This window comes from Glycine soja, chromosome 11 (assembly GCF_004193775.1).
Source record: "Glycine soja cultivar W05 chromosome 11, ASM419377v2, whole genome shotgun sequence".
In the NCBI taxonomy this organism is placed as follows: domain Eukaryota; kingdom Viridiplantae; phylum Streptophyta; class Magnoliopsida; order Fabales; family Fabaceae; genus Glycine; species Glycine soja.
This window is the reverse complement of record NC_041012.1, coordinates 11,448,238-11,518,783: the sequence shown is the minus strand read 5'-3', so window position 1 is coordinate 11,518,783 and position 70,546 is coordinate 11,448,238. Positions and strand designations below refer to the sequence as shown.

The window sequence follows — 70,546 nt, the reverse complement described above, 5'->3', positions numbered from 1 at the left end:
ATTACTCTTTTGTTTTGTTTCCTTCCCCACTCTCACTCACTCACTCACCTTCCTTTGTTACCCTTCACACTTGCACGCTCAGCACACTATCCTCTTAACAAAACCAGTGTTCACACTTCACAGACACAAGAATCCTACACAACAAGGGAAACCAAACCAGGCACATCATTAACCCACGACACAAACAACCTCACTACTCTTCCACCTCTTCTAAGTTAAGGTTAGCACTTAGCACTCATGCTTCCATGCTCATTTCCCTTTTATTACTTATTTTCCATCTACATTCTACTTTTTCTCATCACACAGCTCCATGATACACGTCACATTATTATTAATTACTGCTTCATTTGTTATCTCTCGCATAATTTCTTGCTGCCCAGGTTAGTATAATATAGCACATGCCAAACAAAGATCTCCCACTTCATTAAAGTTCTTTACTTTATTAACTCCCTGCTTCAGTTTCATCTTTTCTTCCATCTTCACATTTGTTTTCTCTTTTTCGTCATAAAACTGCTTTGCTTCTTAATTTTCCAAAATAAAAGACGTTACTTTGTCCAACCCGAAATGTGATGAAAAGCGCTTTTTTTTTTTTTTTTGCCTGTTAAAAGTTATGCCAAAACAAACTGACACCAACATTAGAGCTAGCTGCAAGAGCAAGGCCCCGTAGCTTTTTCGTTTGTGAAATATTTTATTAATCAATCCTTTTTTAAAAGCAAAAGGAATGTGTTAAGAAAAAGGGGGTGATTCCTTAACGTACTTCTTTTGTCCGTTTCTTTCTCTGAATCTTCCGCTTTTTATTTCATGCTTTAATAAATTAATCTCTCTCTCTCTCTCTCTCTCAAAAGATGGGTTCTTTTTTCAGTGTTTCTTCTTTCCTTCCATTATCTTCTTTTGTTGCCAAGTTTAACGTTTTTTGCATGCTTTCTCGTTTCCTGTAACATCTGATTCCTCCTCCTCTTGTTCCCATTGAGATGAGATTCCTTGCATGAGGTTTTTTTTTTCCTTATCAGTTTTGGCGTTTTTCTGTTCCTCAATGCACATGTATAGAACATGTTTTGTTACAAAATTATCTTGTTTGTTTCCTCGTTGAAGCAATAATCATGTGGGAAAAATGTCAATGGGTTAGAGCCTAGTGCAGTGATCATTTTTGGCTTTTGCATTTCGGCAGACAGAATCAGGAGGTTTGAGTGTTTTTAGTTCAATGGATTTGTGTTCATATCACACCAACTTCACATCCTAAACTCTCGTTGAATGAACCGTGCCTTCTTTCACGGCAAAATTGGGGGCTTAGAAAATTTCATTTGTGTTTTACGATAATGCCCTTTGTAAATGTATGTATGAGAAAAGAGTTGTCAAAACCGGTCCCATGCTGGGTGTGAGTTATAGTGGGTTGGGACAAATGTTTGGTAGATAACATTATTTCTTAAGTATGTGGTCAAGGATTCAATCCTTAGCCCGTGTGTATAGAAAGACATCTATTGGAAGAGGTCAACTCCTTAAATGGATTTCGGTACTTTGAGATACCCATATAAAAAAGTGGGTTGGAAATAAAAGAAATTCAATTTGGGTATCTAAAATGAAGCTTGTTCAGGCTTTTGGTGGATTTTTGAGGTTATGTCTAGATTGAGTCTTGATCAGATTCGAATAAAAAAGTTTATTTTTAATTTTTTCTTAATCCGTGGGAATCGAAGACAGTGTTAGGGGGTTTACACAACTCACACGTCCTACTCAACCGAATTAGATCACCTTTGACAATCTACTCACAATTTAAAGCTCAAATCCTGCATTTCTTTAGGCAGATTTGGGCCAAGCCGGGGCAAATCATTTTGCCACCTCTAGATTGAAATGGAATTGATTCATTAGCACATAGGGGCAAATTGGTATTTTCCTCGTTTGAAATGGGTTGAAGTGGGCACCTGTGTAATTTTCATCATTTTTCTGTTGTTGTAGTTGTAGGCCCCTCTTGATCATTACAGGGTGCTGTTAGCCTGAAAGAGCTTATCATAGCATCAGTTGGTAATGAGAACATTTTCCCTCATGTGTGGACCTGTGGTTTGACATTTTGTATTAATGCAAATTTGCTTGACTTTTTATTTTTCCATCCTTTGATAGTGGTTCCCATTTCCCTTACCTGCGCACATCTTTCTAGTGATATCTTATGACACATTTTGTTTTTATTGATACTTTTAGGATGGAGTGAACTGTAGTGAAATCTATGAAGGGTTTTCCTTATTAACTATCTTTAGAAAGTAGTGCTATTTTTAGGTACTTGGTCACTTGTTAGGTTAAGGTGTTTTTTTATTTATTATTATTTTAGCATTGAAGTGAAAATCACAGTGAGCAAATCTTGTGCATTTATAGCATAGGAGGTGAAGATAAGAAGAGCAGCCCATCCTGCATGAACACATTTATTTTTTTTCCATAACTTCAACCTTCACATTGGATTCTCTTGTCTCAGTGTGTGATATTTGTCTGAACTGTAACAGTCCTTGTGGGTCAGAGAGCATTCAAGCAGCGAGGCCCAACTAATTGACCTGTTTCTCTTTATTGGATAGAAGGCAATTAAGCCATGCAGACACCAAAGACAAGGTAATCTTGAATTAATTGGTCCATTGCTCTTTTCCTGTTTTATTAATTTTGCTTCTTACTTTGGTAATTCAAAAGGATTTATGGTTTTAAAGCGCAATTAGGAAGCTAGATCAGCTTAGTGGTATTGTTTACCTTGATATATGTTGTATTTCTCTATTTTCTCCTTTTATCAAATTTTAATGTCATTTAGTATTTCTAAAATAGAAGGAGAAAATGTTAATAAATAATAAGCTCTATACTAATTTTTCATGTTGTTAACAGCAATAAGTGCACCAAATGTTTGTCAAGGGGTTCTCCTTTGTCGGGAGTAACTCTTCCTTTTGTTTTCTTTTGCCTTTTCTCGTTCAAAAAAAAAATACCACCGAGTTCGTGTCACTTTCATACAAAGCTATTAGCTACAGTAGAAAAAGCTTTAGGTGTTTCTCTGTGTCTCAACATGCAATATCTAAATGGAACTTGTCCTACAATATTAATTTCGGTGGGAACTTTTCTTTTATTTATAAATTTGTTAAATTTTATCTTCAAATATGATCAATTGCCCAAAACTAACCAAGATACCATTACTCTACAACCAAAAAGGCATATTATTGAGTTTACCAAAATAATGTGTTATTGATCTATCCCTTTGACAAGTTAGACCAATTTGGGTTATTACAAAAGAAAAAGAAAAATAGTTTGATGGTGTCTAACCATATTTGTCTCAAACCTAAAGGCCTAATCGTGCCTCTACACGTTTCCGTTTTGGTTCCTTTAATATGGCTTGTCCCTTTAACTGCGGAATGAGAGATTGGGACCTGAGGCAGTTATTACCAATTCTAATGAGTGAAGAAAAACATTGGTTTTTTCTATGAATCAACAGCCATATTACTCCCCCGATATTTTGAGCAGCAGTGTAGTATCAAATCCCAAAGATAGAAAGTATTTTCTCTTTACTTTATAAATAAGAAAGAAAAGACTTTTTCCAAGATTCTATATAAATGGATATATTATAAAGTAATGATATATAAAATAGAGATAGTTACTTTTAAGAAAATTCTAATGAGGGTGTTAATGCTGATGCTTTATTCCCTTTTTTGAAGTTAGGAGAAAAGATAAAACTTAAAAAGAAATTCTTTGTATTTCTTCTCCATAATGAGTATCAAATTTAAAAGACATTATATCATTTGGTTGGGGCAATATGTAGCACCAACTATCCCCATTGAGCAATGGTGATAACATTTCTTGAAATAATAAGATTCTCTGCCAATTACTAGAAATTTGTAATTGAAAATTCACTGTTAATACCTTGTTAATTAATTGAAAATAGTAACTCATAACATGTGCTTCCAAGACACTTTTCATTTTCAAACTTAATTTATGAAGTTGATGGCACCTAAGTTATACTAGTAAGACTTTCTTGTAACTTGTAGGAGTTTCTTCTTTTGTGTTTGGAATACACTTTTCATTTTCAAACTGAATTTATGAAGTTGATGACACCCATGTTATGCTAGGAAGACTTTCTTGTAACTTGTAAGTGTCTTTTAATTTGTGTTTAGAAGGCACTTTCCATTTTCAAACTGAATTTATAAAGTTGATGACTCTATGTTATATTAGGAAGACTTTCTTGTAAATTATAGGAATCATTCTCATGTAGTTGTTGTACTCAATTACTCTGTTGTTTTTTTAGCTTGTAGTTGTGTATGTTTAAATTTGACATGAAGAATGGTTCGACTTATCTAGTCTCAAACTCTCAATGCTATATCATCTAAAAGAATTTCTGCTGCAATGTGAGTGTGAGGATAATGTTTAATATGGCTACAAGGTATTTATGGCTAGAATTGGGAGATATGGGTTTCCATTCCTCACAACGGAATTCACTTGTTTACATTTGTATATTCTGATTTCAGAAGTGGGTCCTCTGAAGTGCCTCAGAAGGTGTCTCCACGTGCCGTGCGCAAACTCAAGCCTACTACTCTGGACATCGACTCTGCATCTTCTTTAAGTCAGGCTACTAAATCATCAAAGGAAAGAAGCCCCAAAGTCACTGACCGCAGATCACCCAGAAGCCCAGTTGTTGAGGTAACAATTGTTTTACAAATACTATATTCATTGTATATATTTAATTGGATGTGTTGGAACCGTAGTATCTGCTGGATAATCTTCACAATGAGAACCACAATCTCTATTAGATAAGCTTTTTTTTCCTTTGATATTTTAGTAGCTTTGAAAGAAGCTATGCCAAAAGTGTTTCTAAGTGTAATGTGGGACTGTTTCCTAGTTTCCTTTCAAAAGTACTAGCTGATGGGTGCTACTAACTATTTATTTGAAGCTTACTTGAAGTTCATTTTAGGATGTAGATTCTCCTACAAAGTGCACTTTATTTATTTAGTATGTGGATAATAAATGGACCTTTTTTAAAGGATTCTGATTTAAGTGTTGAACTTCAAAAAAAAAAGTCACTGAAGAGAGCGAGTAGAATAAACTACCGGGCTGCAACATAGCAACTTATCATTGGTTTTATATTTGTGTTTGGCATTGTACATAATGACTTGTAAAAGCCTTGTGTTTATATGTTCCAGAGCCCGAGGAATATGGTATCTTGTATCATTTTTCAATTTTGTTCTACTTGGGATTTTGTAATCCTGGTTGGATTCACTGATATGATGTGTTTTTTTCAAATTTGTCAGCACATTTTCCTTGTCTTGAAATTTGTTGATAATTATAAACCATTACAATTTTATGTTGCTTTAGAGGAAGCGCCCCAGCAAAATATCTGAGTTGGAATCTCAAATTTCTCAACTCCAAAATGACTTGAAGAAGGTAAAGGACCAGCTTATTTTGTCTGAATCATGCAAGAAGCAAGCTCAGCAAGAAGCTGAGGAGTCCAAGGAGCAACTACTAGCCCTATCTGCAAAACTTGAAGAGTCACAAAAACAAGTTCTGGATCTTTGTTCTACTGGAGAAGCTCGCGTTCTTGAGCTCCAGAATATCGTAGAAGAACGTGATATGGCATGCCAATCTGAGCTTGAGTCTTCCAAAAAGCAGCTCTCAGTTGAGTCTGCTGCCCTGGCCTCTGCAACGAACGAAATTCAGATGCTCAAGGCGCAACTTGAATTGGTAGCTAATTGTGAGAGTGTGCAATCTCAACACGCAGAATCAGCAGACATTGAGCTTCTTAACCTGAAGCAGAACTTGTCCGAAACGCTTTCTCTTGTGGATGCCTTGAAAAACCAACTAAGGGATTGCAAAGAATCTGAAGCTCAGGCCCAAGCATTGGTCAATGAAACTATGATGCAACTTGAGGCTGCAAAAGGAACTGTTGAGTTCCTAAGGGCTGATGTTGCGAAAGCTGTTGATGGCTACAACTCCATTGCTAAAGAGTTAGACCAATCTGAAGCACGGGTGAACTCACTAGAGGCATTTGTTAGCAATCTTGAGACAGACCCCATCAATAATAAATGCATCCTTTCAGAAAATGTTGCAGATGATCATAAATTTGAGTACCAACCTGAAATATTGAAACAGGGTGAGGATCCTAGTCAGCTGGAAGCAGAAGTTGTTTCTTTGAAGTCCGAGGTTGAACGATTGAGATCTGCTATAGAGACTGCTGAGATTAAATACCAAGAAGAACAGAATCGGAGCACGGTGCAGATCAGGAATGCCTACGAGTTAGTAGACCAGATAAAATCTGAATCATGTCAGAGGGAATGTGAGCTAGAGGCTGAGTTGAAAAAGAAAAAAGCTGATATTGAAGAGTTGAAGGCTAACCTAATGGACAAGGAAACTGAGTTGCAAGGCATTGTGGAGGAGAATGACAACCTGAACCTAAAGCTTCAAGAGAGCATGTCATCCAAAAACGAGCACGAACTAAAAAGGGAAATTAAAAGACTAGAAGAATGTGTGGCGGAACTGAAGGCAGATATGATGGACAAGGAGACAATGCTGCAAAGCATATCTGAAGAGAACGAAACGCTGAAATCGGAAATGAACAACTGCAGCAAAGCAAGGGAGGAAGTTGCTGCTGAAGTAGAGCAAGTGAGGGCAGCGGAACGCGAGGCTCTCATGAAACTCGGGATTGTGATGGAGGAGGCAGATAAGAGCAACAAGAAGGCTGCAAGAGTGGCTGAGCAGCTGGAGGCAACACAAGCCGCGAACTCAGAAATGGAAGCAGAACTGAGAAGACTGAAGGTGCAGTCTGATCAGTGGAGGAAGGCTGCAGAGGCAGCTGCTGTTATGATTTCAACAGGGAACAACAATGGGAGGCTCACAGAGAGAACTGTGTCTTTGGATAACAACAACTACAAGGGCTCACCCTATGCTGAAGACATGGATGATGACTTCCAGAGGAAGAAAAATGGCAACATGCTGAAGAAGATCGGGGTCTTGTGGAAGAAGCCTCAAAAATAGCTGTGATGATGTCTGATTTAATGATGTGTTCTGAAATTGTAGTCCAATAAATAGTGTGTTCATGTCATGTTTATTACTATGTCTTTCTTGCAATTTTGTCTGACCCCTACATTACCCTCTGCACTGCACTGTAAATCCTGCCTCCATCTGAAACTGTGTGTGAACTGTACTTGAAACATTGGTGTTTAGTTATTGAATGAATTAAGCTCTTCACATAATTCCCCTCCCCTTGGGACTATGTTTTGATTTTACTACATAGGTTCCTATGTATAAGAAACAAGTGAGAATACTTCTTTTTTTCTCCTAAATAAAAGAAACATATGATCACTTTTAAATGTATTCATTATCAATTTTTTTAAATCTTTTTTTATTATAAAGACTACTAATGAGATAAGTCGTATTGATTGAAAAAATTATTCCTTAAAAGATGAGTAGTGTCATTAAATTTAATCATTACTTAAACCATTTGATTCAATAAGTATTTTTAGAATAAAATTTAAATTTATGATATTATTAATTGAAATTAACCTAATTAATTATTTTTATTGGACTTGATGAATTGAGTATTTGTTTCTTATGTATAAAAACAGAGATAGAATTATTTAGTTGGAAAATAAAGATTAATGTGGAATATTTGAATTCAATAATTACACTAGGTAAACTTTTCTATTTTCTTTAAAATTAGTAAATAGTTTTGTTTTTTTACTTATTAAAAAAAAGCCTTCCTAATAAGGACATTTTGTATATGTCTTACATAAAGGTTTTCTACTTTGTAAAAAAGAAAAAAAATTATTAACATTTTTCTAATTTTTCAATATCCTCGAGATTAATCTCTCCTTTATGCAGGATATAAGAAAAAAAAATCTCGTTATGCAGCAATCAAATGAAATTTATTTTCTAAGTATATGGGTGTTATGTTTTTAGCCTTCTTAATTTGAAATAACATCAAAGTTAGGAATGATATGAGTTTTCTAATTTTTCTGTGATTTAAAACATGTTTTTGGGTGTCTAAAATGCATATAATGGTGTGGGTTTTCATAATCGGCTTTGCGGGTATTAATCGGATCTTTATGACCCGGCTGGAGGTTGAAGATGCACATGCACGTGTTTTGTTTACTGATACGGAATTGTTAATAGATATTATAAATATGCACATGCAAGTGACTTGATCCAGTGATTGATGTGTTTTATATTACCTCATTGTTACGAGCTCGAATCTCACGGAACGCATAAATGGAAATGCCTTGAGCCAATCTCGAACCTTTACCCTGAAGCATGTAACCACTAAGCTATTATGTTTTATTCATTTATTATGTGTAGTTCATATATATTCATAACCAATGATAAATCATTTATGTACAAGTTATTTAAAAATTGTGTGGCTCTAAGTTATGTTGAACATGCAATATTATGTTAAATGCTGGTATGCATTGGATTTGATCCTTTAAAGTTTATTACATGTTGAATGAATATACATACAATACTATTTTGAATTGGTATGATTGTTATACATGTAACTTTTATGATTTAATATTGAGCACATTTGTATTATTAAGTATGTTATGAAAAGATTATTTTTAAGTGATTAATATAATTTTATTAAATTAGAGAGTAGTCACATCATCTTTAATTGAGTAAAACTATATGCTAAAATTTATAATCACATTAGAAATATTAATTGTGATTAATCATATGTAATGTGATGAAATCTATCCACAGGAATTTTGTTGTATTTGTATGATTAATTAGAATAAAATATTAGATTATATTTATTAATTTATCCACGGGAATTAAGGAAAAGAACATGATTTAATAGTTTTATCATAAAGTTGCATGATGAATATAATTGAGTAGGACTTTAGCCCACAAGCAAGTTTTGTGTCACTAGATTCATATATTGAGACATAATTTGCATGGCAAAACATGACATTTTAGTCTCAAATTTGCTTAATGAGCATGTGTGTTTGTTTGCAATTTTACAATCTATGAATATTTCTTGTGACCTTCCCATTGTGAAAGGTGATAAACTTGATTTGGGCCAATCCCCTAAAAATGATTTTAAGCGGGAACACATGAAAAATATTCTATATGCTTCAACAATTGGAAGCCTTATGTATGCTTAGATTTGCACTAGACTTGATATTGCGTTCGCTGTTGGAGTTTTGGAAAGATATCAAAGTAATTTAGGTATTGACCATTGGAAAATGACAAAGAAAGTGATGTGATATCTTCAAGGAACAAAAGACTTCATGCTCATGTATACACGAACTGATGATCTGAAAGTGATTGGCTACTCTGACTCAGACTTTGCTGGTTGCGTTGATTCACGAAGATCAACATCTGATTATATTTTTATGTTAGCCGGTGGAGCTATATCTTGGAGAAGTGTCAAACAAACCTTAATTACTACTTCCACTATGGAGGCTGAGTTCGTTTCTTGTTTTGAGGCTACCTCACAAGGTGTATGATTGAAGAGTTTCATGCCTGGCCTTAGAGTTGTGGATTCTATTTCCAGGCCATTAAAGTTGTATTGTGACAATTCTGTTGCGGTATTTATGGCTAAGAACAATAAGAGTGGAAGTCGAAGTAAACACATCGACATTAAATATTTAGCCGTAAGAGAACGCGTTAAAGAAAGAAAAGTTGTCATTGAACACATTAGCACAAACATGATGATCGCTGATCCCTTAACTAAAGGCATGCCACCAAAGAATTTTAAGGATCATGTAGTGCGAATGGGACTTGATTCCATAATGTGACATCCATTGTAAGTACATTTATTGTTTTGATGAAATTCTTATTAAGTGTGATGTTTCTCATTTGTTTTGTGCACTTATTTATTTTGAGAAGTATCATTTGTTTTGTGCACTTATTTATAAACATGTGGTTTATTCATTAAGTTAAGAGCATTGAGAAACTTGATATATTGTGATACATGGAAGATAATACTTGTTTTTAGAGGACTTATCGTCATGATTCATATATTTTGTTTCTTGTTATGATTAGTGATGGGTTAAATGGACCAAGTGAGAGAATGTTAGTTTTTTCACAATTTTGTAAGTATCCCTTGTCTTTAGGAACAAGCATATGTGGTATGTTATCTAAATATTTAGTTAGGATACTGAGTTGTTATCATGTTAATTTTTCTTTTCTGATGTGGTCCATATTCTATTTAGGTTCAACTCTAATATTTAAAAACTGTTGTAACCATGTAACCATTATCCCACAATTATCGCCCATATCCCGTTGCACACTTGAGTTTGTTGATGGCCAAAGCTCTATATAAAGTGTGTGCTGCTGCTCTGATGGGTCATCGAATTCGCTCCTCCTTTCATATACTAACACCATCGAATACGAGTGAGCAAAGGTTTGGAACCATAATCAGTTACGAAGTTGCCGTGGAGCAAAACCGCCACCCCCATGAACGTTCAGAACAACAGTAACAATGACTGGAGATTGGTCATGTCTCCTTTAGCTTTCGCTAATCGTTTAGACTTTTTTTTACTATGTTTTATATATTCATGTCATGTTTATTACTACGTCTTTCTTGCAATTTTGTCCGACCCCTAGATTACCCTCTGTACTGTGCTGTAAATCCTGCCTCCATCTGAAACTGTGTGTGAACTGTACTTGAAACATTGGTGTTTAGTTATTGAATGAATTAAGCTCTTCACATAATTCCCCTCCCCTTGGGACTATGTTTTGATTTTACTACATAGGTTCCTATGTATAAGAAACAAGTGTGAATACTTCTTTTTTTCCCCTAAATAGAAGAAACATATGATCACTTTTAAATGTATTCATTGTCAATTTTTTTTAATCTTTTTTATTATAAAGACTACTAATGAGATAAGTCATATTGATGGAAAAAATTATTCCTGAAAAGATGAGTAGTGCCATTAAATTTAATCATTACTAAACCATTTGATTCAATAAGTATTTTTAGAATAAAATTTAAATTTATGATATTATTAATTGAAATTAACTAAATTAATTATTTTTATTGAACTTGATGAATTGAGTATTTGTTTCTTATATATAAAAACGGAGATAGAATTATTTAGTTGGAAAATAAAGATTAATGTGGAGTATTTGAATTCAATAATTACACTAGGTAAACGTTTCTATTTTCTTTAAAATTAGTAAATAGTTTTGTTTTTTTACTTATTAAAAAAAAGCCTTCCTAATAAGGACATTTTGTATATGTCTTACATAAAGGATATCTGCTTTGTAAAAAAGAAAAAAAAAATTACTAACATTTTTCTAATTTTTCAGTATCCTCGAGATTAATCTCTCCTTTATGCAGGATATAAGAAGAAAAAAAAAATCTCCTTATGCAGCAGCCAAATGGTAAAGGGAGAAATAAATTTATAGTTCTTTTTAGGTGTTATTTGTACTGTACATGATGAAAGTTTTTTTCACTTTAATGATTAAGGTAAAATTTTAATTTAAGATATTTAAAAAGACCCTTTTTTTTACTTTTCTAATGAGACCGTTTTATCAATGTTTTTTTTTCCATACAAAAGCTTAAAGAATTTCAGTCCATTTCACTGACCAATGCATGTTAATCATATCTTTCAAATTTAACACATCAGTATAATACTGTATTACTGTATATCATTATTCGGTTAGGTAAATGAAATACGATATTTTTTTTAATTGGATAGCAAAAGAAAAACTAGGTGTCTTAGGTATAAAAAAAAATAGGGGCTGGAGTTTTTGTCTCATTTTTTTAAAAAATCTGTTTTTTTATAATAACTTTGGACTAAGTAATTAATTTCTTATGAAAAACCTATTAAGTTTTGAAAATGTTTTCAACAAGTATTTTTTTATAAAGGAATTTAATTCAATTGATTAAGTAATGAATTATTGTAAACTTTTTTATATTTAAATTTGATTCCTACACAAGTACACATAAAAAAAAGAATTTTAAAAACTAAAAAAAAAAAAGCATGTAGGGATTATTTTTCATATTCATTTTCTATTTTCATCTTGAATGTTTTTCTCCCCCTCCACCAACTATCTAAGCAACCTTATTTAGTTGCATTCTGAAAACGGAAATCAAATTTTGAAAATAGCAATCAAACACACCCTAGGACTTAGGTGCCTGAAAAGAGAAAATAAATTTAAAATAGAAAAATCATTTTAAGCAAGTCAGGGATACGAATTCATATGCATTTTGAAAATAGCAATCAAACACACCCTAGGACTTATGGGTATGGAGATATCATTGTTGCGAGGCTAGTGTAACCAATCGGAATACTCCATTGTCTAGAAAGATAGAAAGAAAAAATGACTTTTTTGTCTTAAGAAGGCTTCACACGTAGCCCATATGCATTTGGGCCGTTATTAAATTTAGTGAGTGTGGCGAGGTGACTGTGAGTAGTGAAGTAGATGGTTCTTACTTACCCACTCCGTCCGTCTCATTTCGCTGCGCTATTTTGTTTTTTTCACTTTGAATTGCTATTTATGTTTCAGCATAACATATAATCATTACATTTTGTAGTACAATTTCCTTCGTTCCATTCCTCAACACCCTTAAAAGTCCAAGCTATATGTCTTGGCTCTTTCCAATTTTCATAGAGGAATCATTATTAAAAGGGTGTTTAGACTTTGGAATAGTATTCAGCTCCCCGCCAGAATTAGAGGAAATTTAAAAATTAGTGTTTCTTTTAAAATATAATTATGCATTGATTTTATTTGATTTGTGTTCATTCTGTGTATTTTTCTTATTGTCTATATGTTGGCCCCATTGGAAGCTGGTGTTAGTTCTTTGTATTTTTTGTACTTGGCAATCTTCTTGTGGAACTTCTAAAGAAAATTATGTTTCACATGGGCATGCATAATATGCTATTGCCAAAAGGATAAGATCTCCCTGCAATCAAAATATACTATTTGTTATAAATTTGCGGGCCTAAAACAAATTTTGTGCATAATTTAGCTCAGTGTTCAATTGTAAGTTGCAAACTTTGGGTTATGGAACCGGCAACAATTGGACTCTTATGTTTCAGGAGCCATGTTCATGTCTGGATCATGTCCTTTAAAAATTTCATTTTATTCTAAAATGATGACCATTGTATAGAAACTGCAGGAGGTGCTCTTCATCTTTATACGTCTAATGTGATAACTGATGGCACGAGTTTCATGTCAAATAAAGCTTATTTTATTCAGTATTTCACAATTGAGAGAAAATATTAACACATAATCTTATATTATTAGAATGTGAGTTTAGACCTAACTTTAATTTCAAAAGCTAGTTCAAGTTTAAGGGTTAAGAATTGTCTCTTATTTATATACTTTAATTTTATTTTATTTTTATCCGGTGGATAACGTAACAATGGTGAATAATCCTTTGGATTAATCTTGGATATACTCTGATATTATCTTAGCTCAAGAGATAAGGGTTGTCCCTCACTTATATATCTTAACTTGATATTTTATTTTTAGCGACGTGGGATGAGCTATGAGTTTTTCTCAATACACAACAATGCAGTACATCCTTTCTTGTGGATTGCTTTTACCAGTTGAGTCACTGTTTACTATCCAGTCTTCTGTATTCAACTACAGGGTCCATTATGGTAGGGTGAACTAATAATAGTTAATAGCTATGTATCCTATGTCAGGAAAACACATGGCATGGGAGCTGCTCCCACCGAAGAAGGCAGAGGTGGGCTGACAAATCATACAAGAAATCACATCTTGGAAATGAATGGAAAAAGCCGTTCGCTGGATCATCTCATGCAAAAGGCATTGTTCTTGAAAAAATGTTAGCTTAATATATACTTTTCTTTGGATGGCATGTTTACCATTTGTACTTGGAAATTTTCCATATGCTTTAACGTAAGATTTGTCTAAATTGACATCTTTTCCAGCGGGATTGAGGCTAAACAGCCAAACTCTGCCATTAGAAAATGTGCTCGAGTACAATTAATAAAAAATGGAAAGATTGCAGCTTTTGTGCCAAATGATGGTTGCTTGAACTATACTGAAGAAAACATAAGTTTTGCTAAAAAAAAGGGAAGGGGAGGTGTTGGGGTGAATTTTGTTTCTCTTTTTCCTTTCCAATTAAAAATTGATGATTGTTATGACTCGTGCAGGATGAAGTGCTTATTGCTGGTTTTGGCCGAAAAGGGCATGCAGTTGGAGATATCCCGGAGTTCGATTTAAGGTTGTGAAGGTATCTGGGGTGTCTCTTCTCGCCCTCTTCAAAGAGAAGAAGGAGAAGCCTCGGTCTTGAATTATTGGTTTTTATGGTTTTCAATTGTAGTAGAATTTGGGAGAAGTAGAACATGGTTCTTTTCTCTTCATGGAACTGGAACCTTACACATTTCAAACTTATCTGTGAACTTGTTAAAAATCATGCTTATTTGTTGGTTTATTGATTCTTATGGAGAGAGTATTGGCTTCTATACTAGTTTTTCCACGAGATTGCTCTTTCTTCAATCAGCTGCGGCTGGAACTTGGCATTAAAGAATGTAAAATCTAGCAATTGCGTTTATAGTGCTGCACGTGAAGGCATTTTCTTTACCTGATTATTTCTACTGTGCAGAAAAAATATAAAACTTCACTAACAACCTTGACAGGTTACAGAACCAAAGGGTTAATCTAATAGTGAAAATTATAGGATTGTTGACTTCGGGTGTGAAACAAAATCTTATGATGTTCCTTTACTTTATTTTTTATTGAGAAAATTTAGGACGGGATGGTACTCCAATTTAAGGTAGAAGAAATGTCTGGACTCAAAGCGCACAAAGGTATTTACATTGACCTCACACCAAAGAGAGAAGTGGGGATTCAAACTCGTGACATGTCAAATATGAGATCTTGTCGTATTTCACTTGATCAACCCCTTGAGTTGTTTCTTTACTTCATTTGAAGTTTTGTGGATATTTCTTAGTTTGTATATGAAGATGTATTTGCAATCAGTTGTATAGATTTTATTCTCCATGACCTAATTAGTGTCTCACTCTCATCCATTCGTTTCATTGCTGTTTAGTGGGCGCTTTGCCTTCCTGCAAATTAAAATGAATAAGTAGACAAAGTTCTTCAAAGATATTAGATATTCCCATTATGATTAATCTTTTATTATATGTTTTAAATTTCTTTCTTTACATCCAATCACTCACAATTGCCTTGTGAGATATATAAGCCGATAATGCTTGTACACATAAGTTGAGATCATGAAATTAGTACCTCTTTTAGTGTAACCCGTGAAACTCAGGTTCTACAGGAACTTCTCATTCTAAATTTTAATTATTTAATGATTTATCATACATTGTAGAATTTTGAAGACAAAATATCTTATTAGTCATCTCTTTGAGGATTCTCTCTGTCGTTTGTCTCGTTTTAAAAGGGTACTTATCATGTTATTGAACTTAATTGGAAGAACTTATGTATCTATGCATGTGTTGATCTGATGAGTGACTCTCAAGTCTGAACAAGTGGCACATTTGTCTCGTCGCCGTAATTCATTTGTCAAGACAAGTGACATGTCTTTGGGCCCATAAGGTTCCAAATATTCGAACTTATTTTTGGGATGGTAAATTATTTGCTTTAACTTATTGTAAATTTAACATGAAAAGCGTTTTTGGTTTAAACCACTGCTTCATTTTCTGTGTTATTTTTGGCTTGGTTGAGTATGTTGAAAATCTTAAACTTGATTTTCCAAGAAATTTAAAATATAGTAATTATTTAGGGTTAGATGAATTCTGAAATGTTTTGTAGTAATTCAAAGGAACAAAGCCAAGCATTTTCTTTTGTTCCCTAACACTTCTTACTCCTATATACACATCCAATTCCTTTAAAAGCACACATGGGTAAAGTAAAGCATTATTTAAATTGTAAACCCTTGTGAACAACTGATTAAGAAACTAAAAGTAAAGCACATACATGGAATAATATACTATCATGTTTGTGCCATGTGCTTGTCAGATAAACAAGAGATAGTGCTAGTTGGAGACTTTGACCAGCTGTACTTGCTCCACCTCGTTCTCATTTGAATCGCCAACCAAAGTAGGCCCAGTACTTGTTGCTCTTTGAGGTGAATGTGACGGTCAATTTAAAATATTGTTCGTTGCTGATAAAATTTAAAATATAGTCCCTTTAGTCCTATAATAATTTGTCACATCATAATCATCTAATTAAATATCAACCATTGACCCATCTCTTCCCACCAATCTCTCTACCCTTAATTAAGGACAAAACAATAATCTCATACAATTAAGCTAGGAGGAAAAACACTTCAATTATGCTATACAGCTGCATATATATATATATATTCATGTTTTCATACCCAAAGAACGAATTCTCTAAGAGTGACAGCAAAACAAGTCAGATTCTCCCTCTGACTCCATTGAATTTTTTATGCCCCAGAATCCACGTCCCTCTTAAAAAATTCAAACCATGATGTAGTAATGTAGCTCATTGTCATTGGTTACTGAGGCAAATTCAAATTATTTTCAAACTTATTACTGACGTTTTCCTCACGCCCAAATCCTAAGTTGGATTTGGTCTACCAAGTGCTACAGAGAGGGACAATATCCTTCCCGAAGTTGGCGCTCATGCTTCACTGAAATTTCGATCTATTTCTAAAATTCTAATTAGTCACCTGGTTCAGCTCCACTATCATATCATATGATATAATGGTACATTGTAAGTACTTTAGTTTAATTTAATAATGCATTTCAGTAATGTATAGTAGTCAGTAGTCAGTACAAAAACATGTTCTAAGAATCTACCTGGTGAGAATAAGATGCAATCGTTGAAGAATATCTTGAAACCATCACATTAATTATAAATCCAAAGCTCTGCAAAATTGATTCTAACTGTTCAGGCTCGATCAGGCTGCATTAAACCATGAAACATCACTCTCTTTCCCTCTCTCTCTCTCATCTGCCAAATAAGGAAATGATGATTTTGATGCTCTATATCTACTTCTCTCCAACTTCATTGACTTGGTTAGCAAACAACCTTTCTGAAATTTCATTAGTCTATTCACCAATTAAAAGACAGTAGTAGTACAAAAAATTTGACAATTTAAGGGGCAAAAAGAGAAGAAAAAAAAACAAGAAAGAAAGAAAAGAGATGATTCAAGGGAATCAACCAAACCCCTGTAATTAATTAACCCAGCACTCAAAAGGATATTGAAAATCCTAATTAGACTAATAACATTTTTAGTAAAACAAAACATGAGAAATTAAGGAAATAAAATTATCAGTAGTAGAGGCCCTGTGGTTGTTGTCTACATTAGGGGACTGTTGAGAAGTCCATGCCATGATGAATTGATGCCATTCCAATTACTAGCTCTTCCTGAGTCAAGTTCACCCATGTTTGTGTCTCCATTGAGTTGCCATGGAAAACCCCACAACACCTTTTGTTCCCTTCCGTTGCAAATCTCTTGCTTCATGGTGGTGACTGTCACTGCCTGTGTGGATGCAATACTCATTTCTTGATCATTATTATAAGGCATCATCATCATCATCATCTCTCCACTACTACTAACCCCAACCCCACCACCATTGTCCACCTCCCCCATGTCCCCATTCCCATATCCATAGTACATATTCTGATGCATATTATTATTACTTTGTGTTCCAAGGAACCCACTTCTGAGGGCATCCAAGAACCCTGGGTTTGTGGATGAGGATGATGAGTGGTGATGCATGCCAAGGATATTATCACCACATGGGGTGCTTGTGTGGTGGTTCCCCAACATTGAAAGATCATGATCATCATACCCTAATTGCCCACATGACTGCTTTTGAAGCCTTGCCAATGCAAGAGTGAGGTCATTGGAGTCATAAGACATTAATGAAGGAAGGCCAGTGAGAGGGTTAACATTTGGTGTGAATGCTTGATCTTGAACTCTCTTTGATGTTGAAGATGATGATGATGACCTTTTGTTCTTCCTGCACCCTCCTCCCACAGGGACATTCCTAAGTGTACCTCCTTTGGTCCAATATCTCCTGCATGACTTGCAGAAGTACCTTGGCTGGGAAAGGCTGTAATTGTTGTAGTAGCAGAATTTGGTGTTGGTGGAGTCACATCTGGGGCACTTTAGAGCTTGTTCTGGCTGAGGCGTTGGTTTTCTCTCTTGGTGGGCTTTTGAACATGCCAACATGTTCTCCAATGACTGGCTAGACATTTGCTGCAACAAGCAAAACATACCCAAATTAACTAATTGATCACTTGTGAAATGAAAATCAAGCATTAACCAATTAATCCTCAACTCAATTTGAGTGTATTTTAAGAATTAAATTTTTTAAAAAAAAGTTACAATACATACATCAAGTGTATATACATATAGTTAGATTTCCAATTAAATCAAAGGGATTTGCCTTTACTTTCTAGCTCGAGAGACATATCAATTACTTACCCCAGCTATATATAAGTATCAGATTCATAGAAAACACCATGAATAGGATAGTATATGGTTTAGAATAACGAGGGATGGACAGAAGATCCTATATAAATTTTAAATAATATAAAATCAATAATTCTGTGTGAATTAAGACCATTTCCTTCTTCACTCATCCAAATTCATCTTAAGGAAGAATTAAAACCTAAAACCAAGCAATAAAAAACCATGAAAGACAAAATAAAAAGACATAATTAAGACACGTTGATACAAAATACACCACCACCACGCATGCATGATACAATATATGCAATAATATTTACCTGGTGTTGTCCACTAGAAGGATCCATCCATACAACGAAAATATGCACACTCCTGAGTTAAGTAGTGATGAGTTTAAGAACTTGAAAAAGGGAAGTAAGAGTTTTTGCTTATGTGTGTGTATGTGGGTATGTGAAGTACCTTGTGTTTGTGTATGATAGTACTTGAGGGAAGGGAAAAAGAAAGAGAAAGAAAGAGGGTAGAGAGCAAAGTGTAGAAGAGAAGAGTTTAGGAAGTAGTCATGCAAAGAAGTGAGGTAATAGAAAACCACAGGCGTAGGAGTAGTTATATATAAAGCAATCCCAAGAGAGAGAGAGAGAGAGAAGGGTAATGTAGTAATGATGGGTTTTGCCGTACAAGATGATGGATGAGGTTGGCTTGCACGCAGAGAAAGCATTAAGAAAATTCGAGTGCCTTCATTCACTTCCCTACTAACCCAATTCTGTTCTGCAACGGTTTCATACGAACCCAAAGAAAAATAAAAACACAAAAACAAAAAGAAACATAAACACACAATTCTCTCCAGTGGGTCCCCCTCTCGCGTGGATGCAACTATTAGTGGACCCCACCTCACCAAGGGTCCCCACACTTCCACCACTCCCTCTCCATAATCCACTGCACCCCCCAACAAAAAAAACCAATTCATCGCCCGAACACAAAAAAAAAAAAACCAAAACCTCGTCCACTCGCGTCCTCCCATGTTGTTTTTTCTTAAAAAAAATAATCATTCTATTTTCCATCTACAACCCCATTTTTGTTTTTTAATTTTAGTAAAAAAAGAAATAAAAAATAAAATGTTGGAATGAAGAACAAGGATTTGGTATGTGTGTATGTATGATGAGGTGGGACCGAGAGGGAAGGAGATATTATAAATTGAAATTGATGGAAGGGAAGGATTGTCGTCGTTTGTTGAATGTCCGGGTGATGTGGACTTGTAATGATGTTGGGGACAGGCAAGGGGACACTAATGACAGTGACAGAGGATCTCCATTTTCATCTTCATCCTTCCTTCGTCTTTTTGGTGCATTCATTCTCTTGTGCACACTCACTCACTGTTTCCCCATTTCCCTTATTTACATTCTTTTTTTTTCTTCATATATACAATTATACATAATGATCATACTAACATGTACACATATACTAAAGTAACATCATCATCCGTCGTGTGAATCAATTAATTTATTAGAGGTTTTAGATTTAAGTTTTAAATATATAATTACTTAACTATTTAAATATTCGTAATAAGAGTTTTATTATTTTCAGCGAATAAAATTATCTTTGTATGTAATTTAGATTTAAACAACTCCCATGAATCAATTTAGGTGGAGTTGTTTTAGTTGAATTAAAATTTTTATTGAGTTCTAACTATGTAATTATACTAGATATTTATAGAAAGAGTTTTAATATCATTAGTAATTTTATTTAATTCAAATGGTATAGTCTATGTATGTAATTTAAACAAAAAAAATAAAATAAAAAACATCATATAATCAAAGTTTATAAATAAAAAAATATAATTAAAAAGAAATTTTTTATTAAAATGATAAACTAATTTTTTTGACAAAATTAAATCATTAACGAAATACATATTTCATACATTCACACCTAACAAAGTACTACTGTCACCACTCACTAGCTCACTCTATATTCATCAGTCAATTTTTGCTTTACCTGTTTTGGGGTCTCGTTTGGCCCTTCAATTTTGGTGCTGGTGGTCCCTATTCCTGATCATGATCAATAATACTAATCTGAAACACAGTCACTGACTTGTCTTACTCAACTCCCACTTATTTTCCTGCATGCCCTTTGTTTTCCTTTCTGCTGTCACTCTACACGCATTAGCATTATAATCACTGCAATCCACAACCAATGCCAAAAATATAATTAATATAACCATGCATAATCATCTCTCCCCCCCCCCCCCCCCCCCCCCCCAAATATCTTTAAGCATAACTAACTAATGCTAATGCTATGATGTCTTATCCCGCTTGTGCGTTAGTTAGAATATCTATCTAATTTGATTCTTAGACCATATTCATTATTGGATACATTTTAATGGGATCATGACATGAAGTATAGAATTATGGACATAATCACTGTGATGACCCGACTATTTCTCAATTTGAATAAACCACCTCATGAAGTTAAAGCAAATAATTTCTATGATTATCAGTATTAAAAAATTCATTGTTAATGTGACTTCTTTTAAAATAGTTATATATACATTTTTGTACTTTATTTATACACACACTGGCTAGAGCATATCCTTGCAAATACAGCACGATTGGTCAATTTCATTTCCAACCGTATGTAATATAATTTAGCAAAACAACATACTCGAAGATTCATCTGAACCGCCAAATATATAGGGAATGATTGTATGATAGTTACCATTATCTGCCAATGCAGAACCGAATGATTAATTTCGTCTTCTTGTTTTCTTTAATCAATCTGCAGATTAATCAGATGTATTTCCTCACACATGGCGTTTTGTCGCTTAGCTGGTAGAAATTAAAAAGAACTACTTTCCTTTTTTTTCCACAACCAATCTGTATCTTTGGGCTCTTTCTTTACTCAAAAAATAATTAGAGAAAAGTTAAGAGTCATCATTGCGTTTAATTATAAAATTGTAATCCCTAGTTTACATAAATCGTGGGATAGACTATTTCTTTCTCTTTAGTTTGCAATTAAGATGAACATGCAAACCATCCAATTACTGATTGCTAACCTAACAAATCATAGCTATTATGTCCTTATACCGGGAAAATAGTTAAAAGGATAAACAAATATTGCATGTGATAGATAGCTATATATATGAGCGGAAATCCAACTAAACTATATACATATAAATGTTTTAAATTGTGATCATAATTTCATTGAGTTTCTTGATATTGAGAAAAATTACAGAAAAATATAGATAATACAATCATAATTGTGATCGTATTGTAATTACATACACCCAAAAACTTTAATGTTGCAGTTAAAATTATAGTCGTAGATCATTTTTTAAAATCTTACTGTATATCATAGGGCATTTAAGTATTCGTGCATTGTTCTCCCCACTCAAAAGGAAAAAAAAGTAGAACAATGGGCCAACTATGTCATGCTAGTGCATTCTATACCGTATGATCTGTTTCTAAATTGGGTGTTATGCCTTAATAGCCATTCGTATCAGATTCTTCAGAGTGGCTGGAGGGAAATATATAGTATAATACTTATAACTTTAATTCATAGTGTCATTATCGTTTTGGAGTACTTGTGGAAAAAAAATTTAGCAAACAATGATTGATCCCACTTTGACATCCTTTGGATCCCATAGAAATTTTAGCTTTGAGTGCAACCTATGTAACCTTAAGTCCCTGGCTAGCTAGCATTCAAAGTAACCAAAGATTGGAAGGGAAAAAAAGAAAAAGAAAATAGTATATGTTATGATGTAGTGATTGAAATGAACATGTGTGTGAGGATTAATGGATGATGTTGAGGATATTTATTATTTAAATAAAATAATAATCGTTCAAAGATTGGAGGATGCAAAAATATGTGGTGGGCCATGGATTGTAGGTGGGGTCATGAGGCATGAACATCATAGGGATCAGTCATGTTGGTTGACTGGTCAAATTTATATCAGTCAAAGGAAACACTGAGGGCAAAAAATAAAAAATAAAGTAAAAGTAAGTGATGGTAAAATGTGCCCAACACCCCTAGGCACACAACACATACGGTAATGTTGTTTGTATTAGCATTTCTGTGAAGAAAAGAATCTGATGTTCCCACTTCTTTCTTCCGCGCAGAATCTTTGTCTCTATGGTTGAGGTTGATATGTCATCTGATTTTGTGTGCTGGTTGGAGTTTAATAATCATAAACCATTCTAATAATTAACATGTAGGATGTGATAGGTTTGGATGGAGGAAAAAATAATATATATATATATATATATATAACATAATTAAATAAAGGAAAAGGGTGACTCGAAAGAATGGAAACTGTGGATCGATTGTAGAGCTAGCTAAAGGCGTGTGGAAATAATAATATTGTAGCATACAATTTAATTTCATTGGATTAGCCAATGAACATAAAAAGGCAATAATGTTATGTTAACCACAAATCACAACGCGTTCTTGGTTTGGAACGACTTGAAGATGATAATATTCTTCATAGACTATTAGTCATCGATGTAAAAAGTCGTTAATTTGCATCGCTATCACTTTTTAATTCGCATTCCGGGCATCCCTTGTTGCTGATAATTTTACACACTGAGGTTCTGTTTTGTTTGTTGGGGGAAAATTAACAGTACTAGTGTCTAGTGTTAGGTTTGTTGATGTTTAGGTAGTCTCAATTGAATCATCTTAAAATATCATAAATTGACACAGGTGTTCAAAGATTTATAATTAAATTTCATATATCCTCTATATGCATGCAAGCGTGGTTTCTTCTAATGCCACAAATTAACATTTTGATTAATCATGAACAATTGTTTTTATAAATATTGCTTAACATCTAGGACAAGTTAACTAGTTATAACTGAACAAAATTACTTCCGATTTAAGTACTACTGCATAATAGTAATCTTTTAAGTAGGTCTTTATCGACACTTAAGTGTGTCATTAGTGCTTTTTTGGATAATATTATCTTCCTAACATAATTAATTATTGATACTTTTACCTTCTTTTCTATTTTAAATTAATTGATGTTTTAGAAATTTAAAAGTTTAATTAATGCTTTTTCTCAATTGTATTTTTATTTAATATCTCATCTCTGGTGCTGCTGTAACATCAAAAATTAAGATATCAAATAACAATATTTTATTTATTACATCAATTAAATATGCTTTAATCCATGTGCATTTATTAACCTTAATGGGAATGAAGTAGTATTGAGCATGTTTCCCCTGTTCCGTCACTTTATTACATAAAAAAAAGGAAAAATCTTAACTCTTTAAGAATTGATAACGGAAAAACTGAGTTCCTTCCAAAGCTTTGTTAAAGAGGGAAGAATATTTGAAATTTACTTTAAGCCATTGCAACTCATTTTTTGAAAGACCGCGCATGTTGGAGATCGTACATAATATGATAAGGAAGCGCATATTTTAATAAAATTAAAAACTATTTGTACAAAATGATAACCATTGTTGGAGCTGCTAGAATAAAAGATTGCATTGTTATTAATCTATAACATTAAAAAATAGAGTGAATAGGCATTTTTAAAGAAGTTAGATCAAGGAGTATCTATAAAAGTTAATTAAGTGTATAAATTTATTTTAGCTTATAAGAGAATCTCACTTATTTTTCCTTTTTGTTTTGTTCACTTATAAGTGTTTACATATGTTTATCAAATAGATTTTTACTCTATATGTTTCATGCAAGTGGATGAAATGATAGAATTTGCATTCTGCATGTGCATATACTGATTGTCGAAAGAAAAGTATTAATTAAGCTAAAGTTGAGTAGTCTTTAAGGCACTTGTACTACTTGGGTTAAACCTCTTGTGTGGAAAGTGTACTCGTCGCAGTCTCACACTCTACGTGTACGGGATAAAATTATCTAACTTTAATAGAAAAAAAATGAGAATTTATCGTTGTCAATGAATGAAAAACTTATTTTTTACATAATTTTTAAAGAAAATTATTTACCAAAAATATTCGCTTTCTTGCATACTACATTTTTTTCTACGGCACGCGACGGCTGGCGAGTAGCGAGTCACTGTAGAGGCGACTATATTATTGATATTGATGTTGTTGTGTCTTGACTAAGAATAAGAATACTACTGTGTTGTTTTTGTTACTTTATCACCGTATCCCTCAGTTGACAGATTTGAATCTTGATCTCACATGTGTTTGGTGTTAGTCTAAATTTGTTTACACATAATAATAAGAATTAAATAAATTATTATATTACACGTATAACTACAGCAAAACCTTACAAACAAACCCTGAGTTGAATGATGTGTTGTTTGAAACCAAACCAAATACGAGGGAGTAGTAAAGAGTGCGGCGAGGTGCAAGCTAAAAACAAAAGAAAGATCGGCGAGGAAAGTGGATTATGGTTATGGTCGGTGTAAGGTGGGATCTGACGAGGATGCCAGGTGTTCTCTGGTTTGAACACGTGGCATTAGAAATGCGGCTCGTGAGACGAATATTGCAGTTTACGAGGAAGGAAAGAAACAAAGAACAGTGGAGTGGTGTGCTGAGTGAGTAGATAGATTATATGCATTATATAAATTAAAAATAGAAGAGAGAGAGAGTCACACACACTAAACACGAAAGATAGCACACTGTCAAGTCTTGGACCCTTCGACTTAGTGCCCTGTTCGTGGGTCCCCACTAACTTCTCCTCCCTTATGAAGCAAAGAATCCCAATTTCGCAATCCAATCCCAACAACCGTATACATATTCCAGCTACTTAGAGTGACATCCTTCTCATCCAAACTCGATAAACTTTAATATTATTTTTTTTTTCTTTTTTCAGTTTTACCTCATCTATTTCAATCTGGGTCAGATAGAACAAATATTATTGATAAAATCACACAGTGGCTAAATCAACTTGATTTTTTTTCCAATTTAATCAAATAGTATCTGATTTGAGTCTAAATGTATGAGCTCATTACATAATTGAAAAAATGGAAAGAACTGTGTCATACATAGTATTCTTATCTTATTAGAGAGGCAGAGAATTCCTATAATTTTTTATGTATAAAAATTAAAGATAATGTCAAAAAAATTATAATAATTTATACATTTTATTCAATCAACCAAATTAAATTTCTGTAATGAAGTCGTATAATTTTATATAATGAAATTTGTTAATATATATTTACTTATTTTTCTGTATATTAACAAGTTAAAATAAATGTTGGGTATAGTTTACTCACATACTCCAATTAAAACAAGAAAAAAATAAGTGTATGTTAGCAAATGCTTCTAAGATTTAGAAGCATATAATCACTTTTTTTTGTTAGATACTAAACAAAATATAGTTAGGAATTATCTTAAAACACAAACATCCTTATAGTGTTGTTTAATAACATATTCTAACAACAAAAATTAAATAGGTGTGTACTAACAAATATCATATACTCTATAATTTAAATACATAAAAATATTTTATATGATCATTTGATTATAAATATTTATATATGATAAGATTATTTAGTTGTGTAATAATCACTTTAAAACTATTATTTAGTATCATTTTTAATTGAATAGCCGTGTAAATTTTTTATCTTCATAAGAAAATTAAATTCTCTTTTATTTTTTAGAAAAAACTTTTTAATGAATAACTCCACTAGAAATATTTTTAAAAATAGTTATAATTATTCAACGTATTTTTTTTCGAGAAACAAGTAAAATGTATTGATAAGCCTATCACATAGGCATATACAATGAATAAATACACAAAAATGTGGTGCAATTATTTTTTAAGAAAGGAATATATTATCCGGTTACATAGAAAATGAGTGAAGGAAGGTGGTTGGTGACAGGGTATGAAATGTCACGTGGATAGAATGATGGAGGACACGCGAGGCACGAAGGAAGGAATTAGAGGGTTCAGTTTCAGTGGCAGTGTTTGGTAACGGATTGGGTTTGTCGGATCCCAATCCTTGAAGTGGGAACTGAAATGATGAAGCTTATTGAAGGGGGGAATGAATGAATAAACAGGTGTGTGTTTTGCTAGAAGATTGTAAAAATATCATTTTCTTATTTTTACTTTCAATTTATTTTTATTTGTTAAATTTGCATATAATTATGTGCATCTTATTTTCAACTTAAATTCAAATACACAGCAGAGTTAAAAAAGAATAACGTTGTGGAAACATAACGCCGCCTTGCCCTTTGTTAACGCAGCCTTGATTCCCAACGTGATAAATGGCTCCAATGTTGATGTTGCAAATTCAATGGATTTCACCTCTTTAGTTTCAATCTTTTGCTTGTTCATTTCTTATTTCTTAGGCTATGTTTTTCCATTGAAAATGAGGGCGAACAAAGTCTCTCATCAAAAAAAAGAAAGAAAAAAAAATTTCACTTGTTTGTTTTCTTTGTAGATTAATGTGAGATCCATGACTTTACATTTCTCTACAAAATAGATTTGATTTGCCAAAACAAATGAAGACTCAATGCAATTTTTCCAATTTAGCCTCATGTGGTGAGAGAAAGAAGCATGGAAACATATTTTAATATGCTTATCTTATTAGAATAAATATATTTAAATAAGTGTTATCCAAATTCAAATATGACTTATGAAAATACAATATTGGTTTGACTTATATTTGAATATGAAATGACTTATTCAAATACATTGTCCAAAAATTAGGTATATACAAATTACCATGGTATAATTGTAATTTCACAAACATTTTATTTTATTATCTATTAATCACTTTTTCATCTCATCTCATTTCATTTCTTTTTTATTTCTATCAAACAATCTAACTTTCCATTCCCTTTTCATCTCTTTTTTTTTCTTTTCCTTTCATCACAACGGAACCCAATGTTAGAGTGTGTTTAGTTCTAATTAAAGTGGGAAGTGTGAAAGTGATAACAATAGAATGCAATGAAACTAGAAGGGTGGGGTGTTTGTTATGCATGAAAGAGGGATGAGAGTGGTAAAAAAATGTGAGTCTGATGGTGGAGAACTTTCATCTCAAATTGAGATGAAATGCGCTGAAAGAGAAGACCAACTTGTTTGTTGCAGTACGTGTTCCAAGAGAAATCCAGCATATGAAAGCCAAAGTAAGAAAGGAGATGTTTTGGTCAAACTCTGTTGTCAAAATGCAATTAATAAGCATGAGAAGTTTCAAGGGAGGGAGCTAAGGCCTTTGCTTGCCTCCCTCTAAATTCATTATCCGTCCATGTATATTTGCATTTGATAGGGTGGAGAGTACATACTTTACGTTAACTAAAAAAAATGTCATATATTCAAAACTATCAAGAGAATGTAGTGTTATTTTTAACGTAAGAGGAGAGTACAATGTAATATTCACATCTTTTAGGGAAGGAGAGTAATTTATTATTTTTTATAAATCAACACGTGAGATATTCTTAGATGGTAAAGCTTTAATATAACTTATATATATATATATATATAGAATCTTATTAACAATAATAATCTTGATCTTAATCTTGGTACCAATAATATAACTAAACTTTAAACTTTAAATTTCAATGAAAGTCAAGTTAAAAAAATATTTTTTAATTAAAATTGATCCAATTAAATATGTTTAATTAACTTTCTTAACTTTTTAAAAAAATAAAACTAATGTTCAGAGTTAGTGGGCCATATTTTTTTTAGAGGGAATAAGTCATAAGATTGATTTTAAACATTTAAAAGTGATAATTGTTTAAAATTATATCAATATAATAAATATATTTATCCTTTAAAAAATATTTATTTTCAACAAAACCTTAATAAATTTAGCTACATAAAATTAACCTAAACCTTAAAAAAAGGCTTATGTTAATAGTATTATTACTTGGATATTTATGGCCTCTCGATCACAGAGCACCAAATTTGCTTATGCATAGTGGAAGTGGAGAGGGTTAAGGAAAGAAGCCAAAAAGAACAACTCTTCATCATTAAGTATTCGTTTCCCAATCCATTTGGTCGTGTGATTAAAGCCGCAAATCCAACAATTACATGCACCAATAGTTTCCTCATGGCATAATATAGAATTAATTGGATTATTGATACCAACAAATTATATATAGGTGAAGGGTCTTTATAAAAATGAAAATTGCATATATATGTGGGTCCAAGGTGTTGTCTAGTATTTTTGTTTCTAATGGGTTGGTTTGTTTTGTTTTCGCCACAGTTCAAATATTGTGAGCTAGGCATGCGTGTGTTGTCCATTTGGTAATAGTTTATAGGAGGATATTTTGAAAAGGGTTTAGGGGAATGTCTATCAAAAATACATACAAAAAATACACGTATCTTTATCAACTCATTTGCAAAATCTTGATTCGGGTTTTTCTGAATGCTCCACTTTGTTTGTTCTGTATTTTTTAAAACATAAACTATGGACGTATATTCTAATTAAGATCACGTTTGAGCTGTTGTTGCTCATTGACGCGGGTGGTGATTATTTTTGGACACCGCAGTCAAGTCGTATTCTGATTTGAAGTTTTGAACTTTAATTTTGTAATAATGTAATTAAAGGCATGCACAAATATTTCATTTTAAAAAAAGATAAAAATGGTTATGCACAGTTATGTTATCTGATCCCAAACTATTATTTATGATAAATTTATTATTTTTTAAAATAATTATTTTAATATAATTCAAAATTTGAAACAATGATTTGTAATTAAATAATAATATAGATAAATATTAAACTCTTTGATAAAAGACTGACGAACATTTATTAATTACTTGATTTATTTATTTTAAAGTTAATTTGTTTGCATTGCAAGTGACGCAGGGAAAGATAAAAATCAAACTGAATTTTTTTAAAAAAAGCTTAATTAATGAAAAATAAAAGATTAAAATCTTTACAAAATTGACTTCTATATTATAGTAAGGATTTAGGACGTATGTTTCTGTTTCGTCGGCTTCTGGAGTCCATTGTGACAACTGACAAACAATTCCATATTTTTCTGTGGAAACAAACAGGCCCATACTAACGTTATATTATTGGGATGCTTCATGAATGACTTTTTCTTCCTGATTTCTTTTACACTGAATACCTTTTTGAATTTTTCTAAATTATTTTTGTTAATAAACATACAGATTGTAAATTAAATTTTTTTAAAAAAATTAAAAAATTATATTTTTAATGTTTTTTTATATAAATTTAATTATATTTTTTTTATAATTATTACATTAACTAGATTTCTTTTTTTGTCTTTATTATAATTAATTTTGATCTAATAATGTATTTTTTACATATATAAATTTTAAATAAAAATCATAGGTTTAATAAAAATTTATATATGCAAAAAAAGTTAATTATTTGATCAAAATTAATTGTTACAAAATTTATTATGTAAAATTATATGTGCATTAAATATACATTAGAAATTTTAGTGTTATATATAATGATATTACTTATTTTATAACATAATTAACCTATTAGTTCAGTTGCTTAGAGTGTTGTGCAAATAATGCTAAGTTATACAGGTTTGAGTCCTACATGGATCATTAATTTGTAAAACATATTTAAAAAAAATACACAATCCTTAAGAGGTAATTTTGGAAAATTTGAAAAAATGTTGGATGTAGAAGAAATCTACACGGTGTAAGAAGAAAAGGCCTTCATGAATAATGCCTTCATTGGGCTTGTTGCTAGACTGAAAAGTAATGGGCCCGATTTCCAACATATGCACCTTAAGGGCTTTGTTAATAGTATTCCCTTAATTACTAAGTAAACCCCAAGTTTTTTCTTTTTTTACGTAAATGCCCTCCTGAAAACATGTTTTCATTTATGACAATACAAAAAGAAAATATGTTTCCATTTGAAAATGGGGTGTGGGTTCATTTTGGTTGTGTGTCTAAATCATATACATAGTGAAAACATGTTTCTATTGTGTGTATCACAGTACATGTTTCAGTAGCATCTACAAATGGGACAAAAAAGGAATTTTGGAGCTTACTTGTGACAATGTCGGTGACAAGCCAAGATGATATGTGTGATAGTGTAGAGATAAATGAATAAAGGGAAATAAAGGAGGGTGTGAGAAAGAAAGAAAGAAACAAGGTGTGTGAAAACTGAAGGCAGTGGGAGGAAGGAAGAAAGTTAAGCAAGAAAATTTTGGAGGTTCTAACTAAATTATTTTGACCTGATTCAAAATCAACTTGACTTCTGTTCTTTTCCAAGATGTTAAAACAATATTATTTTCATGATTTTTGAAATTAAATCGTAATTGAGGTCGTTTTGAATAGACAAGATGGACAGTTTCAAAAGGGACAAAAGAGTCAGCCAGATCCATTCAGAATGCTGCCTATTTTTGTTTACTACGCCCTACTTAGTTTTTTTTTCCACCATGCGCATTACGCACACGTTAAACTATCAGTTTGACCTCAACATTAATTGGCAAAATAAATTTTGGCAAATTCTCGGCAACAACTTCCAACCGATCACACAACTTAAAGTTGATTTTTGCCGTGATATTAATAATAGCATTGAAAGCGAAAATGTCTCCCTTATTATTTCTGGGTGTCAACTTCGATTCAAATGATATTTCCTTAACATGTGAATTCTCCTTGCTAACAAGGCCACTTTGATGACAAAATTATAATGTTTGCGCATATTAAACACAAATTTGTTAAGTTTTTAGATATGGAATCTAAATCATATTTAACCTTTTTTAAATTCTGTAATACTACCTTGCAGTTAAAAAAATGTTTTGTAATACCTTCATCTTTTATCAACGGTGAATTGTTTAGTTGATTAAGGATTTAAATATCTTTTTAGTTTGCATTTGTCTACATTTTTTTTTCTTATAAATTATGTTTGTTTTATTATTTATTTTTATAGTAATTTAAATAATTTTTTTATTATTCAAAACGTTATTCAGAATATTTTAAAAATAAAAAAACAAATATAACTTATATAAGAATTAAAAAATATTATAAGAAGTAAAAAAAACAATAAATTGCAATGGCTAATTTAAACCATTAATTAATTAATTAATTAATTAATTAATTAATTCTCGAATGCTTTAGAGATGAGGTTTATGGTCACAGGTACTAGTCATAGTGTGTGGGGAAAGAAAGTCTCCGAATTGGGTTAATAAAAGGTAAAAACAAACTACAAACTAAACGTACTTCGCACTCTGCAAAACCCAAACACTGTCTCCGTCTGGATGGCGGCATCGCGAATCGTGGCCCATCCTCCGCCCTATCCCCACCGTCAATCTCCGCCGTCAGATGCCCCGCCGTCCCTCAACCTCACACTTAATCCAAAACGGTACCGTAACCTCGGCATTCGCGCCTCCCTTCGCGGCCACGAGGAGAAGAACAAGAACGATCTCGCCGATAAACCCCACTCCGTCGAGTTGCGAGCCACCAGCACCCCCGACGACGTCGTTTCCCGAGATCTGCTCTCTCTTCCGCGTACTTATATACGCACACACTATTCCGCGCTTTTCCCCTTTTTCTTAGGCATTGCTATTATTGTTGATTGTTTTTGCGATTTCAATTTTCAGGGCCTTTGTCTTCGACTCAGTTATCTGCTTCGGTGTCCGATAGCTCTCGCCTTCGTGTTGCATATCAGGTCTTTTGCTTGCTGCATTGCATGCGCATTTGAAATCCACTGGAATGGAATTCCTTTTATTTTATTGTGTTTGTATATATACAAACAAGCAATTCTTACATAAATCACTTTTTATATAAGCACAATTATTGAAATGATAATAATGATAAAATAGATAACTGATCTTGTTTAAGAAAGTTGTTGGGATATACTATCTTGAGCTTTTTTTTGTTTTTTATTAGCTGTGCCGGTGCTCATGCAAGAATATATAATCATTTGTTTTTTCCTCTTATCAGTGTAAATTTTTACACAGTTAATCAATTAGAAATCACTTCAGATATGGTTTTTTAAAGTGATTATTACAAAAAAGTGGGCAGTCTTAACATATATGGTCTTATATATATTGTTTGTGATTTCATATAGCTAAATATTGCATTTTTCAGGGGGTTCGTGGTGCTTATAGTGAATCAGCAGCACAGAAGGCCTACCCAAATTGTGAAGCTGTGCCTTGTGAGCAATTCGACACCGCATTTGATGTGAAGTTTTGTTACCCTTTCCCTCTTTACTGCTATTAGCAATATGTTACTTCCTCTAGTCCTTTTTATAAGAATCAAATTAGAAGTTTGGCTTGGTCCTTTTTATAAGAATCAATCTAGAATGTCTCTTGCATTAAGTGGAATACATAAATGTCTTAAGTTCTTTGAGAGTCTAACTTTGTTTTGTATAGAAAGCATTTTAGGAAACTTATTTTGATTATTCACATGTCAATAAAAATTAAAGCAATATATATTTGACAAACTCACAAAAGAATTAAAGTATGTCTCATGAACTGTTATGGCGCCATAATGCTATAACATGGCATTTTTGGACCCTTTTGCCATTCACCACTCATTATGTGTCGTTATATGGTGCTGTCAGCCATAACCGCAATGGTGCCTGCCATGCCACATTGCCGGGGCGCTGATGGTGGAACTCCCCCCTTTTTCGTTTTGTTTTTAAAATCTCTTTTAAGGGTTAACTTCATACTTAAAACATATCAGGCCCCCATTTCAATACGCGCATTTGCTCTTTTTCTCTTGTCAGTCTCGTGAAAGCATGAAACCTAGGGTTTCACATGTCTCCTCTCTGTGAACCTCTTGAGCTTCGGCAAACTTTTCAAATGAACAAATCTGGCAACCTATAACTTCTTCCTTCCATTTCTTTCTTTTCCCCTGTTTATTCTTCACCTGTTCTTCATTTCTTCAGATGTTCCTAATCTCTTTTTCTCTCTTCTTTGTTTTCTCTCTTTTTTTCTTAGTGTGGCTGTTCTTTTTCTTCATCTGTTTGATGTTTTTGTGCTCTGTTTTTAAGAATTTCAGAATCATGTTGTTCTATGCTTTTTTCTAAAAAACCTATAATGTTCCCAATTCTTTTTTCACTTAAAAGGACAATTTGAAGCGCCCAAAATCAAATTCTTTCAAGACTTGTGATTTTTTATTGGATTTTAGTCTATTATTCTGTTGTTTAAAATTTATTTATGCTGTTTTTTTTTTTTATAGTTTTTATACATATATGTATTATTATTTTTTTGTCTGCCGTATGTATATGGCAGTGTTTTGGCTCACCGCTATAGGCCACCACCCACTATTTAGCCTTGATAAATTTAAGATAAATTTAATGCTACTAACTAAATTTAACTAATTTCCTTCACCCTATTGAATTAGTTAATTGGGTCTTATAAAACTGGAGGGAGTATCTCTTCTAAGTTTCTTTATTGGTTTCCCATGTTTCTTTATGGACTTTCATGCTAATCTTGATTAATTTATGTTGTACTCATTCATGTCTTGACAAATTTAACTCTTTTTTTGCATTACTACCATAACTACTTAAAATTATGTTTACTTCTTAGCTTTTAGGCTTGTTTCCTTTTTTTTTTTCTTATCACAGTTACCTTGTTGCTTAGATGTTTTCCATGAGGGTTGATTCTAACTGTCTCTAATCTCTTTATTTTTGTCATTTTTGGTTTTCCGTGCTAGGCTGTTGAAAGGTGGCTTGTGGACAGAGCAGTTTTGCCTATTGAGAATTCTTTAGGAGGGAGCATCCACAGAAATTATGACCTTTTACTCCGGCACAGTTTACATATAGTAGGAGAAGTAAATTTTGCAGTTCGACACTGTTTGATGGCCAACCATGGTGTTAAACGTGAGGATTTAAAACGGGTTCTAAGTCATCCACAGGTGTGATTCTAACATTTTAAGCCTTACCTTCTCCCAATCACAAACATATCCCTGACTAACACTTTTTCAGGCTCTTGCTCAATGTGAGAACACACTGACAAAATTTGGATTGGTGCGAGAAGCAGTTGATGATACGGCTGGTGCTGCTAAGGTAAGTGTAGAATATAGAAAGCTATTTAGGTGGTATTAGGTGTTTCTGTTGATTAATGGTCATGCTTAAATTTTTGTGATACAATATTTACTTTTGGTCATGATCATTGGAACCATACCCACTTTTTTGGGGTTGTTTCTTCCCTTTACATTTCAGATTTTATATATTTAGTTTATGTAAGTAGGTCATCCTTGGTCAGATTCTGATTTGCTTGGTAAATTAGCATATTCTTATCATCTTCTGAAAGACATGATTAAATATTGCTCCTCGGGGTATAGGGTTGAAATTCAATTTTTACTGCTACTGTTGACTTGTTTATCAGTATCACTCATCCTCGCATAGTTACAAATTATAGCATGTTGCCTACCACAAACTACAAGATGCAGGAGCAGTTGCTAGTTCTGCTGCCGCAAAGATCTATGGCTTGAATATACTTGATCAAGACATTCAGGTCTGGGTCCATGGTGTCAGTGTATGGTTGACAGTTCTGGTTCATGGTAGATTTGATCACTAATGAATTTACATTTGCAGGATGATAGTGATAATGTCACCCGATTTTTAATGTTAGCACGAGAACCTATGATTCCTGGCACTGATAGGCGATTTAAGGTACTCGGCTAATATAGAATAATTAGCTGGAATTATTGGATAGAACACATCACATGTCTCCCGACTCCCCTATTGATTGGATTTATGCTTATCAATATTAATATTGCCATTGATTGTGGTGTTGATTTCTCAGACTAGCATAGTATTTTCTTTAGAAGAGGGTCCTGGGATACTTTTCAAAGCCCTTGCTGTTTTTGCTTTGCGTCAGATTAACCTTACAAAGGTTTGTTGTCTTTCTTGGCATCACCTGTTGTATCTTTTGAGGAAGTTACTTTGCAAGCATGCTTTTTAGGCATTCCTGGTTTTACATAATTTATTTGTTTCTCCAACAGATTGAAAGTCGTCCTTTGCGCAACCAACCTCTACGAGCAGATGATAGCAACAATTCCAAGTATAATTACTGAAAGTCATAGCTACTGATCTTTTTCTGAACTCTGACACAGTCATCATTGTTGATCATTTATTTAGCAGTTAAAACTTAAAATCATTATTAGTATTGTGTCTACAAAAAGGTTATATTGTTAATGATTATGGTGCTGATCTGATCATGGGTCTTATCTTATACAGGTACTTTGATTATCTTTTCTATGTTGATTTTGAAGCATCAATGGCTGAGCAGAGTGCACAAAATGCCCTGAGGCATCTAAAGGTGTGCTTTAATTTAATCCTTCAAAGCATATTGAGAGTATTACTTGTGAGTAGGCATTCTTAAAACCAATACACTTTACAGGAGTTTGCTACATTCTTGCGAGTGCTAGGGAGCTATCCTGTGGACACTAGCTTGACGTAAATAATCTTCAAAAGTGGTTAGTGTCATTTATCTGAATAATTTCCTTGGAGATTTAGCTTTAGCAAGTTTACTGAATGTAAATGACCTCCAGTTTTGAATGCAAACTGTTTGGAGCTTTATCCACCATTGCTCTTATGAATACGAGATAGCCTAGTCTTTTCTTGATGCCATGTCAAATCATCTGAATTTGGTGAGAAGTAGGAACAGCTAATTTTGCAGTTTGAAGTGTTGTGCATGAACTTCATCAATTCTCTCGTATTGATTTTCTTGTGTACCAGTTTACCAAAATCATACTACTTGTACATGGTGATCGTTTAAAAATGGTTCAGTGTCTGCATTGCTTGTCCCAGGAATCCCCGTTCCTTGTTGCTTTAGCTTGTATGCCTTTAGTCTCTGTTTTCTTGGTTCGGTGACAACCCTGCATCCTCCTCCCCATCCTCCCCCTCATAGAAAATGAAAAGAAAAAAGAGAAGGTATCCAATGCAAATGATAACAACTTTGCTTTCCTGATAGATGTTTGTGTCATTGCTAAAATTGATTAAGTGATGTGATGTTGCTATTGGATTATTGCTTTTGTTGGGAATAAAATTGTATCGTTTATTTTGTAGTCATTTACTTTTTTATTTCGCTTCTTCTGTATGCTTTTTGTTGTTGCAGGACTCCCGAATATAATTACTGTTGTGCGCAGCATAGCCCTTCTGGTTGTCAAATCGTGTTAATGGAAATAGAGTTTACATTGCTTCAATACAAGAAATATACAGAAAATCGTATCAAATGTAAAAGCTTCTTAAAATTTTGATGGGCCTCCCCGGCCCTTAAATTTATGTTCTCTCAAGCAGCATACAATGAATTAGGCTTAAATATGTTTTTCATACTTGAAAAATAAATCGTTTTTAGATTATTACCTGAAAGTCACTTTTGGTTGATTACGTATCCAAAAAAAAATTATATGTTTTAACGTAGTATTTGTCACTAGTCTTATCTTGATAAGAGATAACCTGAAAGATAGAGTGTCATATTGTTAAAGTCTAATTACTAACATATAACTAAATTAAAGTCATATCATTATTTATTATTTATTTATTTTTAAATCAAATTATTATATTTCATTAACTAATAATTCTTTTTTGAAAAAAAACCTTCCTCTTCTCTTTCTCCCTCACCTTTTTCTCCCTCTTCTCACCCTCCAAGTCTACCAAGTTTGTGGTCGAGGGTCTGTCGGTGTCACGGACCACAATTCCTCCACGCCCCCCTCCCCTAACGCACAAGCACCTAGCCACTCTCCTCTTCTAAATTAATGGAGTGTTGTTGAATGTGGTGGTGTGCAACGGCATAGAGAGGCTATGAGGGCGGGAAAAGAAGTGCATGACAGTGATGAGGAGCTTTGAGGGGTTGCCTATGAAGATGGGGCCAAAACTGTCGTGGTCGAGGCTTGTGGGGAAGAAATTGGTGGTGTGGTGGAGGACGGAGAAGGAGAGGCAATGCGGCAGGGAGGTGGTGGCCAGAGAAGGGGGGTAGTTTGGGTTTATGGTGAAGGAAAGGGTCTTTGGAAGAGGGTGAGGGAGAAGGAATAGAGGGAGTGATTAGGCATTGATGACATGAGAAATTTGGATACATATCATTGATTAGGCTTAATGATGTGGTAAATGAAACTAATGACAAGTGCTACATTTAAAACAATTTTTTTTAGGTGCGTAGTTGATAAAAAGTGAATTTGAGGTAGTAATATAAAAATGAATTATTTTTCAAGTATAATCCTTATTATTATTATTATTATTTGCATGTTAGTTCAAATATTTATTTTCATTGCCCTTGCTACCAATTCTCCCTATGATGTTTTATTGTTTCCACACGTTCAACCTCCATGAGGACACAGTATTCGGATTGTCCTTAAAACAAAACGAAATACAATTTTTATCTAAAAGATCGTGATGGACTATTGTTATTTGGATGTTGTTTCCTGCACCATTTTCGGATTTGTTTTTCTTTCAATTTGATCATTCCTGAAGCCAAAAATGAGATATATTTTGGAATGTAACTTTACATTCCGGAAGCCAAAAAGGAGGTGCAGAACGCAACAGCCATAGCCTTGTTATAGGATGGGATTCAAGTCCAAGCGCAAAATCTTGCATGGTTGTGGCATGCATGATAACCGGATTGAATTTTAGTTAAAAATTATCACTGATGGAAAAATGCTTTCCATTGATTAAAATTAACACAACGAGCAGTTATTTTCGTTTCTTTTTTAAATTAACACAATAGGAACTTGTTTGTTATTTTTTATTTTGAAAAAAATATTAATAGTTTTTTTTCGTTATGTATTTTGAATTTACACTCTACTAACACAACGGATAAGTTTCTATTAAGTTAATTTTTCTAACACAACTAAAACAAGTTAACAATCTGGAAGCTTGACAAGTTTCCGTTGTGATACGAAAAAAATAATAACAACAACTTGTTTTTGCTGTATTTCTATCAGGAATATTTTCGTCAAAAAGAAAAAGCAAAAAGTTGGTAGATTTAAATAGCAATAAGGTGGGCGCCAATAGCAATTCTCTAACCCTAGAGAGACTGAAAATATAAATGATCTTTGGAATGGGTTAATATCAGCATAACATACTTCCAAATTTAAGGTATACATTTTTAATTCAAGTTAATATCAAAATATGGAACTAATCAAAAGAAGAAAAAAAATATCAAACTAGCATAAGAGGCACACTTCAGTTACATTGTAAGTTGTAACTACGTTGTAAGTTGTAACTACGGATGAAAAAAAAGTAGTTGTTCTTCATGTGCAGCAGGGGTCTCACACTTCAGTTACATTGTAAGTTGTAACAAAAAAAAAAAACTGTAACTACGTTGAAGATGTAATGGCAATGAGCCAATAACAATGTAAACAGGGTTCCTTTACTTAGTATTTACTGCCCAACTAATGCTAAAAGATCAAATTTGCTTGGGCAGTTACTGGGTAATCAAAGGCTCAATATTAGCAGCATCTTGTCAGGCAAATGAAGGGGTTCTATGAAATCACCGAGAGCCTCAGCAACAGAGGGCATTGTATTATCCAAAATGCAATGGATGGTGGAACCAGCAGGATATCCTGAAAGGGATGACATGAAGAAAGATGACTGAAATAAAACTCAATAATCCCATCATTCAAAAAATATGTACCACTAAGGATGTCTAAATCGAATCGCCTAAGCACCACATCGTTGTAGCTGAGAATCTTCTCATCTGCTTTTGATTTCCTCATCCCAGTATATAGGCTAGCCTGATGAAAACAAATTAGGACAAGCTTAGCTAGATCATCATCACCTATGCAACTTTCAAAGGAGAAGAATAAAAGGGCATGCACACACACACAGCCTGTAACTTATGCTATTTAATGCTCTAGTTTAGAAACACAACATACAATACAATGCCTTCTCAAATGTTTATGAGTAAAAGGAATAAACAAACTGCTCAAAAGATCTGTGTGTGTCACTACTTGGGATTTACCCTACTATGCATAAAATGAATATATTATCCAGCATAAAACCCTAGTTGTCAAATTTTCAGTTCAAAGTTGATAAATGCTCTCTCAAGCTAGAGATCAAAATTTCTGATGGTATAACCAATTTACCTTGAATCTGCAACCGCAGCAAAAGAGAAAATAAAATAAATCCAAGAACAAATTTCGTGAGATCAAGTGCTTCATAAGAAGGAATTCACATCAGGTATTGTAAAGCAACTGGAAGCGTTTAATCAAGTAGAACAGGATTAGTGAGGAATGGTCCTAATAGTTTTTACCATTAAAATTTGATTGATTGAGTCCAAACGATGAGTAATCTCGTTCACTACTTATTAAAACTTGTCTTAATTTTGCAGAGATGTTGGGATTTAAGCTTGAATGCATTGGAATAAATATGAAATGAATAAAAAGAGAAAGAAAACGAATGAATCAACCATGGTCCATGGTTATAGGAGAGAATGAATGAGTGAAGTCGAACAAGCGCTACGGATTCAGAGAAAGCGAAAAGTATAATTTATATAGCGAAGCCGAACTGCGAAACAAAAAGCTTGAGGGTTCGTTTGGTGGTTAACAGAATATACAGAGCATGGTAATTTTAATTTTATCCAATATTTAATCATAACGAATTCATATAATATTATAAAAATTAAAGGTTAAAATATGATTTTCATGGTCATAAGAAAATGTTTGAAGTATTTTTTTGTTTTCATAAAATTAAAATGTGTCATTTTTATCACAAACATATATTGTGATGATTTTTTCATCAATTATGTATATAATTAATGTAAATAAAATATTTTTTATATCAATTATGCAGACAAGCGACGTAAAAAAATAATACCTAAAAATGACATACCTTAATTTTACGAGAACTAAGAGAGTATTATAGAGATAAATTCTGAACATTTTATATTTATGAGAACAAAATATATATTTTAGTAAAAAAATTGATTTATTTTTATAAATTATAAGAAAATATAAATTTTAACTAAATTATATAAAAAGTACTTTTCTTAATATATAAAAAAATATAAAAGTTTCTAAAATTATAATTATTATTCAAATCCTTATCTTTAAAAAATATTTGAATAATAAATATTTAATATTTAATTAATAATATAATTTAAATTTATGTGTCAAAATTATTCTCAATATATACATAACTATGCTGATTTAAAAATTTATAATATATAACAATTGATAAAATATATACTCATGTTGGTACATCACTTTTTTATCTCTTTTTTTTACAAGAGTATTATGCCCTTAATAAATAAAAAATAACTATACAAATCTAAAAATTTCTACTATTTTTTGGGAAATCTTTTCCCTTTCACTGACAAAATTACAAAGGTAATAATTAATTCTCTTTTTTTTTTTTCTAAGTCCTTCGGCCTGCCCACGAAAGCAATTGTCCACAATTCTGATTTGGTAATCTCCTCTCCTGTGACCTATCTGTTTTATTAACCACACAAATGAATCTCTCATCACCAATTTTTTATTACTGTTTCTTTCTCTCTCAATTATCTCTCAGTGCACAGTGCACATTTCATCTCTATATTGTTATATATCTTTCTCAATCTACAACACCTTTAAGCAGAATTTAACTCATTGAAGGAAAGCATTTTCAAATTGGTGAAAGACACATGCGCTTTTAACAATTATATGTGATTCCATATTATTGCACGTATCATTTTAATAATGTTTAGTGAATTTTTTTTATATTTTTTCTTACATTTTGAGTTTCAGAGTCATTGGTTAATGGTTACATAGCAAGTTGAAGGGTGGCTACTTGCTATTTCCTATCCTCTGGACCATCAAGTTAGTTTTTCTTATTTTAACCTCTTTCTCCTAAATTTTCTAAATTATTTTTTGTAATAATTTCTTAATATTTTATTAATTTTGGGGTGTTAAATTTGTAGAAGGTTTTGAAACTAACATGAAAGAGCAAGAGTGAGGTTGAAGTTGCCACAGTGACAGAAAAAACAATGATGATAATCAGGTGATAACTTTTTTTTTTATTGTTCCATTTTTATAAAACTTTTTTTCTTGAGAACTATGAATTATTATCAGCAATTTACTTTGTAAAATAAGTTAGTAAATGTTGACAGATTCCAAAAAAAAAAAGTATTTTATGCATAAACATAGTGTCTCATATCAATTTACCAGATTACAAATATTATTGCATCAGACAAGAGTGATAATATGATATAGAATAAAGAGAGGAAGAAGGACAAACGGAAGAAGAATTGGAAGTGCAATTCATCCGGAAAGAGGCAGACTCAATTATTTAAGCATTTTTATGTGTTTATATTTTTTTAGCAATTTATTTTGTTAATGATAGCATAATCCGGAGAGAAACAAATAAAAATTTTAAAAAAAGTTTTATACATAGAGATGAAGGGAGTATAAACATACACTTACTGCGTAAAGCACATTATTATGTAGAATTACATATAATTTGATAGTATTATGGCAGATAAAACATTTTCTTAAAATATATTATTAATATATAAAATCTTAAATATTATTTTAAACAAATTTAAATATACTAAATTTTAATATGTTCAATGTTTTTTTTTCAAAATTTATTTAATTTACAAGAAAGTTCAATAATAAAATAAAAAATATGATAAAAATAAATATGAATAAAATATACTGGTTAAATTGCGAAATGATTTATATTTTATAATAACTTCACGAGAAAGTAACTTATTTACCACTCAACAAGAGAATAACAGAGTATCAATCAACAAATTATTATTCTCTTTTTATATCGTAAAAAGTGGATTTTATAATATGATATTGTGTAACGTAACTTGAAAACTAAGAGTAATAATTAATTAAAAAGAAAATAAATGAAAAGGAAAAACCTACCTGGGTAAGCATTTTCTGTGGCAAGCTTTAGGGCAGCGTCTACATATTGCGAATTGCAAATCATGAAAATTTTTATTTTCACCTTTTTTACATAGTCTGACATCTTTACAAAAAAAATTAATATTTACCATGATAAATTATTTATTACTCCATGTAAATAAATTATTATGTTTTTTTATCACACTAATATTAGTTATTTGCATTGTATTTAATATGGAAAAAATAAATTTTGAATTAAAGTCAAACTCAAAGTAGTATGTTATTTGTAATTGATGTTGACAAACATAATTCATAAGCATATTTATTGATTTTGACCAACATAAAGCTCTTCAATTTTCCATTTCCATAAACACGTACATTAGTAATTACTAGTAATCAGTACTCCAAAAAATGGAGCATATGTAATGCAAGCGACACACAAAAAAAATATTTATAGCATTTCAAAATTTTGCGAGTAAAAAAAAAAAACAAGAGTTATTTTTTCGTGGTAAGAACGCAGTTAATTTTTATCTTTACTTAATTTTCTCCATTAAAAGATATTGTTTTTTTTTTGCATAAACACATAAAATAATGTTATGCATCTAACAATAATTTTTACTTTTCATTTTTTAAGTTTAATTTTTATATATTGTTAGCGTAAATATTTTTTCTCAGTTAACCAATTAGAAATCAACTTAAATATGACTTTTAAAATTATTATTACAAAAATAAACTATATATACAAATTATTATTAAATGCTAGTTAAAAAAATTACAATATTAATACATTTTAATCAAATTATCATTTTTATTATTATATTACACATCTTATTAGTATATGTTTTTGTTGGCATCTTTTGTGTAGTTGTGTTTATTATTTTATAAATATAAGATTAAACTTCTTTATAGTTTTACAATTTATACATTTTAGTACCTACAGTTTGAGTTTGAATGTGATTTTCTTAATCTTTATAATTTATATTTTAATTCTTTTTTAGTTCCTATAATTTAAAAGTGATATTTTTAATTTTTATAATTTATATTTTAATTACCTTTTAGTCTTTATTAAAAAAAACATATAAAAATAATTACTTATAAATTAGTTATAAATTATCAATTATTTTTTATTATAAATTATCTTGCGATAAATTAGTTACAAATTACTTGTTAATATTTTTGTAGTTAATTATAATTAATAATATTACTTATATTTTGATTATATGGACTAAAAGAAAATTAAAATATAAAACATATGAACCAAAAAGATCACTTTCACTCCTTAAATTATAAGAACTAGAAAAATTACTCCAAACTATAAAACTGAAAAAAAGACTTAAAAGATAAATTATAAAAATTATAAAAATTACCTTAAAATTATAAGGACTAAAAGATATAAGATGAAGTGATGAAAGTAAGTAATTAAACCTAAATATAATTTATCTTAAAATTTTAATTTATCCCACACATACTAAAACACATGTGATGAGGATAGAAAGATATTCAAGTATAGAAAGCACTTGCACTAGCAATGGGTCAATAACAGCGATGTGTTTTATTTCAGGAAATGAGATTCCGAGGGAATAATAATGGGAATTTTCCAATTTCTAATGCAATGGCAGTTGCGAAAGGGAAACTGAAGCAGAGTGATCTAGTTTAACAACCCCAAACACACCCTTCAAATTCAAACAAACAAACAAAGCCCCACACGCGCAGAGGAAAACAAAACAAAACGGTTTTTCTGAGATCTGGAGCCGAAGATCCGTTCCCAGGAAAATGGTTCGGTTCATAGAAAACTTGCCGCCAATGGATCTGATGCGCTCCGAGGCGATGACCTTCGTCCAGCTCATCATCCCCGCCGAGTCTGCGCACCGCGCCATCACCTATTTAGGCGAACTCGGCCTCCTTCAATTCCGCGACGTAACTTCTCTCTCTCTCTCAGATCCCAACCTTCGTTCCTTTCTTCGAATTGCGTTTTGTTTGCGGAAATGTGTTTGTCGACGTTAGTTTTGGTGTTTGTGGCGTTTGTTCGAATCGAGTGCGTGAAGGTTTTGCGTTTGCGGCATTGTTTGAACTCTCGTGTCGTCGAGTTTAGGATTTGTTCGAAGTTCGAACTCATATTTCTATTGTTGTTTGATGCGTCGTTGATTTGGATTTGGATGCTGGATACTTCACGTGAAGAGTTAATACAAAATATGATCCAACATTGAAGCGTAAATTTTGTAATATACTTGTGTTTAAATGTAGACAATTTGGAGTTGAGGGTAAACTGACTGATCTCAGTTATTAATGTTCAACTGTCAATATTACGTCCTCATGCATAATAAGTCATGGATGCGTTAGAATATCAATAATTAATTTTCTCAACAAAAATTATGACTACTCATTTTATCCTTACTCAGTAGTCAAATCTACACAACTAGACTAATATACTTTGTTGTTAAAATTAAGAATCGTCCTGTTTACCTTTTTCATTTTCAATCGGCTTGGGACTTAAATTTTTTCCAACACTTCATGCATTTGTGTGGAGATGATGGCTTCAGTTCCAGTTTCTACTTCCAAATAAGATTGCCGCTCTCTATTCACTTGTCTTGCATTAAATTTAGGTTCAGAAGGCTAATTTTAGAAACCTGATCATGTGGTTTCCTTTTTACTTTTTATATTGTGGGACTATGTGTATGCCCCGCTACTATTGATAATGGTGAATTTTACTGGCAATCAAGGACAAAATGATGTCACTAATGAATGGTTCACCATGCACATAGTTGTGTTTGAGAACTATAAAAGGGTGATCTAGCGCAGGAGGCTCTCACTTAATAGGGTTTGGAGAGGGTAGTTGTATGCAGTACTAACCACACTAGCTGAGAGGAATCTGACCCTGTGACCTTCAAGTCACAAGGCAACAACCTTACCATTGCACCAAGGCTTGCCCTTATGTTAGAGAACCATATTGTTTTAAAATTATTATTCATTATTCCTATAGTTTTTTCCCCTTTCATTAGCATCTTTTTCATATAAGATGACTCTCTTTAGAAGTTATTTCTTTATGTGTGATCATATAGTAAAAATTGATTCTCTAAAATTTGGTGGAGAACCATACACATAACATGGGACAATTTCTGTACATCTAGAGAATTGTAGCGCTTTTTGGTTCTAGAGTCCTGGTGGGTCTGAATATCCCCGGATATGCGAAAACTTTAATGTTAATGTTCAATTCTGGTCTATTTTCTCATACATTTTGCAAGGACAGACTGAAAGTGGTGGTGTTATTTAAATTTTGAAAAATATATCTTCTTTGCAATATCATATATAATGCTGTATCCTGTTATAAATGATATTTTTAGTGTCAACTTGCAGGTGTGTGTGTGTGTGTATGGATCTATTTAAAGTTTGTTTGAACCTTTTTCTATGCTGTCATATCCTTCGGAAATTTTTTGTTTAGATGTTGATGTTGTAAAATTCTTCTGTGATATTAATCACTGCATTTCTTATGAACTCTATTTTCTCATCTGTAGTTAAATGCTGAAAAAAGCCCCTTCCAGAGAACATTTGTTAACCAGGTAATCTACACTGTGCTAATTATTAGAAATCCTGTTGCATCTTGAATATCCTTAATTTGGTCACCTTTTGGAATGGTAACTCATTAGTAAAAATTTTTGATGTCAGGACTTAGTTTGCAGTTTGGATTTGAGGTTTTTCTATGGGGCCAGATGTTATGACACTGTTCTCAATTTACTAGTTAGAAAAGAAAAATGAAAAAGTCTTCTGTTAATTATATAGTTTATTTCATGTGAATCAGATTATTGTTTTCCAAATTCTCCGTATTTGATATTTAAATAAGGAAGAAATTGGTTCAGACTTCAGGGAAGAGTTATTTTTTCCTCTCTTTTTCTAGAACTAAACTGAATTTGGTTTATAAAATACTATCGTTGTTGAAATTATTGGAATTAAGGTAGAAGAAATGGAAAAGAGAGATAAAAGAGACTACGCAATATGTTCTCTAATGTATATTGAGATGATATGATATGTGACTCGAAAGACGAGGCATTAACCTTTGTTTATATATTTGATTCATAATCCTTATTAAGTAAGGAAACAAATCATGAAAATGGGAACACTCCTAAGAGATCATCAAAGATATTTTAAAATATTCGAAGATATTTAAAGTGATGCTACCTCTGTTCCTATTTATAAGAAACAAAAAACTAATTTGTCAAGACCAATAAAAATGGTTAAGTTAGTTATTTTTAATTAATGATATCATAACTTTAAATTTTATTTCAAAAATACGCATGGAATTAATTGGTTTAAGTGATAGTTGTATTTAATGACACTACTCATTTTTCATGGGGTAGCTTTTTCCACCAATGAGTATGACTTATCTCATTAATAGTCTTTATAATAAATAAGGTATAGAAGGAAATTAACAATTAATGCACTTAAAAGTGATCATATGTTTCTTACATTTAGGAACAAAAAAATATTCTCATTTGTTTCTCATATATAAGAACGGAGGTAGTATTATGAGATGTTTTGATATTCTAATAGACAGATTAGCTTTTCATAGTTTGCTTGCACTGGATATATTGTTATCTATCTTCAGAAGTCCTAATTGTGATAATATCCTCTCTCTATATTTTCAATTTACCAACATGAACTGCATTTTGCTTGACAGGTAAAACGATGTGCAGAAATGTCAAGAAAGCTACGATTCTTCAAGGATCAAATCAATAAAGCTGGTCTAATGTCTTCTCCTTCGGTCTTGCAATCAGATATTTATCTGGAGGATTTAGAGGTCCTTCTCTATTTCACTGTTTTTTCCCCATTAGATGTGATCATTGTCCTAGGTTGTTTTCAATATATATATGTTGCCTGGCTCCCAGCATTAACATGATGATGGAACTTAAGTTGGTTGTCTGCACTTCTGCTGTTTTACCAATTTATGTGGGTGGTTATCACTATTGAATCTGACATTGTAAGTTCTGTTGCTTTCTCTTAAAATAGATACAACTTGCTGAGCATGAACATGAGCTAATTGAAATGAACTCTAACAGTGAGAAACTTCAGCAATCATATAATGAACTCCTGGAGTTCAAGATTGTATTACAAAAGGTATTTTCCTTAGATATTTGTGGTGAGCATATTCTCTTTTAAAGTACTGGAAGTTTTGATATGCTCCTTGTTATTTTTGTTTATGCTAGTTTTTCCTGTTTGAATTCAATTAGCCAATATGGGTGTTTCTGATTGTAACTCAGCATTAGTTGTTGGAGATTTTTTTTTGTTGATTCGCTTTTCTACTATACTTCTGGTTTTAATGCATTCTGTCAAATATCAATGACATTTTATTTTTAGTTATAAATGTATTTCTGTTCTTTTTGATAAAAAATACTACCTACATACTTTCTCTCATGTACGTATGAGATATAATATTGAGGGCATGTTTCAGGCATGTCGTTTTCTTGTTTCAAGTCGTGGCAATGCTTGTTCAGAAGAGACAGAACTGGAGGAGAATGTTTTCTCAAATGGAGATTATATTGAGACACCATTTTTGTTTGAACAGGTTCCTTGTAACATCTCTTATTACTTTGATATTTTTCTACTATAAAAACTGTAAATTCTGATACTAGTTTTTTTTTTTTCAATTTTATCTTGTCATGTAAGTTAACTGTTATAAATGGTTTGTTTTACAGGAAATGAGGCCTGCACCATCAAATCAATCTGGTTTAAGATTTATCAGTGGGATGATTTGTAAATCCAAAGTTCTTAGGTTTGAAAGGATGTTGTTTCGTGCTACAAGAGGCAACATGCTTTTCAATCATGCACCTGCTGATGAACAAATCATGGATCCTATTTCAACTGAGATGGTTTTCTTCCTTCTTATCAATTTAAAGAATGCTGATAATTTGGCTGTAGCGTTGTTAATCTGTATTTAATTTGTTATTACTTTAACCAATCCCATGCCCAATTTGTATATTTTCCTAATAATTTATTCTCTGGTCTCCTGATGACAGATTCCTGATCTTTTCAGGTTGAGAAAATTGTGTTTGTTGTGTTTTTCTCTGGGGAGCAAGCAAGAACAAAGATCCTGAAAATTTGTGATGCATTTGGTGCAAATTGTTACCCTGTTCCTGAAGATACAAATAAACAGAGGCAAATAACTTCAGAGGTATGCATGCTCTGATTTAGAAGATATTTTTTCCTCCTCTATTATGCATTCTCTTCTACCATGACATAGGGGTCACAAGTACTCTAGTTTCTCTGGGTTTTTTTGCTGCTACAATTTCTGTGGGGGGGGGAATTGTCTGAACTTCAATATATTTGTATTGTTGAGATCTCACATCAACTAGAGATATATGACTAATGTGGTCCTTATAAGGTTTGGACATTCCTCACCTAATAAGCTGGTCTTGTGGGGTTAAGTCCTAATTCCAAAGTCTAAGATTGTATCAAAGCCTATCCAAGAACTATTTTTGGGTCACCCTTATTTGTCTATGCTATAGATGTTTATTCCTAGGCCTGGGGAAGTGTTGTTATTGGTCTACAAATAGTCAAGTACGCAAAGAGATAGAGAGAGGGTGCCAGAAGTAGAACATGGCAAGAGAGATGACTAATTGGAAAAAGAAAATAATCCTGAAAATAAAGTGGAGCTCCATATTTAAGAAAATACAGCAGCTGAATAATGGCAGGCCACTGAAACTGCTCCAGTATCATGTTCAGATTATAAGGTTTAGGTAGGGGGAAAAGTAAAAGAGAAAATGGAGATTGAATAATCTGAATTTGATTTGATGCGATACAAAAATACAAAGCAGTAGCCCCTATTGATAATTTAATATGAATGCTGGACTCCTAAACTTAATCGATTAAGGAAACAAATCATGACATATAATGAAATATGAAAACCATTTCTAGAGATATTCTAAACAATTCTAAGATACAATAGTGATATCATAGATTATTTTTCTAGATATTCTAATAGAGATTGTATGATTTCTAATAGAGAATATAGTTTATGATTACAGGTTTCATCCCGTCTTGCTGACTTAGAGGCAACTTTGGATGCTGGGATTAGGCTTCGGAATAAGGCTCTAGCTTCTGTAGGAGGCCATTTAACAAAATGGATGGACATGGTAAGAATTAGCTTCTGAATATATTCTTGTTCCTTGTGATGTAACTGCAAGGCATTCCTAATACTTGATCAGTGTTTGCAAGTGATGAATATTTTATTATGAACCAATAGCTCTCGTTCTTATCATCTTGTCCTAGGTAAGAAGAGAGAAGGCTGTGTACGATACACTGAACATGTTAAATTTTGATGTCACCAAAAAATGCCTTGTTGGAGAGGGCTGGTGCCCTATATTTGCAAAAACACAGGTATCTTTCCCCCTCACATTTGTTGGATCCTCACTAATTTCCCCCCCTTTTTTTCCCTTTAATTTTTGAGGAGTTCAAAACATCTTTGATGATTTCTATTGTCCATTAAAGAGATTGCATCTTTTGATTTTCCAGATTCAGGAGGCACTGGAACGTGCAACTTTTGACAGCAGTTCTCAAGTTGGCATAATCTTTCATTCAATGGATGCACTGGAATCACCACCTACATATTTTAGGACCAATAGTTTCACAAGTCCATATCAGGAAATTGTTGATGCATATGGGTGAGCCTATATACAATATATTTATTAGCGACAACACGAGTATGTTAATGTATTGAAATAAATTATTTTCTTTGAAGTTAGAAGTGCATGGTGATGTGCTATGTCCATGTCAATAGATCAATAGATGTCTTTTTAATGTACATAGAGTTGAATAATGCCAGTTTAGGATGGAACCATTATTTTGCAATTTTGCTATAAAAACTGAAAAGACTCCTAGTCCTAATGAGCCCTTGTACTTGGCAGTGTTGCAAGATATCAAGAAGCAAATCCTGCAGTTTATACAACTATTATATTCCCATTTCTTTTTGCGGTTATGTTTGGCGACTGGGGTCATGGAATTTGCCTGTTGCTGGGAGCATTGGTTCTTATAGCACGTCAAAGCAAGCTCAGCACTCAGGTAATGCTTTTCTAACTTTGACATAAATAAAGTAGCAATGGGAGTATTATACCAAAATATCATAATGGGTGTCATCATTATGGTTTGTTAATCTTTGCGAAAAAACTTATTTATGATATATCAAATTTGATCAAAATTCTTTTCCATTTGATTGTAGTAGGATCATTGTATTAATGTTCAGAGTTGAGTATCCTGTGTTTTCTATGATTTAGTTGATAAACACCACAATGATTAAGTGACATTTTTTTATAATTATTATGATTTTATGTCCTTAAATATCTTGAAATGTATTATGGTAATAAATCTATTGTACTGCATATAAGTGCAAATGAGTTGCACAGTATCCTTTATTTTTGTTCTGTTCCTGGCATTGGAATTAAGTACCTAACAACTATATTTGATTTCTGTCAGCGACTTGGAAGCTTTATGGAGATGCTCTTTGGTGGGCGTTATGTGCTACTTTTGATGTCACTATTTTCAATTTATTGTGGGTTAATCTACAATGAATTCTTCTCTGTTCCTTATCACATATTCGGTGCATCTGCTTATAAATGCCAAGATAGTTCATGCAGGTGTCTTTTATTTCTCTCTCTCTCTCTTGTGCCAGTTTTATTTCTTTTTTTTTTTTTTTGTACCATTATGTAGATACACAAGGCATTAGTTGTTGGTGTTTTAGGTTGCCCTTTCTATTTTATCTGTTTTTTAATTGAAACATAGGATCAACCATTCAACTCCTGGTAATGACTCCTTGATTACCGAATTCTATTTTTGCTAAAATACAAATGTTGATTCAAATCATTCTGCTATGCAGCAGTCATATCACCAATTCCATCCTCAGAAGAATCTTTTGGTTTGACACCATCAGATGTGTTTGGTCACAGTTCTAAGAGAGTTGCCTTAATGTCTGATTGTCTGTATATTATGACTGTTACCTTGGAAAACTGAAGTTCTTAAATTGATTCACATTTCACTTAAAATATTACCTTCAAATCTACATCATCAGAAATAATTTGATTTGCATCTCTTCCACAGTTTGCACTCTTCAGTTATGCCTTCCGTTTTTGCTCCTTTCCTCCTTCAAAATTGTGCTAATTTTTGGTGTTATATTGTCAGAGCTTGCATAAATTGGAAAGTTGTTTTTTAGCCAGGTTTTAACTTGGTGTGTGATTATTTTATCATTCTCCACCCCAGGGATGCGCATACTATTGGCTTAGTAAAATACAGAGAACCATATCCATTTGGTGTGGATCCCAGTTGGCGGGGAAGTCGTTCAGAGTTGCCTTTTCTAAACTCTCTCAAGATGAAGATGTCCATTCTGCTGGGTGTGGTCCACATGAACTTGGGAATTCTTTTAAGTTATTTCAATGCTCGTTTCTTTGGCAACTCTCTGGATATAAGGTGCTCACTTTTCTTCCAAATTCTCCCAGCAGTTTTTGTTTTGCTTTCCTTTGAGTAGAACGTTATAACTTAATCTTCATAATGCTTTTAGGTACCAGTTTGTGCCACAGATTATTTTCCTTAACTGTCTATTTGGGTATCTTTCCCTTCTCATTGTTGTCAAGTGGTGTACTGGCTCTCAGGCAGACCTTTATCATGTAATGATTTACATGTTTTTAAGCCCTTTTGACAATCTTGGTGAGAATCAATTGTTCTGGGGCCAAAGACCACTTCAAGTATGATTCACTTCTTTGCTTCTTTATTGCTTAATAATTCTTGTTCCATTTCATATTTTACATTATTCTGAATTACTGTTCATGATATGCAGGTTGTGTTATTGCTTTTGGCTGTAATTGCAGTTCCATGGATGCTCTTTCCAAAACCATTTATACTAAAGAAACTTTATAATGAGGTGCCACTTTTGCCTCCCATGTGTGATTTTATTGCTTGAAAATTGAGAACTTTGTTCACTAAAATTCTTGTTTACACGTTAATATGCCTACATTACATATATATCCTTGTTGGTTCAATTTTCCCCTTTCGGCAGGATTTTGCTTAAGATTGTCAAATTTAAATTCTCTTTTGAGGTCCATTATAAGATCATTTTTCTTTAGACTAAAATATGCTAGTTTCAAATCACTTACAACTTCTATTGGCTATACAGACATTGTTTTAGCTATATAGTTGCCCTTGTCCTATACTTTTGATGGCAGCTAGTTATTAAAGAAGCAATGCTGGGAGTTTGTGAAGATTATTAATCTTATATCTTTGATGATAATATAGAGATTTCAAGGACGCACTTATGGTGTGCTTAATACCTCTGAGGTTGATCTTGAGTTGGAACCAGATTCTGCTAGGCAATATCACGAGGAATTCAATTTCAGTGAGGTCTTTGTTCACCAAATGATTCACTCCATTGAGTTTGTTCTAGGTTCAGTTTCAAATACAGCCTCATATCTACGACTTTGGGCATTAAGGTTTGGTCAGCTATGATTGTCTCATTAATTACATTGGGTCCTTATTTTATCAATTTTTTTTATCCTTGGTTGATATTTTTTTACCACTATGCAGCTTAGCTCACTCAGAACTTTCTACCGTTTTTTATGAGAAAGTCCTGCTACTTGCTTGGGGGTGAGTTTGATTCATAAACTTTCATTAATACAATGTACTATTTTTTGAGCTCTTTATTGAGATTTTCTATTTCCTTTATTTTTTTTGGATCCCCCTCCCCATCCAATGTGCATTCTGTCATAGACAACAAAACTATAATTTATAATTAAACTTGTCTGAATGGTTATCATGAAATGCCAAATAAAGGAAGGTTTTAATAGCCAACAAAACTTCACCTGATCTTTGGGCAGAGAGGAATCTAAGTACAGCATCGGGAAAATGTTGTTATATTTTTATTGTGTGAAGTGCGAACATGAAGAGGAAGGGTGCTGACAATAAATGCCACCTTTTATATTTATCAAATTGCTTAACATTGTTATTTCAAAGTACCGTTTTATGTTTGGTCTTGGGTGGCAATAGCATACCTTAATTTTGAAATATTTTCTTGTTACCCTGAAAGTAACCTTTATAGATATTACTATTCCTAGTTTGAGATCTTTGTATGGAATGTGTATCATTGTTGCTGACAGTTAGAAACTTTTTAATAGGAGTAAGTCAGTAAGATATTTTTACGGTGCAGAGTAGTTTTTGAACAGATAAATGTATTTATGGCTTATTCTATAGGTGCTATTTTCATTAAAATTTATAGCGGACAAAAGTATCTTAATCAATATACTACTAGTGTAGCCATTAATGTATTTTGCACCAGCCACTTGCTAGTTTAGATTAGTGTGACTTCTGACGAGCCCCTGATTAGGAGTTGTGAAGATAAAACTATGCAACTAGTCTTCTCATATTGTAAATATAAATATTTTGTGTTTTTTGAGTTAAATTGAAGAAATTATAGTGAAACTTAACTCATCTGTTTGAAAAAACGCTGTCATGTCTGCATTCTTTTATTGGATATTATTAGGCTTTAGAATTATCCATGTATTATATTTGCATTCCATTTTAGCATTTATCTTTTTTAGTATCATTTTTCTATATTTAATTGTTAATGTCATTGCTGATTACAATGACAACAGGTATGACAATCTTGTCATTCGGTTAGTGGGGCTTGCTGTTTTTGCCTTTGCAACTGCCTTCATACTATTAATGATGGAGACTCTCAGTGCTTTTCTTCACGCCTTGCGTCTTCACTGGGTAGAATTTCAGAATAAATTCTACAGCGGTGATGGCTACAAGTTCAAACCTTTTTCCTTTGTCTCCTTAACAGAGGAAGAAAATTGATATCAATTTTTGTCTGTCTTGGTCTATTGGCAAATACGTGCAAAGAGTATATACGCAAGTAGAAGGAACACGGCAAGAATTTGTGGGATTCAATTTAGTGGCTATGGGTCAACAATATTCAAGCTCGTTTTCCCGTGGCTATGCTGGTGTGACATTTTTCGACCAACAATATTGGACTGCATCTGTAACAGGATATTTACTTTCCAATTTTTCTTTAGGTCTTGCTAATCAATGTTGTTAGAGTAATGATTAAGGAACTAAAAGGAGAAAGTATTTAATGTGAAAAACATATAAGAGCATAAAAAAAAAGTTATGGACAACATAATTTTATGCATTTCAATAAAATTTCTCCTTTTAGTTTTTTAACCAATGTCTTAAAGACAGTGATTACCATTTGCCTTTTTCTTTTCCTTTCTTAGAGTAGGAAAACGGGTAGAGATTAGGGAAGTAAAATTTAGACTAATTTTGTAAAAAAAGAAGTTGATCTTAGTTTAGCTATTGGTTATTTGGGGTTACAAATATACACATAATGTAACGCGGGCTTTCCTAGGATGTAGTCATGTAGGTGTTGACTCTGATTTTGTTTTTTTTTTGTAATGATTAATCACAAGTTATAATCCCATCTCTTTTGCAAGGTTTAATCAGAAAACAGGATGCCATCTTTATGAATTTGTGTCATGATAAGCCGGCCGGACCCTAGGAAAAAAGTTTGAATTAGTTTGCGAGCCTCTTCGGTAATGAATACACATGTCTTTTTTTATTACTTTTATTTCCAGTTCTGTCTGGTTTTGTTCTTTTTTTTGCTGCATACTGTCTGGTTTTGTATTATGAGTAATTCATTCATTCAATATTACATGCAATTACATTATATGTATAAAAAATCGTATTACTATGTCCCTCAATAACATAAAAGATTTCATGTAAACAGCATTTTAAATACTCATTTTATAAAGAAATAAAAATAATGATAATAGTAAATAGAATCTAATGTAGGATGAAATGGAGTTAGAATTCCAAACGAAAATAAAATGCATATGAATTGTGTATTATTTCTAATTATCTCTAGCAATTCCTAATATGAATGTTCTGAAATTATAATTAGAGTTAATTACATTAATCCTCTTGAGATTTGCATTAGTTGTACTTCTCTTTTTTTCTAACCTACATAAAACTCCCTAATTTTTTGGGTCTCGTAACGGTAACACCCCCTGTCCCCTTAACATCATTAAATTGTTAACGGACTTGTGCATATGAGTGGCACATAATTTTTTAATAATGTTTTCTTCCAAAAACACCCTCATCCCCTTCCTTGAGCACTTCCAATTTTTGTTACGAAATTTCAGCAACTATCTCTCTTCAATGAATTATATTTTCATTACGCAATGCACACTACACTCTTCAATAAAACACAACATCATAAAACACAAAATTGAACCTTTATTCTAAAATTCCAGCAACGTGAGATGAACTAAACGACACTAGCAAGACAAAAACTTAAACAGATGGAACCTTATTCAAAAAACCCAAAACTGAGATGAATAATATCACACCAGCAACTTCCAAAACCAACATTTATATTCATGAAATTGTATACTTAACCTACTTCACCAAACATAAAAGCAAGATTAAAAAATTCACTAATCATTCCACAAAATTATCCACCGAGGAAATTTTCTAAAATGGGTAATTAGTCGAATAAATGGAAACGTTGCATTCTTCGCCAACGACTTTGCCGTCTTCGTCCACCACTTCTTCGACGCGCTCGGCCTCTCCCCCTCAAGAACTATGCCGACACCAAAAAAACACAACCCGGAGCTCAAACCCCGATTCCCTCACGCAAGAAAAAGTCGTCGATCAGATCTCTGTTGTCCTCGAGCTCCTTTGCCTCCACCACCGCAACGTCTGGTTCAAGTGGCAGCAGCGCCTCCCATGCGTCATCACCAAACTGTGCGTCCTCTGTTAGAAAAATAAAATAAAATAAAAGGAATAAGTAAGAATAACATCAAAAGCCTTAAACTAAATAACAAACCAATAATAACAAAGGAAGAACTTCAGAACATGGATTGATGATACAACTAGGAAAATTTGATTTTACACCTCTCTCAATATAAAACAATCCGTTGAATTGATTCCCATCATCTACAAGATCCCGAAAGTTCTTGCTCTTAATAACTTTTTATAAAAAATAAGAGAAGAAATTTAGAAAAAAATAAGTTTTTTCTATTTGTGTCACTTGGATAGAGAGAGTGAAGTGATATATATATAGAGAGAAAGATAGATAGATAGAGCCCAAGTGTGATATCTTACAAAAAAAATGCAACATCTTTTGAATGTTAACAAACCAACTATAAAGCAAACAAAGATACTTCAACAAGTGCAACCTAAAGGATAAAAAAGAAACTTAAAAAAGCAAATATTTACTAACATTCTCCTATATAATTTAAAATTTTAAAATATTTTAAAAAACACAATTTGTGTAGAAACATAAAAGAAAAAAATGTAATATTGTATTTCAGTATAAGAAACCTTCCGGATTTGAGTCTTATACCTAGTGTTTATGAACTTTCACCCGAGAAAGATGTAGAGACTTACTTGTTTTGAACTACATCTTCTTTAATCAAATTTTAGTACATAACTTTTAAGTTCTAATCAATGGATGTGCGTTACATGACATTCCGCATGTATCTTATTTCGTAAGTGTCACTTAAAAATTAGTTCATATCTCATCGTGGCAGCCTCACCACCTCACTTACTAGATGAATCCTCAAAGAGGGGTTTGTGACTCCCAACCCTACAATAATTATCATCGGATCCATTAAGAAGTATTTTTTTTAGACAAAAAAAATAACATTTGTAAATACCTTAACCTTAATATTGTCACAATTTACAATACACCTCGTCATAGGAATAAGAAACGGAACAACTTCACAAAATTTTATTTTAGTGTACTTTAGTCAACAAACAATTTTGTTATTACCCGTTGAACTCTACTCATGAGATCACCAATCACACAGAGAGAAGTATCCATTGTTGTGACTAAATAATGAACTCTAGTCTCATTCCCTTCGATAACTCAAGTACTTGTTGGCGCATCAACCCTTTTGTACACGGATCTACAATATTATTTTCTGACCTGACAAAGTCAAAAGAAATAACATAATGAGAAATCAAATTTCTGATAGACTTATGTCTCACTCTTGAGTATCTCATTTTTTCATTAAAATTTGTGTTAGTAACTTTAGAATAAGACATTGACAACAAGGAAATTTTTTTAGGGTTAACACAGTTTCAGATAAAAAGAGTAGCAGTGACAATTGACCATAAATTTTACCGCTGTATGTTGAGGCTGCTCTGCATCAGCATGTGCATCTGCAAGTGCTTTGTCCATAGTCGTTGCTGCCACCGGCTGTTGGGGAACATATGCTTCAACAAATGTGTCATCGCGCACCGTAGGTGGATGTCTAGGAAGATCCCCAGTCTATGCGGTAGTCATGAAGGGATGAGATATCATGTAAAACCACTCCATATAGTCTGCAACACATTGTTCAGGCGCAAGACATATCTAACCCACCGGCGCAAGGTATTTAGAAAACTGAATCTATCTATCATCAATCTCTTATGCAGATAGACATAGAGCAGCAGGGTGTGGTGGAATGGTCTACACGTACCCAAACTATTGCACAACCCTCTATAGCCGGTGTATGACAATAGATGGACCCCAATGGATGTGTCCGAAAAATAAAGAGATCGGCTCAAACTCTCTGAATGCGTGGTGGTCACCATAGGAAATCCAACACACAACATTAGATGTCAATCTATCCAGACACTTACGATATGTCGACACTGGTAATGCCTGCCTAGACTTTCAACGACGAGCACGTGGTTTCCTCTCATCATAATCTTCAGCAGCAATAGCAGAAACAACTGAAGGAAAATGCTCGTAGATTCAATCCTACACGTATTTTAAAAACAACAAAACAATCAAAACAAATACTCAATATAAACTAAAGAACTAAAAATAAATTAAAAAAAAATAAAATTACTTGTAAAAATGTGATATATCCTACAAGTTGTCTGGCGTTGCTCTTTGACGCATCATTCAAATTGTGATACATATGGACCAGTGCAACAACTCCCCATGCGTAGCTTTCACTTTGCTTCAGGTCACGAAATGTGTCCACGAATACCACATGCACGTCTGTGACATTCTTGTTAGCAAAGAGTGTGTAACCTAACATATGCAACAAATATGCTCAAGTTGTCACAGTCCACTATGCTGCATCACATTTACTTTGATATATGTCTCGCAGCCAGGATAGACAAACATATGCCTCGTGGTATTGTACCGTCTCAGTTCCTGCCTCTTTAGAACTTACTCAAGCAATTCAACTAAGAGGAAGACGACATCATCCACATGAACATCCTCAAAGCTATGGAAGACGCTTGTATTGGACAGATGTAACAACAATGCCACATCATCCAGGGTGATAGTCACCTCTGCTACCGGTAGATGGAAACTACTAGTTTCCTTATGCCACCTCTCCGCAAAAGAAAGCATAAGTCCCCGATCACCAGTGTCCATCGAACATGCGATCAAATGACTTAATCTTGTGGCAGTCACTAAGCCTTCAATCTTAGGAGCAAGCCTGCCAAATTTCTCTACCTTCTTTCCATAGGAGGGCAACTTCAACTCAGGATGTTCTTGAAAATAAAAATATAAATCATTTGAACAATAATAATAAATACTTATGAAAATATTATTAATTTTGAAATATAACTATCTCTCCATTCCAAATTGTCACAACCACATGATGAACATAGTCCATCAAAACTGATGTGTCATGAGGCCCGCTTGGAAAATCCTTGGCATCACTAACTACATCATTAGTTGGTGCCTCTTAAGGTTGTTCATGACCTCTTTAGAAACATGATCCACATGTTCAACATCCTCAACAACATGTGCAGGAGCGGCTTTTCGTTGCCTATGTGCAGATGTTGTGGGCCTTCGCCGCTTGGGGCCTTCATCGGCATCACGACTTACTTTTCTACATAATGCTCTTCCGATAACTCTACTTAAAGTCCAACCCAAACCTCTGATTCTAACTATAATCTGCACATTAAAATAGCCATAAAAATTAATGTCATTCTTCAAATAATATTTCACTTTCATAAATATATTTTCACCAATTTATTATTTATTTTTGAAAAAACTTTTATATATTCTTAAATCAATATACATTTTTTAAAAACAAATATATTTATACACTAGACATCAGTAATTCTAGTAAACATAAATATATGATAAAAATGTTACAAATAACTATTTCAAATTTCAAATATAATTAATTTGCATAAACAAATAAGAAAAAAATTAATTTATTGAATTAAATAATTATTACAAATCAATTGAAAATAAAATTATAATTAATTAATTAATTACATTTTTAAAACATACAACAATACTTTTTTATTAAATAAATTTTAAAACAACTAAATAATTTAATTATTAATTAATTAATTAATTAAAATAGAGTAAATTAATATAAATTGTCAATCCGTATGACTTATACAGATCTCCTTCTACACCCAAGAACGACAATGGCAACGCAAAATAAACCAGAACACATGAGGAAATACTTACCACAACAAAGGAGAAATCGAGGACAAACCACGACTGAGTGACAATCGACACCAATGACTGCGAACGATGGCAGCAACGGCGAAAGAAACACGAAAGCAACAAAAATGGCATAGCGGAGCTATATGGAAACACAGAGAAGAAGGACTGCACAAGAGAAGGGAAGATTTTTTTAAATTCATGTGAAAGACATTTTTGTCATTTCATATTAATTGCTGGGTGTACCAGCAATTCTGCAAGGTGCCGAAAGTAACTCTCCTAACAACTAGATCCGGTGTAGCCCAATCACCCACCCTACCGTTGGGACATGCAAGGTGCACCCAGCAATTAGGTGAATGGGCAAAATTGCCCTTGCGTTAAAAAAAATAATTTCTTCTTCTGGAAGAACAATTTGTGTTCTGACGGAAGAACCTTCTTCCGAAAAGCTTACGGAAAAAGGTTCTTCCGGTAAAATAAATTGTTCATCCGGAAGAACCTTCTTCCGGAGAAGTTACCGGAAGAACTTCTTCCGATAATTTCTCCAAAAAAAGGTTCTTCTGGTAGAATAAATTGTTCTACTGAGAAAACCTTCTTCCTGAAGAAGGAATTATTTTTTTAACACAAGGACAATTTTACCCATTCACCTAATTGCTGGGTGCATCCAGCAATGCACCAGCAATGTTGCTGGTGCACCTAGCATGTCCCCCTACCGTTGGATGGTTTTTCGTAAATCCACAACACCCTCGTGCCTCATCTCGTAAAATCCGCGTCACTAACGTGCCAAAACGACAACGCTCGTTCCCGCTCGCCATCGTTTCAAATTGCGAACGAATTTGCAAAAGCACACACTGTAACCGATCCATTCCCACATCACACAAAATACAAAAACTACAACTAACATAGAAGAAGATGAAGAAGTGATATCACAATCACATTATCATGGATTCCATTTCTAACCTTCCGCTCCTAGAGATCGCAGGCGAAGACGATTCGTTGCTCTTCGATGTTTCCGCAGCGTCCACCACCGATGTTTTCTCTTGCTCCCCTCTCCTACCTCTCAGATCTAATCCTCCTCAACACGGTTAGGGTTTTTCTATTTCGTTTTCTCTTTCTCTTTTTTTTTTTGAATTTCTGGATTATTTATCATGTATAATTGTTGATTTGATACTGATTTGAGTAATGCGGCTGCAGAAGGAAGAGAAGGTGGTGGCGCTGTGGATTCCGAAAATCAAAGAAGTTCCTCGGTTAGTGACAGAGCGAACAAAGAGAACGCGGATTGGAACACACTGCAGAAGCTTAGCTTGGAGCCTCAGCAAATGAAGAGGAAGAAGAAAGGAGGCGGTTACAATTTGCGTAAGAGCTTGGCATGGAACCGAGCTTTCTTTACTGAAGAAGGCATTCTCTTCTCTCCATTGTCCATTAATTAACTGTGAAAGATTGATTAACACTAATTGTTATTAATTAATTAATTGATTGATTCTAAACCCTACTTTTCAGGTGTTTTGAACCCGGCAGAGCTTTCTATTATTAGTGGCACTGCCACTCCTAAGGCAGGGTTGAATTTGGAAGTAATCCTTGAAGAAGAGTCCGTTGGCACTTCGATAGAGTTGCAGGACATTGAAGAAAATTTGTTCATGCATTCATCCGATGCTGTTCCTGTTGAAGATAGGAAGATTGGCTTATCTCCAAAGCCTGCTGCATTAGCTAAAGCTTCTCCGGCCCCGGTTTCCAAAGTCTGTCTTTAATTATACTCTTTGCACAAATAATGATAGTTTATCGAAATTGAACTCTTTCTGATTTCTGTCACATATTACTTTTGGATACTTGTTTGTTAGGCAAAGAGGAAAGTGCTTACTGTCAATGACTCAGTTGGCAACAGATCCAAACGCAATGCTTGTCCTCCACGGGTGCCAGTAGCTTCATCCTCATATCCTTCCCATTGCTTGTTTAGGATAGATATTAAGTGAAGTGTCTTACATTGTGCCTGTGCTACTGGATTATGTTGTCTTGTGTTTCTTTATCTGTTGAATAGTGGAAGAGTTTACCTTAACCCCTTTGCAAACTAAAAAAAACTGACACAGTAAAAGCTCCAAGTAAAGAATTGAAAGTGACTAGGATACCTGGTCCGAAATCAGATGTTTCTGCAAGTGCAACAACTGCCAGGAGTGGAATGTTGACCACAGGTTCCTTGAAGAGAAATCAGAATGCTCGTCCTGGTTTGTTCTGCAACTTGTGTTTGTTTCTTTTTTTTATCCTTGGAAAGTTGTGCCTTGGTGACTTGTTGGTCATGGGTTCGAATCCGGAAACAGCCTCTTTGCATATGCAAGGGTAAGGCTGCGTACAATATCCCTCCCCCATACCTTCGCATAGCGAAGAGCCTCTGGGCAATGGGGTATGAAGTTTTTTTTTTACTTTGACAAGACTGAATAGGAGAGAATCAAGAGATATAATTTCAAGTACCTTTTATTGTACTCTTGCATAATACAATGTAAAAATGGATCATATAACAAATTTAATTTTGATTGAGGTTTGTAATCTCAATGAACTTCACAAATACAGGTTTCTCTTGAGTAACCAAACATCAACTTCTAACCTTAACAGGAGATGATTTTATTGGTTATATTTTGTTAATTTTGTTTCTCTTCTACAGCCACTAATCTTCAGAAGCATACTGGAGTAAAAGGCCCTTCCAAAAATCCTAAAACTGTCCCAAGTAACCCAAAAGTTGGTCTGGCTGGTAAATGTTCAGTTACTAGAACACTTACCCAGCAGGCTGGGAAACATTTGGTAAGGAACTCAAGAGTCTGTAATTTTTTAACATTCATCACTTGCTCCATCCAGTTTTTAATTCCTTTTATTTAACTATTAGGCATATGATTCATCTCTTGAAACTGCTTGACTGCACAGGATAACTCAGTTTCAGAAACACATCCACCATCTAGAATGCATCAATCAGGAACTGAAGCAAATAAGGTGTCAGAAGCTTGTCTTTCACAAGGTGTTTCTGACATCAGTGAGAAAAGGCAACAGACACAGCTTCAAACAACAAAATTTTCAGGCCTACGGATGCCATCTCCCTCATTGGGATTCTTTTCTCTGGTATGTTTGTTTTAGTTGGTCCATATTTCATATTTAGGTGCATGTATCAGTAAAATAATGCTCATATTCATGCTTATTACTGCTTTTTCAGGCAAAAACTTCCAGTTCACATAGCCAATTACAGAAAAGTTCTAAACCTTGCAAACCTGCTAGGAGTAACATTCCTCAATTACAGAATTTAGAAACAAATTCTGTTAATGAGGCAAGACTACCGCATGCACCTGGAATAAGGTCTCAAATTGTCAAAGGTGCAGCAAAGAATTGCACTGAGGAATTAACCCTTTTAGATGTAAAGTCAGAATCAAGGATGCAAGTGGATAATAAGCAGATGGCTGGTGTAGAGGTGGAACATAATTCTATGGGTTCTGAAAAAATAAGCAAGCAAGAAAAGGTTGAAAACAATCTTGAACATGTCAACATAAAACCTAAGGAACAAGGAGAACTACATAGAAGTGAGAATGCCTCTAGCATGGAGAATGTGATATTCCCTAGACATGAAAAGAAGCTTCTTTCAGTGAGTCAAACTCAAGAGCAGTCAGAGAAAGAGGCTGGTCACCCTGACGTTTTGTCAAACAAGTATCAATCTGTGTTTCAGGAACCACAGTCTATGGACCATCATGGCATGCTGAGAAATTCCATAATGACAGGTAGTATTTCAAATACTGTGCATAATGCCATGGGACAAGATGAAGATGAACAAATCAAACTGTTCGCTTGTGATGTTCTTACTTCCAATGAAAGTTTGGTGCTACAGGCAAAGCATGGTACTTCTTTTAAGGGTAGTAGACTCTCTGAAGAGTTCAAGGAATACAATAGTGTTAAGACTGCATTTTTAAATTCTAGTCTTGTTGATTTGAGTGAAACTGTTTTGGGAGGATCTATACAAGAAATCCCCTTTAAGAATACTGAACAGGTAAATGGTGATGCTGCTGATTTTGTTACAAGTGGAGGAGATGCACAAGTGCATTTATTGAATGCGAATCTCTCAGTTGATTGCAATGAAAGCACTGAAAGTAATTTAGAGGCAGTTAATCAGCAGCTACAAGGGGAACAACTCAAGACTACAAGTGCTGGTATTGTAGGAGAAATTAGTTCATCAAAAGAAGACGAATCTCATGTAAATAGTTGTCAACTAGTCCATATGACAACCTTATCTTCCAAGGGTTCTCCTCAGAAGTCTATACCAGAAATCAATGGTCCGGCTGAAACTGAACCAAAAATAGCTGAAATTGAAGACTGCCAGTTTCCAGTAGATGATCAATCAGGTTTCATTCAGACAAGACCAGAGTTGGAAGGATGTGAGAAGGTTATTGACTCAAAGGCAATGCATGATAGTTCTCAAGCATTTGAATTGGATAGTTTAAGTGAAGATTGTGTGGCTCTTTCTGCACCTGCTTGCAACACTGTGGTAAGCAATGTTTCTTGGGAAAGCAGACCTTTTCAAGAGAATAATGTAGAGATTCTCCATTTTACATCCCAACTATGTCCAGTGGTAAAAGTTGATTTTGATCCGAGTAAAAATGAAATGTCAACCAATAGCTGCCGTATGATTTCTGAGTTGCAGCTTGGAGATGAGGATTCTTCTAGGGATGTTTCAATGCACTATGATGTTCCGATTGATGTCCCTGGAAACTTTGAGCAACAAATTAATAAGAATATATATTCTAAAGCAAGCGAAATGCTTTGTGAAGGTGAGAGTTTAGTACTAAATCATGGTCACTTGCTTGATCAAAGTGAATTTTCTGAAGAATTATCTGCAGATTTCATTTCAAACACCAAAGATTCTATAAGTACTGTTGCTGGAAAATCCTCTGGCTGTTTACAACATACACTACCAGCTCAGTTATCAGTACTGTTGGATGGTGACTGGCTGCCCACAAATACTGCTTCTTCTGAAGAAATCAAGAAAACAAATTTATCTGAGAGTGCATTAGAAGGATGTGATATCCATACAAGTGAGCGCAATGCTTCTAATTATCATATTCAGGCTATGCCTGAAATTAAAGATGGAAATATTGATGTGGATGAAAGGGAAGAGCTTTTACGAATTGATGATTCAAAAGAAGGTTCTTCTGACATATTGCCATTAGTTGAAGCTCAACTCAATGACAACGTGATATCTTCTGAATGCAATTCTTCTATAGAAGTGAGCAAAGATTCTTTTACAGACATAGTTGCTTGGAAATCTGAGGAGGATTGTTCTTTGAGTCAAAGTTCAAACTTCCCGGCTTCAGATAATTTAACCTTCAACACAGGAATCCCACAGGTCTGTTAAGTTAGTCCATTGAAAACTAAAAAAAATTCAGATGAAGCTGAAAATTGAATTTAAAATTTTAATAATTAATTTTTTGGTATATTTTTGTTGAATGTTAGTCAAATTGTTTCTGTTGCATGTAGAAGTTGAATCAAAATTCCCCCCATGGAGATTGGCCGGATACTGTTTCTGCAACTGCTTGTGACACAAAGGTAAACAATGTTTCTCAAGAAAGCCAACCTTGTCATGAGAATGATGTAGGAGATCTCCAGTTTACAGCCCAACTATCTCCAATGGTGAAAGCAGATTTTGATTCCACAGAAAATGATATATCAACTAATAACTGCTGTACCATTTCTGAGTTGGAGCTTAGAGATGATGGTTCTTCTAGGGATGCTTCAATGCACTATGATGGTCAATGTGGTGTCACTGGAAACTTTGAGCAACAAACTAGCATGATTAAATATTCTGTAGCTAATGAAATGCTTTGTGAAGATGAGAGTTTAGTGCTAAGTCATGATCACTTGGTTGATCAGAGTGATTTTTCTGAAGTATCTGCAGATTTCGTTTCAAACGCCAAAGGTTCTATTGGTAGTGGAGCTGAAAATCCCTCTGGCCATTTACAACATACAATATTGACTCCATTAGTACAAGAATTTGATCACACCAACAGAGAGACTGAGGAATCACATCTGGAAAATGCACAAGTGCAGTCATTTACTGAAAATCCAGTGGCATACCACTGCAGCAGTAAACACAGTCTTGTTACTGATGATAAATTTCCATTGGCTGATAACAATGATATAAATGAAGATTCTCATCTTTCTGATTTTCAAAGGCTTGGTGCTGTTGTTGGTGTAGATTCCCAGAATGCTGATAACATACTTATTGCTTCTTCTCAAGAAATCAAGAAAACAAGTTTATCTGAGGGTGCATTAGAAGGATGTGATACCCATACAAGTGAGCACAATGCTTCCAATCATCATATTCAAGCTATGCCTAAAAACAAAGAAGGAAATCTTGATGTGGATGAAACAGCAGAGCTTTTGCAAATTTATGATGCAAAAAAAGGTTCTTCAGACATATTGCCAATAGTTGAAGTTCAACTCAAAGATTCCCAGAATGTTGATGACTTACTGCACTTAGATGGTGATTGGCCTCCCACAAATTTTGTCTCTTCTGAAGAATTCAAGAAAACAAATTTATCTGAGGGTGCATTAGAAGGATCTGATATCCATTCAAGTGAGCACAATGCTTCCAATCATCATATTCAGGCTATGCCTGAAAACAAAGATGGAAATCTTGACGTGGATGAAAGAGAAGAGTTTTTGCAAATGGATGACGTGAAAAAAGGTTCTTCAGACATATTGCCATTAGTTGAAGTTCAACTCATTGACAACGTTGTATCTTCTAAATGCAATTCTTCTATAGAAGTGAACAAAGACTCTGTTACGGACGTAGTAACTTGGAAATCAGAGGAGCATTGTTCTTTGAGTGAAAGTTCAAACTTACCAGCTTTAGATGATCTAACAACCTTCAACACAAGAACCCCACAGGTCTGTGAAGTTAGTTCATTGAACAGTACAATTTTTTTAGATGAAGCTGAAACTGATATCTTTGAGAAAGATGAGTTTCCACATACCGACATGCAGCACCAGTCAAATGGCAATATTAATTCTGCAGAAGACAGCAGCAAAATAATTCGTTTGTGAGTATCTTAGTTCTTGATGATATTTGATCAATTACGCCTTGGAATCCTTCCACTTGACAAATTGAGTGATATTTTATTAATTTTTTGAATGGCAGGGAGGATTCTGTAACTAAATGCAAGCAAGAAGTTCCTACAGTGAAGCCTCCACCAAATGCTGCTCCGTTTTCGGATGAATGGTTAGCTGCAATTGAAGCTGCGGGAGAGGTGACTAAGATTTCTTGACTGCACCTGCATATTTTATGACTGATTAATAAGTTTTTGCATGGCGTGGTGTTTCATGCCACTTAAGTGTTGTTTTCCTATTTTTAATTCTTACGTTGCTTTTTTTTGGGCTTTAAACATTAATCCTTTTTTTTCAATATTACCTTTTTAGTATCTTTTGTTTAATGTTAACTTAGTCAAATTTACATTAAAAAATAAAAACTTAGTCAAATTGTTTGTATTGCATATGGAAGTTGAATCAAATTTTTTTGTTAGATTTAGCTGCACAATATCATATATAGACCATTAGTTCTTTGACATGTGGTAGATTATTTTTCGATGTTTAGATTCATCTTACACCTCGTGTTTACAGGAGATTTTAACGATGAAAAGCGGTGCTGTACAAAATTCTCCTCCTGACAAGCCTCAGCAAGAACCAGGTCCTTGGTCCCCGGTAGGTTCATTCTTCAGTATCTAATTCTGATTCAAATTATAAGCACAAAGCTCTAGCGTGAACAGTTGACTTTTTTTTCTTCCTTAAATTGGATACTGAAGTATAAGATTTTTTATTATTATTTTATCAGCAAATGTTAGATGTTAATAATTTGGTAGTTTTTGTTAGCGAAAAGACTCGAAGTCAACCTATTTTTTCTTCCCTTCATCCTTTATCACCAGGTCAACTTTGTATCTCCACTAAAGTATAAGATGACACCATGCCTAGGGATTCTCTCATCTGAATTGTGTTTAGATCAGTATCTCTCTTTTCACGGTTTAAATATTGAAAACCCCGTCAATATTTGTAAACATTCATGGAAAGATGCGACGCAGAAGTTTTGACCTAACGAGGTCACACGAAAAATCTAACGTGAGCTTTATTTTCTACAAACAGCACAACCTAAAAGAACTTATAAAAAAAAAAACCAAGCATAAAGCAAGCCATCCACTTCCACTGCTACAGTGCCTGTGATTCTAAATGGTGCATCATGTCTTTTGTTGTTTCAGAAAATATGAAAAATAAACAGAGGGGACAAACATCGTTTATTGTAGATGTTCCCTGGACCAGAATGGGAATATTCTCTATACTGATTTTATCCTCTTCAATGGTGGCAGGGGACAGCCTCTGCCTGCTCTATTAAAATGGGATATTTTGCAATCTCTTTTTTCCCGTAATCATCTCTACAGAACTCAATGCTTCTTAACTTCAAAAGATGTAATTTGCATGAGAACAGCATTTGATATTGGTATTCCTGTGATCATTTAACCCATTAGAATTAGGATGACAAGAAAGTTCGTGGAGTTGTTCGCATCCTTATTCCTTTATAATGCCTTTTCCTTAGCTTTACACCAATGTAACATCAAAATCACCCCAATTTCTTGGTTGGCTTTAATGTCATGATAATCAACTCAGATTCGCTTCATTCTTTATTGCTAACTATAATCTTTTCTAGTTGAACATCTTAAGAAGTTGCATTGTTACTGTTACTTCCCCTATTTCGTTTGTTGTCTCTTTATCTCTATGCTTTGTATTTTGATGGTATATTATTGTGATTTGCGAGTATTTAATTTATATGTTTCATTTTGGTTTGCAGGTGAGACGTAAGAATCAATCGATTGGACCCTTTGATTGTACCAAACACAATATCCAGCATTCCAGTCCATAATGATATAAAACTGGGATTTAATCTTTATTAATCACTAACCATTTTTTCTTTGCTTGAAACAACCCTTCAGCTTCAGAAGTTTGAAGACGTTGTACGGAGCAAAGTGCTACGCATGTAGAATTGCCCATTGCCACATTTATGTCTTACTCTGAAGATACTTAATAAATAAATAAATCATAAACTGATTGTTGTCAAATTGTAAATTATATTTTTGTACTAGTTTTTACTTTATAGAACTCTAGTTTTTGAAGTTTCCCACTAGGTATAAGATGAGACTAATATACTTTGTTGCCCCCATAAAACTCTAGTTCTTTCATCACACTTTCCTTTCTCTATGTTTTTTTTCTTTGTCTTTTTAATGAATTTTTTTGGAAAAAGATTTAGATATCTTGTCCATTTTTACAAAAAAGAAAAAGAAAAAGAATTTTCACATGTTAAAGAATTTAGTTTCTACAGGCTCGTAAAACTCATTATTATTTAATGATATGTTACTACAATATTTAATAAACTTAAACATATTTTTATGTACTGTTAAACTTATTAAATAATGTAACGACATATTATTACATAATAATAACGCAAAATTCTTTTATATTGACATGCGTTTAAGTTAAACTATTGTGCTTCCTAAAAACTTCACCCTTTCAAACAACCCGAGATTGAGAATTATAAAAAGCTTTCATCCTGACCATGAGAGATAAAAGAAGAATTCTGAAAAGATATCAAGTAATGCATTCCCTCAAGCGTTAAGCCTTTCTGTTTGCACATCTCGTGTAGCCATTCCAAGTAGCATTTTTTTTGTTGACTTAAACTCTCTTCTAGACCCCTCTGGAAAACCATAATTGACCTCATTTCTTCACTAACCAGGTGTGAGAGTAAGTAATAATTTGGAAAAGGAGAAAGGAACACGGATATCTCTTCTATTTCTTCCCAACAAGAAATGGGTGCTTTTCTAAAAAGCTGACTTATCTGACTCGTATTATTACAGAAACATCGCAATATAAAATCCATAAATCACGCATTAAACTATGAAAAGTCATCATGCATTCAATTTTCTAACCATAAAGGAAGTACTTTTCTAAAAAAAAAAAGGCTCACTGAATTTAAATCCACTATACAGATAATATAGCAGAAAATAGCTAAAATCAAGGTAGCAATAAGTTACGATGCAAATAACTTAAGTAAAATACATGATGAACCCGAGAAAACAGTCACAAAAGAAAATAAAAATAATAATAACCCGTCAGGGTTAAAAAAAATTGGAGATTAATATCGTTACTTGGCACTTTACAGCAGAAGGACACTCATCAAGCCGTAATTGCACCTACCTAGTCACACAGATTGAATAAATTACCTAGGGAGTTTGATCGGCAACAAGGTTGAATTTTCATTCAACTTGATCCTTTCGTGATTGTAAGAACTGAACTTAAAGTGATTAAAAAAATTGAAAACGAATTATTATTTTTCCTTCTAAGCCTGCTTCAAGTCCTTGAGTTTTTCTGCTTTAAGCATACTCAGGATTGAGTGCTAATGCTTCCCTGTAGATCATCTCTTTTATTTGCTCTTCATCCAATTGTTGTTGCTCAAAATCAAATGAAAATGGCTCCATGCAGATTGGTTCATCAGCTACATCATGCAGTTTTTCAAGGTATGGATGGGCTAGTGCTTCTTCAACTGCCAATATTTAAACAAAATAGAAATGAAAATTTGCCAAAATTTATTCCATATGTAAGCTTCAGATATCATCACTGTTCAAAATGAAACTGCATGTTGCTTCATCAAGCTGCAGAAACATAAAAGAATGGGAAAAGTACCTGTAATTCTTTTGGTGGGATCAACTGTCAACATTTTATCAACAAGATCAATGGCTGCCGGATGAACATGGGGGAAGACTTGAGCTAAAGGTTGGCGAGGATATTGAGGAAGTTGTCTGATATATCTTCTTGCATCTTCATTTTTCACTAACCCAAGGTCAGCCTCAGTTGGGGTGCCAAGAAGCTGTGGATAAGAAAAGAAGACTAAGCATTGAACCAGAATTACCTTCTATAATTAAATTATTGATTATATTCATGGTATTAATTAACTTGAACTATATGATCATCAAGCATTTAATGCAATTTTTTACATCAATGTTTAATTTTATATTTTCAATCTCACCTCTGTCAATAAGCGCATCTGATGCACATGGTCTTTGCCCGGAAACAGAGGC

At 33.3% G+C, this 70,546-nt stretch overlaps 6 protein-coding genes, 2 long non-coding RNA genes and 1 pseudogene across 15 annotated transcripts in view; 5 read left to right on the top strand and 4 right to left on the bottom strand.

The window, feature by feature from the left end:
- The window catches only part of LOC114376744 (interactor of constitutive active ROPs 3-like), a 7,249-nt gene extending 56 nt beyond the window's left edge, over positions 1–7,193 (top strand). Inside the window, exons 1-4 of one of the 6 annotated variants that reach the window (XM_028334992.1) lie at positions 1–220; positions 2,487–2,589; positions 4,476–4,647; positions 5,320–7,193. The exon at positions 1–220 is cut by the window's left edge and continues 56 nt beyond it. In XM_028334992.1, the coding sequence (XP_028190793.1) occupies positions 2,570–2,589; positions 4,476–4,647; positions 5,320–6,975 (1,848 nt within the window). In that variant the 5' untranslated portion in view covers positions 1–220; positions 2,487–2,569 and the 3' untranslated portion in view covers positions 6,976–7,193. Of the gene's footprint in view, positions 221–834; positions 991–1,028; positions 1,182–1,208; positions 2,017–2,458; positions 2,590–4,257; positions 4,391–4,475; positions 4,648–5,319 lie in introns of those variants that run through there. The other 5 variants (XM_028334995.1, XM_028334993.1, XM_028334996.1 and 2 more) reach the window with 5 other exon arrangements.
- Positions 7,194–13,431: 6,238 nt separating this feature from the next.
- LOC114377245 lies at positions 13,432–14,349 on the top strand (annotated as a pseudogene).
- Positions 14,350–16,923: 2,574 nt separating this feature from the next.
- LOC114373487 (dof zinc finger protein DOF2.1-like) lies at positions 16,924–19,090 on the bottom strand. The gene is made up of 2 exons (XM_028330953.1): positions 18,655–19,090; positions 16,924–18,121 (listed from the first exon to the last, which is right to left on the bottom strand). The coding sequence occupies exons 1-2, from the start codon at positions 18,679–18,681 to the stop codon at positions 17,216–17,218; spliced, it is 933 nt and encodes a 310-aa protein (XP_028186754.1). The 5' UTR covers positions 18,682–19,090; the 3' UTR covers positions 16,924–17,215.
- Positions 19,091–31,356: 12,266 nt separating this feature from the next.
- Positions 31,357–36,502, top strand: LOC114377195 (arogenate dehydratase/prephenate dehydratase 2, chloroplastic-like). Of its 2 annotated transcripts, none has more exons than XM_028335611.1 (12): positions 31,357–31,696; positions 31,789–31,856; positions 32,279–32,371; positions 33,851–34,051; positions 34,122–34,202; positions 34,558–34,653; positions 34,734–34,811; positions 34,945–35,034; positions 35,144–35,202; positions 35,379–35,460; positions 35,542–35,617; positions 35,952–36,212. In XM_028335611.1, the coding sequence occupies exons 1-11, from the start codon at positions 31,447–31,449 to the stop codon at positions 35,599–35,601; spliced, it is 1,158 nt and encodes a 385-aa protein (XP_028191412.1). In that variant the 5' UTR covers positions 31,357–31,446; the 3' UTR covers positions 35,602–35,617; positions 35,952–36,212. The 2 variants fall into 2 exon arrangements, with proteins under 2 accessions (XP_028191412.1, XP_028191411.1); XM_028335610.1 differs by lacking the exon at positions 35,952–36,212 and adding an exon at positions 36,259–36,502 and having other exon boundaries at positions 31,358–31,696.
- A 1,781-nt stretch (positions 36,503–38,283) lies between these two features.
- LOC114373800 lies at positions 38,284–39,627 on the bottom strand. The gene is made up of 3 exons (XR_003658461.1): positions 39,391–39,627; positions 38,773–38,872; positions 38,284–38,701 (listed from the first exon to the last, which is right to left on the bottom strand). It is a non-coding gene; the product is annotated as an uncharacterized LOC114373800 (long non-coding RNA).
- A 3,857-nt stretch (positions 39,628–43,484) lies between these two features.
- Positions 43,485–54,459, top strand: LOC114377339 (V-type proton ATPase subunit a1-like). Its single transcript, XM_028335807.1, has 18 exons — positions 43,485–43,885; positions 45,481–45,525; positions 46,641–46,760; positions 46,970–47,077; positions 47,412–47,525; positions 47,656–47,829; positions 47,994–48,131; positions 48,985–49,092; positions 49,229–49,336; positions 49,472–49,620; positions 49,864–50,017; positions 50,429–50,589; positions 51,209–51,415; positions 51,507–51,690; positions 51,783–51,866; positions 52,238–52,431; positions 52,526–52,585; positions 53,590–54,459. The coding sequence occupies exons 1-18, from the start codon at positions 43,742–43,744 to the stop codon at positions 53,792–53,794; spliced, it is 2,457 nt and encodes an 818-aa protein (XP_028191608.1). The 5' UTR covers positions 43,485–43,741; the 3' UTR covers positions 53,795–54,459.
- A 754-nt stretch (positions 54,460–55,213) lies between these two features.
- On the bottom strand, positions 55,214–56,052 carry LOC114375519. Its single transcript, XR_003658775.1, has 2 exons — positions 55,892–56,052; positions 55,214–55,750 (listed from the first exon to the last, which is right to left on the bottom strand). It is a non-coding gene; the product is annotated as an uncharacterized LOC114375519 (long non-coding RNA).
- Positions 56,053–60,183: 4,131 nt separating this feature from the next.
- LOC114373425 lies at positions 60,184–68,656 on the top strand. Of its 2 annotated transcripts, none has more exons than XM_028330886.1 (12): positions 60,184–60,492; positions 60,603–60,806; positions 60,909–61,144; positions 61,247–61,338; positions 61,473–61,627; positions 62,062–62,198; positions 62,319–62,510; positions 62,602–64,776; positions 64,911–66,472; positions 66,571–66,679; positions 67,050–67,130; positions 68,266–68,656. In XM_028330886.1, exons 1-12 carry the CDS (start codon positions 60,351–60,353, stop codon positions 68,335–68,337), a joined length of 5,157 nt encoding a protein of 1,718 aa, XP_028186687.1. In that variant the 5' UTR covers positions 60,184–60,350; the 3' UTR covers positions 68,338–68,656. The 2 variants fall into 2 exon arrangements, with proteins under 2 accessions (XP_028186687.1, XP_028186686.1); XM_028330885.1 differs by having other exon boundaries at positions 60,185–60,492; positions 64,908–66,472.
- Positions 68,657–69,498: 842 nt separating this feature from the next.
- The window catches only part of LOC114373426 (mitogen-activated protein kinase 3-like), a 3,007-nt gene continuing 1,959 nt past the window's right edge, over positions 69,499–70,546 (bottom strand). Inside the window, exons 4-6 of the mRNA XM_028330887.1 lie at positions 70,495–70,546; positions 70,152–70,335; positions 69,499–70,011 (exon numbers count right to left, since the gene is read on the bottom strand). The exon at positions 70,495–70,546 is cut by the window's right edge and continues 281 nt beyond it. Coding sequence (XP_028186688.1) covers positions 69,842–70,011; positions 70,152–70,335; positions 70,495–70,546 — 406 coding nt within the window. The 3' untranslated portion in view covers positions 69,499–69,841. The remainder of the gene's footprint in view (positions 70,012–70,151; positions 70,336–70,494) is intronic.

What these genes read in the sequence shown, in the direction of transcription:
- LOC114373425 (XM_028330885.1), top strand. Translation starts at nt 60,351, where the DNA reads ATGGATTCCATTTCTAACCTTCCGCTCCTAGAGATCGCAGGCGAAGAC. An exon ending in CTCCGGCCCCGGTTTCCAAA is followed by an intron (nt 61,145 to 61,246) that starts GTCTGTCTTTAA and finishes CTTGTTTGTTAG; the next exon opens with GCAAAGAGGAAAGTGCTTAC. An exon ending in TCAACACAGGAATCCCACAG is followed by an intron (nt 64,777 to 64,907) that starts GTCTGTTAAGTT and finishes TGTTGCATGTAG; the next exon opens with AAGTTGAATCAAAATTCCCC.
- LOC114373487 (XM_028330953.1), bottom strand. Translation starts at nt 18,681, where the DNA reads ATGGATCCTTCTAGTGGACAACACCAG. An exon ending in CTTCTAGTGGACAACACCAG is followed by an intron (nt 18,122 to 18,654) that starts GTAAATATTATT and finishes TGCTTGTTGCAG; the next exon opens with CAAATGTCTAGCCAGTCATT.
- LOC114377339 (XM_028335807.1), top strand. Translation starts at nt 43,742, where the DNA reads ATGGTTCGGTTCATAGAAAACTTGCCGCCAATGGATCTGATGCGCTCC. An exon ending in GGGGCCAAAGACCACTTCAA is followed by an intron (nt 51,691 to 51,782) that starts GTATGATTCACT and finishes CATGATATGCAG; the next exon opens with GTTGTGTTATTGCTTTTGGC. An exon ending in TAAAGAAACTTTATAATGAG is followed by an intron (nt 51,867 to 52,237) that starts GTGCCACTTTTG and finishes ATGATAATATAG; the next exon opens with AGATTTCAAGGACGCACTTA.
- LOC114377195 (XM_028335610.1), top strand. Translation starts at nt 31,447, where the DNA reads ATGGCGGCATCGCGAATCGTGGCCCATCCTCCGCCCTATCCCCACCGT. An exon ending in GCACTGATAGGCGATTTAAG is followed by an intron (nt 34,812 to 34,944) that starts GTACTCGGCTAA and finishes TTGATTTCTCAG; the next exon opens with ACTAGCATAGTATTTTCTTT. An exon ending in ATGCCCTGAGGCATCTAAAG is followed by an intron (nt 35,461 to 35,541) that starts GTGTGCTTTAAT and finishes TACACTTTACAG; the next exon opens with GAGTTTGCTACATTCTTGCG.